The sequence below is a fragment of the Juglans regia genome, chromosome 7, assembly GCF_001411555.2.
Source record: "Juglans regia cultivar Chandler chromosome 7, Walnut 2.0, whole genome shotgun sequence".
NCBI lineage: Eukaryota > Viridiplantae > Streptophyta > Magnoliopsida > Fagales > Juglandaceae > Juglans > Juglans regia.
Window position 1 is genome coordinate 17379592 of NC_049907.1, and position 63063 is coordinate 17442654.

Consider the following 63063-nt stretch of genomic DNA (forward strand, 5'->3'; position numbering starts at 1 on the left):
TCTGTACTCCTATCTATCGTGCTACTCTCTTTCTCTCTCACTTCCATCCATGCTCATCTTTATCTCATTTAGGTTACAAGTTCAAAACTCTTGCAAAGTCCCTTCCGTTATTTCTCAATCCCTCTGTTGCTTCTCTCTCCTGTCAATGGCTGGTCTCTCTCCTCTCTCAATTTTAGAAACCCAATCTGTGAATCTCTAGGGCAAAGCCGACCCCATCTGTGAGTCTCTCACCCCGAGTGTCCCTTGCAAACTCCTCCCCTTTCTCTATCTCTCTTACAAAATTGAGTCGACATCGAAGAGAAACCCCCTGCATCCATATTTTCATCTTTGTTGAGTTATTGATTCTCGATGTGATTTGAAAATTAAGCTGTTGTTGTTCTTTTTCTTCTTATTAAATTATTGGATTTCGTTATTCATGGTAGAGATTCTAGGTTCGCAGTGGTAATAAAGAAAGTCTTGGAAAACAAAACAAAAAAAAAAATGTAAGAAAGAAGATGAATGAATGAGGATAAGCTAAGGAAATAAAATGTCGTGTGGAGATAAAGTTCAAAATGGTAAACTCAATGTATTTACAAGAAATCAGGATTGGATCGGTAATTTAGGGAAATGAAGAAAATGAAAACGCACATTTAGGTTAGAAAATAAAAATAAAAATAAAATCTAACATGGCAGAGATGTGCGGTGTAGAGCTACTCTATAGAAGAACTCGGTTGGTTGATGCTCTTGATGGAGCAAATAACAAACCATGCACATGCTGCGTATTCAGTCTTGCATATTCATTGTATTATAGGAAAGAGGTTTAGAGAATTGAAAAGTTTATTACGTGGATGGTCTGTGGTATAAAAGTGTTCAAATAAAATTATTCCTCCCCTTTGGAGATAGGAAACCTATGCTTGCATTCAACTCATAGTGAATAAACAAACAATTATGTTACTCTCGAGGGCAGGGTATGCTACACGGGTTGTGACACTAGCATGTTAGATCATATAGTAATTCCAGCTCTAATTTTTATTATTAAAAATAGAAATTTTAAAAAGAAAACATGACCCCATTTCACTTTCCCCTCATTCTTCATGTTTTCCCTCCATTCTTCACTTTCTCCCCAGTTGCTTGACTAAAGATTTGAGCATTTTGTTTTAACAAAACTCACTAATAAATCAATATATAAACTCAAATAAATGAAGAAGATGAAGAAAACAAATGAGAAGAAGAATAAGAGGATGGTCAAGGAGTGTACAAGATTCAACAAACATCTGCCTATATTGTGGAAAGAAAATGGAAGAAGTTTGGGAAATATCTAAAATGCTACCTTGATAATGGCCTTGGATGCCCCATGGAGGCTTGGCCTTGTCATTGCCATGGCATGTTGTGGCTTAATTTGGTGATGGCACCAGCAACATGTTGGATTAATAGCAAAAATTCTGTGAGAAATGGGAAAAGAGGTTTTGAAAGGGCAGAGAAGAACGTGAACAATGGCCATGGGATTGTTTTGATACTCCCATGTGTTCTTCATTTTCTATTTGAAAAAATAACTAAACATAGCTAAGTCTGCCCATGGCAGTATCATTTTTCTTAAACAAGATTTATTCTCAAAGTTTCTTCTCTCTCATTCTCTCTTGCAGGTTTCTTGGGAAGGCCCCACATTCGGCCAACCCGACCCATGGCGAGCATCATCCTGCTTGAACAAGATGCTGAGGGAGGGTGTTGAGCTGAGCCTCAACCCATCCAAGTTTTCACACGTATGTCCGACCCAATATATATGTACGTACGTACGTACGTATGTATGTATAATTAAGTTTTGTAATGAAACGAGGTCGTTTTGTGTGACGTCTCCAGATTTCGCTTGGGATCGAACAAACTCTAAAGCGTAAAGACATGCAACACAAGGTTACCTGCCTCAGTTAATAACAGTTAAAGATGTAATGCACCTAACATATATCTAACAGTATGTAATATACACAACGGATAATAATTTTTATCTTTGAATAAATAACATTGTACCAGAAATTATATCCCAAAACATAACATGCTTCATAACTTCATAACAGACTGCTACATAAAATGTTACAAAACTTGTCTGTCATGACTATGACATATATAAATACTGGAGACAGTGCTCCATAAGTACAATACTGAGTAATATAACTATTATACTAACTTACTGAGCCAATTCCGCAACTTGGCTAAGATAGCTAAAATCCTATCAATGAAATGGAGAACTGAAGCTATAATCTAGTCGTCGTTGCATTAGGGCCTAATCGACCTGCAATGACCCGATCCAATATTATTAAGAATAAATTATGGATAATTTTATTAGGCTCAATAAATGAAACCCATAAGAGAGTTTATCGGATAAGTTATATTCATTTTAACCTAGAGTTAAGCCTACATTTAAAAAAAAAACTTCAAACTCATGAGTTAGAGTCCAAACACTACTACAATTCTATTTTCCTTTTCATAATAAAACTCATAACTACCAAATCTCCTTCTATGAATTTCAACCACACACGAAATCTAGTTCCAACCCCATGCACGTACTTGATCTACTCCCACTAGGGTTTTCAACAGCAGCTATATATATACCACTATTTTGATCAAACAATCATATATCTCTTCCCCCGATTTTCTCTCCATGAGATTTTCTTTCTAACCCCACGACTTGCACGTCGTTTCCCTCTTCATGCACGGTTTAGATCACGTTCTTTGTCCTTCTATCACTACATGCATGGCTTTATCGTACCCACTTCCTCCGTATGTACGTTTGTCATCTCTAGGGTTTTTCTTTTGGTTCTCAACCAGCTAGGTTTATAAATATGTTTAGCCCTCTTGCATGAAAATAATAGTCCACTGCCGCCCAACACCTGTGCGCACGAGCCCCCCATAGAATCAACCCCGAACGGAAACCACCCAGCCTCCATCTCCCTCACGTTAGTTCCTCTTTATCACAACGTCAAAATACACTCACTGTAGCACAGCCACCATAAACCACCCAAAACAACCTCTGCCGAGTTGGTTCACATCATTTACTCCACACACAACACCATTTGCTTTTGCTGTTTCACAAACCATTTCCCTCAGCCGTCCAGCAGACCACCCACACGACACCACCCACCATCCCTTCCTCCTTCCCAGCCCAAGGCCGAATCACTAGCAACACACATTCGGAAACAGCCCAAAACACCACACCGCTACTGTGCAGTTGCACCAAGAACCACCAAGACGAAGCCCAGCAGTGACCTAGCCACCGATACGCGAACATGCTCTGTTTTTCACCATCGAAACAGAGAAAAGTTTTTTACGTTGCCACCAGTTGATTTGGGCTCCAGACCCATGACATAGCAGTTGTGAACCACCAGTCTAACCATAAGAGGCCGATCATGCACCCAGGTCCACCGTGATCACGTCCCAGTAAGCTCACACCGATCCTCCCCACGCATAGCCTCTTGGCGTTATTCTTCCCTCCCGTAATCTCTGCCTCTCTCATCACTCTCAGTTGCGTAGTGATCGCCCAACTCGTCGTGAAGTACCACCACACCCCTCCCACTTCTAGTCACTGCTCATCCCCACCAGTTGATCACGGTCAGCCCCTACCCTTTGCCTCTTACGTAAGTCCAATCCCAAATGCATGCAACGCGTTGAATAAGTTTTAGATGGGTTAGTTAAATTACAAAAATGTCCCTGCTTTTTAAAGATTAACAGTTGAGAATAATTTAGTTTTTGGAATATTTTAGGTTTAGAAAATATAGGATATTTTAGTACTTTAGATTTTAAATAAAATCACATGTTTAATTAGAAATTTATGCAAATTATGTGTTTTTTTTTATAGGCAACTGATTACGCACAGAAAATAGTGGATTAGCACTATAAGGTAATTAGCATTATCATACCCTTACACGTATGTACGGTAAAAGACATGTCTTTTATAAAAATATTATGCATGTACACCCTTTATTGGAAGCTCCCTTTTACCCAAGTCATGATAAAATTTATGAAAATTTATGATTTTATGTGAAGGTTTATGCATTAAATTATTATAAAAATTCATGATTTTATGAAATGAGTTATGCATCAAAAGATTTATGGAAGACGTGATTGTATGTGAGAGTTATGCATTAAAATATTTATGAAAAGTCATGCATGATTTTATGTGAGAAAACATGCATCACGAAAATTTATGAAACAATGCGATTTCATTTTAAATATATGACATGATATGACAAGTATGCATACGATTTCTTTTGAAATCTATGCTATGACAAGTATGCAAGTATGATATGACAAGTATGCAAGTATAATTATGATGAAGTATGAATGATAAGATATGTAACGGTCTATGTTATGATATGAAGACGATACATTTGTTATGGGCATATTGCCTTGCCAGGTTGTACATGCTGGTAGTGCACTCAATATGTCTTCTTTATATATGGATTTCACAACCCGTAGCCGCGGGCATAATCAGAATCTACTTAGATTCGCTAACCCTAACTCACGGGAGTCAACAGTGGGAATCAACCTATGACAAGTGAAATATAAGTTCATGTTCATGTTCATGTTATTTACATATGTATTTATGAGTATGCATATTTTTCAAGAAACCTTATATTTATTATGTTTATTGTATGATGTGTTGTTTATTGAGTGTTCGACTCATTTTTTTGTATATTTTTATGTTTTAAACCACCTCAGGTGATAAAATTTATAAGGATGAGACTGTAGGATAGAACATGATCCCGGGATGTGAGGTAGAGGCCTAGACAGATTATGCTATGATTAGTTTTATGATTTAAGGTTTAAATAAATTATTTTGATAAGCGCATGAGACTTTGGTATTTTATTTATTTTTTAAATAAGTGCTTCCATTGACTCTATTTTGAAATTTAAGTATTTAATAAAATTCGTTTTATTTATGGAATCTTTTGCATTTGGTGCATCATTAAAAGAAAAAAAAAATAGTCAAGTTTAGTAGCACCCTAGCTCCCCGAAAATTCTAAAATGTCTTTATTAGGAAACGGGATATTACACGACCTCATTTAGCTTGTCCTCAACGGGTATCTCTGGTAACCAGTTACTTGGTTCCATTCGAAACCTTTTAACTTTGCATTGTCAACGAGAGAATTCCACACTATTTTAGCCACTCCAACATGGACAATGTGGTTCCACAAGAATAATTAATGCCTCGTTCTAAAATTTGTCGTCATGATAAAAATAAAAGACTTAATTGCTTGAAAATCTTTCATGACACTTAATGCATGTGATAAGGCATAGCATGTAGCATAATAACGTGTGATAAAATGACATGTCATATCGTGATATGTAACAAATAACGTGTAGAGTAATCAATGGTATGACATGGCATGACATATAATATTAACTGAAATGAACATGATAATTGTGAATGATGGATTCTCTTACCACCACACATACACAAGAATACTTAGAGTAAGTTATGAGTTAACTTATAGTGATTGTAGCACAATATATGTAAAAAGGTGTGAACTGATATGAGATATTTTTCTAAAGCTTAATATCTCACTAAAGCTCATATAAACATAAAGCCTTACTAATTTAAGGCTAAATTGCAAAGTTACCCATCTACATGTGAAAAATTATAATTTTACCCCTAAAATAAGAATTTCGTAGACTAACTCCACATCCTACCAAGATTTAGTCATTGTTTGGTTACACAGATGAGATATGAAATATGAAAATAGTAGTGAGATAATTTGTGAATAGTAGTGAAATGATTTGAGTTAAAATGTTTTTATGTGGTTTTGGGAAAGGAGAAAGAAAAAATTATATAAAAAAACTATAAAGTTAAAAGAGGGTTAGAATATAATTTTTGTTTTGGGATTTAAAAAATTTGAACTTATTTTTGTGTTTTGTTTGGAAGTTTGAAAATTTTGTAATGATTAGGTAATGATTAGATGAAAATGTTAAAATTTTAAAAATTTGAAATTGAAAAATATTTGTGTTTGAATGGTGTTTGAATGTTGATATGAGATGAGATGGTTTAAAAGGTTTGTGAAACCAAACTAGGCCTTACATTACTTATATAAATTTTATCCAAAAACCAAATATGTAGTGAGAAAAATTTAAATCAAAACACAACTATATATACAAATCATGCTTGGGCCGATTCACATATGGGTCAAAAATAAGATTTTGTTGCATCTTGACCAAACAACAATCTAACATGCTTAAACCGACGTTTGCAATACTTAAAAATCACATCCTAAGTTCTAAAATCATGTTAAGATATGAAGAGATACATACCATAAAAATCTAAGCAATACAAATGCCAAAAACACCAAATTTTAAGTAAAAAAAATCCATCTCTTGATGATCTAGGTCTAACACCTTCCACACAACTCCAAGGACTCCAAAAGTTTATAGATAATATTCCTAATATGTTCATCATTTAAACCTAATTAATATCATGATTGATCAATAACCAAAAATCACAAAACATTACATAGAACAATCAATTTGCATTAAAGCATCAAAACCGAGTATGACATGCTTTTGATATTAAAACAAAACACATGATCATTGGTTTTCATGGAATAAAACTTCAATAAATATAACCATATACTTAATATTCAAGTTCTAACTTGTTTCTAGCATCAAACCTATCATCATATGGCAAGAATCTCCTCAAAATACAACCATGAACTCGGAAGCTTCAAATTTTAGTTCAATCAAACCTCTGTTTTGCTTTCAACAAAGCTTTAAATCAAATATGTTTTAAAAAAAAACTCTTAACAAACAAAGGAAAGTCTTAAGAATAGTATATATGAATTTCATAGCCATTAGACTAGGTTTCTAGAACCAACAAATATCATAACCTCAAAACAGAGGTTGTTTTGTGTGTTCTAGTTTCAACTTCAAAGAAAATGTGTATAAATCTCTAATAAAATTACTAACATGCTTTGTATCAACTCATAACATATATAAAAATGTGTTATCATTCCATCATATCAAGACTTATCCCTAACTTTAACAAAAACTTGATCAAAACATCAAGATTTCACACCATCATCCAAACTATCATCCAGTATGATCTTTGCATGCTCAAAATATATTTTCATCAATAAACACTTCATGATAAATTACCCAAAATATGTCAATATAAACTAGAATCAAATAGAAACAAAATACATTGAGGAAGTTTCATGAGATTCGACTTATAAAGGGCTAGGAAATGCAATGCTATAACTACCAGGAAATCTGTCTGGTGCTCTTACCCAAGTTCTCTCTAAACTAGTGAAAGAAAAATAGCCAAAGGGTGAATAAAATTCATGGTTCGTGATGTATAGGGATAGAGTTCTAACATGAGGTGGTTGAATGACCTCTTGACGGTTGGTTTTGCAACCAAAATAGTGGGCAAAACCATGGTTACTCAACCCATGGTATTGACTGCAGCTGCCGAGAAGGGTGGGGAAGTTTTGGGTGGCTTTTTGGCCTCGCATCCAAGCACTACTTAGGCCGACATATCAGTCATAGGACAACCTTAGGTGGTGGAGAAAGCTTGCTCAAGAAACTTTGCATTGGTGGTGGTTTTTTATGGGCCAAAATGGGCCTTAACTTAGGGTATATTTGGGGTTTCGTTTAGGGTTTTGGTTGAGCCTAATGAAATTACTAAGGTATAAAATAGTAAATGATGATGTAATAGCATGTATTTGAGTAGTCAATAGCCTGTGAAAGTTATTAAATTAAGTGATTAATCATTTAAGCAAAATCAACCACTTTAGGGTTTGGGGAAACTATTTAGGATTTCAGTTTCCTCCATGGATTTTTGGATTTCAATTGGATTCCAACGGTTTGGAGTTTCACTAGGGTTGAAGCCCTTTTTGGTTGGCCATATAGTGTTTGAATGGATGGAATAGTATTTGCCTTAGATGGCATTATCACATGACTTAGTTTGCCTTCCATTCCTTCACATCTACATTTCATGCTTCCTTCTAGTGCCAAGTGTCCTATACTATTCACCAAGTGTGGCTAGAATCTTGTCAAGTGTTCAATAAATAATCTTCAAGACTGTCTTGGACATTCTACATAACGATTTAACAATCGTTTGAGCCGGGTGCTACGTTGCGATATACGAGGGATTAATATTCACCCAATACATTGTGAAAATTATTATTGTACCATAAAATCCTAAATAATCATATGAGCCTAGTGGTGCAATTCATTTTTGTGAAATTTGACTCATAAATACCTCAATTAAATAAAAAGGCACTCCTATGTACTATTCATCTGGAAAACAAAAAAACATAACATTGAACCAAAAAATGATCCTAAATATTCTAAAAATCCTAAATTTGTGTTTTTTATTGTTAATGCATTGAGCAATCGTTATAATATGGACCTTTCTACAGTGCCGCCCAGCTCTTATTGGTGGGCGTGTCCACTAGTGCAATCTCACTTTTTTCAAATATTTTTTAAATATCTTTAATTATTTTTAAAAAAATACACAAATTTACTAGTAGTAACATTTTTAAACATTTAAAAAAAAATTAAAATGTAATAGTGATCAAACCTAGGAGACAAACTAACATATTTCTTACAATATATGCAACAAAACCAGATTTGACAAAATAGGCCGTGACGAAATTGATAAGATTAGACCACCAAATCGTTCTTGGTGATTGTTTCTGAGCCATCCATTTAATCATGTTTGTCTCTTGATCGTTAGTGTGTATGTTGTTGTCTTGTTAAGTTATAGGCCGGTATCTAAACCAAAGATTAATAATGTAGTAATCACTGACAAGTCCTTTTCTGTGATAAGTAATGTCATGTTTAATTCTTCTCTCACCCGTGATACAATAAAAAACCAACCCGTGAGTTCGCAGCTTACACTTGTCACGGCCAGTACTTCATCTTCCCTTCTGAAGAGAAGGATCAAGTGTTAGTCATCCCTATTTTCGTCCCTTTCTTTATGATCCAATGTAGTCAGGACCTCGAGTATCGGCAAAATTAACTTATATAGCAGCATTATTTGAATTGTTTTTTCGCTTTGGAACTCTCTCTTCCATCATAGGGTGTGACAGCTGTTGATAGCACGCATTATTTGTTAAAATATAAATTAAATAATAAAATTTACATTTTTTTATCAATTTAAATTTTTATAATAGTGGTGATTTCGTGAAAAAGTACGTGAAACAACTGTATCCAATCTAAGATCTACCTTTTGAAGTACTAAATGCTTCTGCTATGTACATTTTATGCTTATGCTCTGATTTAGAATATCTAACACATAAGATACTGATTTTATGTATTGTTAACTCATTATTTATCTAAAAAGAAACTGATAACTATCAATAGATTTTAGGACGTATGAAATCATGATCTCAATAAGAGAGGGCTTGTGTGAGCTGGTCTTCTTAGCAGAATCCGAAGTATCACGGCTGAAAACCATGAACTGTCTGTCATGTGTCACTTGTCAGAGGTCGTACGTAGTTACGTTAAAGCTAGCTCACCCCAAATTCTCAATCACAACTACGAACCAACTCTGAGTCTATTTTACTGAGTCCATCCGTGAGAGCGCGCCTACAAGTACGTACTGACAGATGCAGACAACAACATGCATTTGCCATCCCAAACTTCTATGGCAAAGAAGTAGACAGTTTAATATTTCATCCTTAAATATATATATATATTAAATTATTAATATGTATATATATATATATATATATCATCCAAAATTAAGAAGGAGCTTTGCTTGGTTACAGAAACTTTCCAAGCTCAATCGGCCAGCACCGTGACTCAGGTGAATTTAAATACCTCTCAATTTATCGCTGTTGTTATTATTAATGTTCTAATGTACGTGTACTTGGTTTGAAGTGAAGTGTCATGATGTGAGATTTAAAATCAGGTTTGGAAGGCTTCTTTTCCGGCCTTTTGGGTTATGGAATTTGGACGCACCCGTGGATGCTGGTTTAATCCTGTACGTTGTCTCAAGTCGCACCTTGCTACTATTTATATATATATATATATATATATATATATATATATCACACACACACTCACACTTCGAAGCTGCTTTTATGGCCACAAGGAGCAAAACAACAACAAAGAGTCACGAGTCCTGCAGCCTTTGCATGCATCAAAACCACTAGATTCACCCATTTGCTTCTGCTATATATATATATATATATATATATATATTTTCCTTTTAAATTCGGCTCATCCGCCAGCTACAGGTGGATCATGTCTCTCTCAGCAATATAAAAGAGCTCATGAAGGAACAATGCAAATATTGATATCACATGAAATTTGGTACGTGATATTGACATACGTACTCTGCCTTAGGGTAAGTGGCAATGTACCGAGCTAGGGAATATAACATCTCAATCAAGATTTGATGCTTAATTTATTTTTGGAGAGAGAAAGGGTGGGGGGGGAAGAGTTCAATAATACAAACGAGGAATTGCTGTACTAAAATTATTGATTCTGGTCTTATTCGGCCGCTGATTATGTCTCTTTAATTGGACAAAAGTCTTTGGAAAATGAGTAATGTTACGTATAATTGTAGAGTGTGCAAATGTTATGTAGCCGTTTTGAAAAAGAGTGAAATCTACTATTAAAATTTTTTTTTTTTTTTTCATATGAGTCCTGTATTTATTCATTTTTTTAAAGTGATTATGCAGCTTTTGCATACTTACAACTGCATTTATCATTTCTCTCAAGAAGTTTGAAGACTCATATGTACGTACATAACGTTTAGTCGAGAGTTATTTGGACGCTCGAGATGCCAAATGCTGACAAAATTCAGTTGCCATGCAATGATCAGGCCAATACTCTTTTGAGTCTCTCTCATTGTATGAGCAAATGATCTTTTATTCTCCTAGTGCATACGTATGTATAAATGCAGGGTTCTGTTCTTGAAAAAAAAAAAGTAGTACATTCCAGCGTATTTCATTAATCAGTGCCTTAATAGAGGTTGGGAATTAGGACTCAAAAGACTTCTCTTTCCATCGTGACTGCATTCAATTTATTTCAACAAGATTGCAATTATGTTATATCGATATTCCTCCAGATTGTACGACAGCTCAGCTCAAGATACGAATTAAAGAACATGTTTAGTTTTGGCACTCCTTTTAGAAAATAAGAGCCTCAAAAATCAGATAAGAAGCTCAAAAGGAATGAATCTGCAGTTCCTCACAGCTTCAACCCCACTAAAAAACAACAGAGAAGGAATAAACATGAGATCATCTTTGGACGACATGATGTTGAAAAGCTAAAATAAAGAAAAAACAGGCCGTTTGAGACGACAACAAATAAATCCAGGAAGAACAAATACTAGTTTGCTTAAGGTTGCCACAGAAGACCAACCTCCAAAAGCCCTACAAAAGCCTCCAACCGTTTTCCTAGCTAGGGACATGAGTGGCATTTCATCAACCGGAACTTGACACGTGTCAATCTTAGGCATGAGGTCACTTCTTCTGGCAAAACGTTTAGCTTGAATATAAATGTGAGCCTTCAAATGTTACTTGCCTGCCAGGCAGGATACTTTATTTGAGGCCAGTAGAAAGTTGATTCGTTCATTCCTTTATCTTGCTCTTAGCTCTCTGTCCTCCATGCAATAAGAACTCTGACCCCTTAAACTTTTGTCACTTTCCAGAGGAACACTTGGGTAGCTTTTTGTTGTACTTTCTACTCAAACATCCAGAGACATTCTTCACAGAACAGCCTTCAAAACATTTCTCCTCATGGGCCTCGTTCGCAAGCTACTAGTCGTTTGGATCACGGCGAGCCTTCTCTTCCAGAATTCAAGCAATGTGGAAGGAAGATATCATTACCACAAGAAGCTGACGATTATAAGCTCCCTTGCTTCTTCCCCTGACGCTCAAGGCCCTTCATCCCCAGATACTCCCCCCTCTGTTCCGTACCCAAATGACCCCAGGAATTCTAGTACAAACTGTGTTTTTGATGTAACATCTTTTGGGGCAGTCGGAGATGGTTTTGCTGATGACACCGCTGCATTCACAGCAGCATGGAAAGCAGCTTGTGCAGTAGAATCAGGAGTGGTCCTAGCTCCCGCAGATTTTTGTTTCAAGATCACTCCAACAATCTTCACAGGGCCATGCAAGCCGGGACTGGTATTTCAAGTAAAGATTCCTCGTTCTTTTTGCCCATCTCATTCATTAGAGATAGATAGAGGTTTGGTATATACATCTCAGTTCATTCTAAGCTTAATTCATTTGTGAAAAGGTGGATGGGGTCCTAACACCACTGGATGGACCAGATTCGTGGCCAAAAGCAGATAAACTCAAACAATTGCTTCTGTTTTACCAACTTGACCAGATGAGTTTCACAGGAAAAGGAACCATTGAAGGGAACGGCCAGAATTGGTGGGATCTCCCATGCAAGCCTCACCGGGTAAATTATATGCCAAAGCTGTATTCACTGTTCTCTATATATTTTACTCATTCCATGAAAATGAAATATTACATTACTAAATGCTAGTGATATGCCATTTCAGGGTCCTAATGGATCAACAGTGTCAGGACAATGTGAATCCCCTGCTGTGAGTAATATTATCAGATTTTCGATAATCAAGAAGCTTTTTACAGACTTAATTACATCAATCTTATTTTCTTTCTTTTACAGTTAATCAGGTTCTCCATGAGCTCCAATTTGGTGGTCAGCGGTTTGCAGATGCAAAATAGTCCTCAGTTCCATATCAAATTCAATGACTGTGGAGGAATATTGGTAGAAAAGTTGTCCATCTCTTCCCCAAAACTTAGCCCCAATACTGATGGGATCCACATTGAGAATACTAAGGGTGTGGGGATATACAACTCCTTAATAGCCAATGGTAAGAAAATAATGTCTCACTCGATCTTATCTGGCCATTAAAATTCCTTCTTCTATAAATCAGTACTCATCCTTTAATGACATCTAATATCACTTGTCCAAATTCCGAGACTAACTAATAGTTACTCTTATATGTAACCCTTTTGGTTTGATGCGGAGACGTAATAATGGAGATTGATCGATTTAAACAGGCGATGATTGCATTTCCATTGGACCCGGGTGTTCAGATGTTGATATAGAGGGTGTCACTTGCGGGCCTAGTCACGGGATCAGGTTCTTATTTATTATTATTTTTCTTAATGTGGGAAGAAGAAACTTGGTTTTCAACTACCAACTCGAGTTGATGATGAGCTATATTTTGCATGATAAAATTGAGTGATACTATCTTTTTAGTTTAGTTTATCTGAAAGCATGCATGTATAAGGGTTAATAATTGTAACCACTAGAATCTTCCGAGTAGCCTCTTGGAAGTATTATCTTTCTGATTGTGACCCTTTCCAACCAAAGTAAAGGCGAAAAAGCAACCAAGTCTTGTTTACCAACTTGATGGGTTCACGCCAAAATCCGTGAAACAGTAAAAAAGAGAGAAAGGAAATTAATTTTAGTACTCACCACATACTAAATAAATAATAAAAATAATATTATATATAATCTTGAGAGTTGGGCAAGTATCGCGTATTTTATTTGAAAAAAATAGAATCCACACTATTAATAAATTAATTTTTTCATATAAATTTTAAATTTATCTACTTTTTTTTAAAATAATGCGTGGAAATACCTTCAATTTAAAATAAAGTTATAAAAAAGATTGTATCTGTATCATTATTGAACAAAAGAAAATCATTAGAATTCCATTGATGAGAAATACATAGCTTTCTGGCCAAAGGTTGATTAGTTAGTGTGCCTGACTAGTAAAGTCTCCCATGTTCTCTGCAGCATTGGAAGCCTTGGAGTGCAAAATTCACAGGCATGCGTTTCAAATGTAACAGTTCGAAACGTAGTCATCAAGGAATCAGATAATGGGCTAAGGATCAAGACATGGCAAGGTGGGACGGGTTCTGTAACAGGCGTATCATTTGAGAACATTCAAATGGAAAATGTTATGAACTGCATAATCGTAGACCAGTATTACTGCTCGGCAAAGGCTTGCTTAAACAAGACATCAGCTGTACATGTCGGTGACATTTCCTTCAGGAACATAAAGGGCACCTACGATGTGCGCAGGCCTCCTATACATTTTGCCTGCAGTGACACTGTTGCTTGCACAAATATAACACTCTCAGAGGTGGAGCTGCTCCCAGAAGAAGGGGAGCTGGTGGATGATCCATTCTGCTGGAATGCTTATGGAAATCAAGAAACCTTGACTATACCTCCCATTAACTGCTTGCAAGAAGGGGAGCCTGAGACCGTCGTTGAGCAATCCACATATAGTTGCTAAGATAGGTGTTTTTGGTTTTTCTTGCTAATTAATTTACTAGAGAAATGCTAGATTCACGTAGAGATATCATAAAAGTAAAATTTATAAAGGCTTATTGTGGTACAATAGTTATAAAGTTTTTTTATATTCTAAAGAAAATCTATCATATCATTTGTAGGCGTATCAATCTTTGAATTTTACCTTTGGAGATCCATTTGCTATACAGAATAATGTATTAAGCCCAAGGAAGCCCTCATCTGTTATGGGTCTTTATTATTTACCTAGGCTACATCCCTATTTGGGTTTCTCCCCTCATTGTGTGATGAGACATGGAATGGGTCTACCGTTTTGGGCCTATACTGTAATAGATTAGATGCATACATTGAAGTAACGTTAACATGGCTATTTGGTAAAGAATAAGAGTATGGAAAACTCTTAACTCAAGCGATACTGTGTACCGAAGTGCACCAAAGTGTTGACATGAATTGATTTAATGAAACAAATTGTTTTAATTTTACTTGAAGGAGCTGAAGGTTTGGGCGGGATCTGAAGCTACACGAAAAGTTTTGACAAAACGCAAGATACAATGCCCTCTCTCTTCTCTCTGTTCCCTCTCTGGTTTGAGCCCTCCGCGTGCGTGTCTTCTCTTTTCTCTGGTTTGAGCCCCTCCGCATGCCTTCGTTGCGCCTCTTTCCTGTGAACACAGCTGCTACCACCAGTATCTCTCTCTCTCCGGCTCCTCCCAAGTTCAGTCACTGTGTTAACAACCAGCCACTGCAAGCCACGAACGCCTGATGTATTCTGATGCGTAATTTTAGTGTATAATATGGATTTGAGAAAGAAGGAAGAAAATATATTCTGGAAAATCATTTGGTAAAGACTGAAGTTGTCATGTTAACAGAACAGCAACATTTCGGTACTTTCAAGGACCAGCTTCTCTTAGTCCACAAGCAAGCCTCCAACAACACTTTTATCACTGAAATGGGGTACACCTGAAGTGGTTTCATCTACTAAAGGTTGCTGCACCTAAATTGGTTGTCACAGTGAACAACAATATTGAATGAATTCTGCCTCTAACACAACACTGGAATTTGTGAAGGCAAAGCTACAATATTTGGAAATTTGCTATGAAAGATCATAGCAAATTGACTAAGAAGGTCACTGAACAAGTAAGAATACTTGCCAAGGATGAAATCGAGGAACTAACTGATGTGATCCCACCTTATGACCAAGCAAAGACACTTGGTAAAACGAACATTGATGTTGATCACATTGCTGCTGGGTTACCATGTGGCAGCGAAGGATTCCTTTTGATGTATGCTCGCTGGAAAAAGCTTGAAAGAGACTTGTACAACGAAAGCAAATTGTAAGTGTTTGACTTTACTAACTTAAATGTGGTTTTCTTTGGAGTGTAAACCCACAAGCTGCTTCATATTCTCTTTATGTCAATGGTATGAACTGTGTCAAGTTTTTCTTTTGGAACTTCAGCTGTTTTATTTTTGTCAATTCGGTATCTGGAACATGTGACTATTACTTGATAAACTATTTGTAATTTAATTTATATTTGATTGAAAGTGAAAGGATTATTGAGTTTTGTAATTGTTGAATATGATAGACTCGCAAGTTAACTAACATTGTGGATTCTCTTGTAGGCGGTTTGATACAAATTCTTGATGTCTATAATTCGTGCTAGTAAGTCATCTGTTTCAAATCCATATTGGATCCAAGTAGTAAGAAAGCATGAATCACTTTACACACACATTTTTGTAATTTTTATATTTCAAATGGAAATATTATCGTTTATTATTGTTAACTATGTTTACTTCTTTGTTCCTTAATCTCATTCATTTTGCCTTACCCCCCCCTTTAAAATCTCCCCCCCCCCCCAAAAAAAAAAACATCACTTGGGTTTGTTTGTAAGAGTGAATCTGTGCAACATCCAAGACAATTGAAGTAGTTAGTAATAAATGAATTGTCAAAAACTTGGGAGGAAGAAAATGTATTCTGGAAATGTTCTATTCTCATTGTATAATATGAATTTGCAAAAGAGTATTTATAGACATTTAGAGCCATAATAGAATTGGCATGCGCATAGTGTTAAGCAGCTGACGTGCGCTGTTGTACAAGTGGTATGGCAGAGTGAGTTAGAATATTTCCTGAGCACTATAATACAACCAATCAAAAACAATACAGCACAGCCACAAAGGTGTCTTCAAGTCTGCTCTACATGACTGGACAGTTGGATAAAATGGTGGAGCCTTGCTTAGCCCTCATTGTGCTGGAGGAAGAAGTGATCTATTCAATAGACCCAAGTCAACGAAACCAAGACCACATCAGAGGGAACCAGGCTCCAGCCATTGAGGTCATCTCCAAGCACGACAACCACCTCCAAAACTTGGCCAACTGCACCATGAAACACCGAGCCGCCGTCCGCCAGCTAAACGTCTTCTCCACCACAGAGGCCCAGCCCCGTCACACTCAAGCGATCCAGTCCATACCACTTCCAAAGCTCCTAGTGTATAACTCGAACAAGTAACAACATACACCTCTCTCCACCGTACACGGCCAAGGAAGCCTCCACATCCAACCAAAAACCAGCCCCAAGCAGTCGCTAACTTCACCGTAAACCATGGAAAAGATTGCACTGAAAACCACCTAGCAAAGAATTGATGAGGAATATTAAAACTGAAACACAAGAAGACAAATGTAAACATGACAAGAGGAATATGCCGAATGAAACCTTACAAAAAAGATTAGAAAAAGCTTGCAGAGAATATAAACATGACGAGGGTTGCTCGTGATAGCCGTGAAATCCAAGGTCGATGATTGTTGCGGTGGAGTGAAAATAGAGTCGACGGGTAGAGAAAATGTGGTTTGCCTCTCAAGTAAAGGAACTGAAAATGAAGATATAAATTAAACATAGTAGGCTGATAATGCGTTGAGGATCAAGAGATTTGGGGGAGATGAAAGCGGGCTGCGTAGTTTTCTGTCCTCTGAAGATGATGTTCTTTATTCCTTGGGTTGTTTCTTCTCTTCTCTTCTCTTTTTTTTTTTTTTTTAATATATCTGACAAAACTTTCCACGTAGACGGTCGGTACACAATCGGTGCGCAATGTCGCTTGCACCCAAAAGAACTGTAAGAGTATGTTTAAACATTTGGAGTATTTTAGCATCACTTCTTCTAGGTACAGTCGAGTAGCACAAACGGCGCACAGTCGGCTCAAAAGAAATTTTTTTTTTGCCACGTCAATTAAAAAAAAAAAAAAAATGAAGAATGGCAACGCGGGAAGATGAAAACAACAGCGTCTTCTCCAAGCTACGGCTGTCTGAATGTTTTTCTTTGAGTTCATGTTCTGAGTTTGCGGTGCGGAGAAAGTTTCAATATTTTGCTTTGCTTGTTGAAAGAAAGTGGGAAATATACTGGGAATCATCATCGATTTGATTATTTTCTTCCGAAATATTCTTCTACCGAAAATCTTCGGCATCGTCGTCTTACGGTGTGGGTCTTCGGCATCACCGTCTCACGGTGTGGGTCGTTGTCTTCCTCTTCACAGTACTCTACCGTGTTGGTCTTCGTCTTCTTCATCTTCACCGTGTGGTAAGAATCTCTCTTTTTTGGATTGTGCTTTGAATGTAATGGATGAATATCCTCTGTTTTGAAGCTCTGTTTTTAAGCTCTGTTTTGAAGCTCTGTTCCGAAGCTTGATACTGTTAGGATCATATCTCTCCATCCTTGTTTTCTTGCTTTTGTTAAGCATGAAAATTAAATCTGCATAGTGAATAACTCCCATGAAGAAAAAGAGAGTTCTTGATGCAAGGGTAGCATTTACTCCCGACCACGGACATGTTTCAGGCATCAAATGCTAATTTTTATCCTCAAAATTCTACATAGTTTAAGCTGCATACTAGACACTCGAAAGTAGTTATCTTAGAATGATTAGTGCATAAAGGTATTACAAGAATGTAGAGCACAGTTAGGCTTCGAAGGAAAAGGGATTTTAGTTCTTACCGCCATCATAATCATCTGAGCCTTGCATCAATTTTTTGTGATTTACATGAAAATCCACTACCTGGCAGAATTCATTTGATTTTAACATGAATGGTCCTCGGACCAAATGGCACCTCTTCTCCCCATAAACAAAGGGTGGCAGGTGGGTAACTGGTTAGGTAAATTATGTATTTAAATCTTGTAGTCGTAACATTTAAACCACTCATAACCACTCTTTTAGTTTGATAGTGGAGAGATATTTCTAACACTATACTAATAATGTTAGTATAGGTTTAAAAAAAAAAATAAGAAGAGAAATTTGTACTTATGCATATTATGGAAGCAGAATATGCATGCAATAATTATTAACTTGTTCCTGCTATGGTTGTCTGCATGAAATAATTAGTTCTAGAAGTAAATTAAATGTTTGAATTGTTGCAAAAAGTTGAAAGAAGCCGCTATTTTTCAAAGATGTTGAATTCTTTGAACTTTTTTCCTCCTATAAAAAAGGTTGTACAATTTTTTTAATGCAGCATGTGAGCATGGAAAAAGGGAAGGAAAACCCATCTCTGTCAACACCATGTAGCTCAAATCCCTCTACTGCGGTATGTTATATGCATCTTAATATTTGTTCAGACTTTGTCAACCTTGTATTTGCTAATTATCATTATTATTGTTATGTTAGGAAATCCCAACAACTGCTCCAAACTTTCCAAATTACATGCACGGTTACGGACCAGGGCCTGCATGGTCACCGGCTTTTATCACATATCCAAATGCATACCAATGTCCAAGCAACATTGTTATGGTGATGCAACTTCATTGTTGTTGTTGTATTTTTTTTTTTCCTTTTTTTTGGAAGTTTAATTGCTTTTTTTCTTAGCAGAATACTGGTTATCCATTTCAATATGGGATGAGACCTCCGACTCCTCCCATGGCTACAAGCTCCGGAACAACCGAAAGAGTCGAAGAGGATACACCCGGGTGTAGGGAAACTGAAGAGGATACACCCGGGTGTAGGGAAACTGAAGCGCCATGTTCCTCCTCTATGGTTCATGAACAAGGTGAAGATGATAGGCCAGAGTCAGGGGAAAGTGGTTATGGCACTGCTGAGACACCTTCGTTAGACCGAATGGATGAGCCTGATATAATTGAGGAACCAAAAGCGGGGATGGAGTTTGATTCTGTTGAGGAATTAATGAGTTATTATAAACTATATGCTAAGAAATGCGGGTTTGGATCTATGACTCAAAGGAGTGAAAGGGATGACGAAGGGAGTGTCAAATATGTGACTATTGGTTGCGCTCGTGGGGGGAAAGCGAGGAATAGGACAATGAATGTCGCCAAACCACGACCGACGGGAAAGAGTGACTGTAAGGCAAGGATTAATGCCTTAAAAGTTAGGGGAAAGATGCAGTTGACCACAGTTAATAATACCCACAATCACGGGCTGAGTCCACAGAAATCTCGTTTCTTCCGATGTAACCACGAAGTTAGTGAGACTGTAAAAAGGGTATTAGATACTAACGACCTAGCTGGCATTCGAATGAACAAGAGTTTTGGATCTCTTGTTGTGGGTGCGGGAGGATTTGAGGACCTGCCATTTTTGGAAAAAGATTGTCGCAATTACATCGATAAGGCAAGACATCTACGACTTGGAGCAGGTGGTGCTGGAGCGCTTCGAGACTATTTTTGTAGGATGCAATACAAGAACCCCGGATTCTTTGTCTTGATGGATTTAGATGATGATGGTAGGTTAAAGAATGTCTTTTGGGCATATCCACGCAGTAGAGCAGCTTATCAAGATTTTGGTGACGTGGTAACATTTGACACCACGTACTTGACAAACAGATACGGGATGCCCTTTGCACCCTTTGTTGGTGTAAACCATCATGGGCAGTCGATTCTTTTGGGAGCAGGGTTAATTTCCAGTGAGGACACAGAGACTTTTATATGGTTATTTCAGACTTGGCTGCAGTGTATGGATGGTATAGCCCCACCAGCTATTATTACTGACCAAGACAGAGCAATGAAAAATGCAATAGCCATTGTATTTCCAGAAAGCCGACATAGATTTTGCCTCCGGCATATACTGAAAAAAGTCCCCGAGAAGCTTGGCTCTCATCGTGCCTACAAAAGTGGCCTGAAAACTCAACTGATGAAATGTGTGTATGACAGTCAAACTATTGAAGAGTTTGAGAAATGGTGGGAAGAGTTAATTAGCACATACAGTTTGCAAGAGAATGTCTGGTTGCAAAGTTTGTACGCCGAGCGCACACATTGGGTACCGGTATTTCTGAAGGAGTATTTTTGGGCTGGCATGAGTACAACACAACGAAGCGAAAGCATGAATGCTTTTTTCGATGGATATGTTCATGCGAAGACAAACTTGAAGGAGTTTGTCGACCAGTTTGACAATGCATTGAAAAAGAAAATCGAGAATGAAATCAGTTTGGACTTCCACTCATTTAGCGTTACAATTCCATGCATATCTAGATCACCAATCGAGAAGAGATTCCAAGAGTTATACACAAATGCAAAATTCAGGGAAGTTCAGCAGCAAGTTATGGGTGTGCTCGATATGGATCCATCTCTACTTAGAAGAGATGGATCCAAGAAGACCTACCTGGTAGAAGATAAAATTTCTGTTGAGGAGTTCACGAAACATGTTACATATTATGTGGACTTTAATGAGGAAGATTGCGACGTTAAGTGTTCATGTGGGTTATTTCAAATGAAGGGGATACTATGTAGGCATGTCTTGGCCATATTGAAATGTAACGGGATAAAGTACTTGCCAGATAGGTACATTTTAGATCGATGGAGGAAAGATATCAAACGGAGATACACGTTAATCCAGAGTACCTATGACACAGGAAATCAACGGGAAGATACTAACAGATATTCAAGTCTGTTGAATATTTGTTATCGGATGATTACTCATGCAGCGACTTCAAAAGAGTATACTGAAGACGCAAGTAAGAAGTTATATGAAATGATTGATTTATATCATGGCAAGCAAGAACCCCCTTCAATGACCAAAACGGATTCCAATGTTGGTTTAATGACAAAGGACACAACTACAGTTGGTAGTTCGCAGAAAGTACTCAGTCCACGAGTTGTGCGCGGAAAAGGCAGACCCCCATCTCTGAGAAGAGCATCCAGAATGGAGCAAGAAATACGGAAGGTTAAAGCGAGGACGAAGAAAGCAAATGTAAAGGGATCCAAACGTAAAGAGGTTCGATAGGGTTAATAACAAGAATATTTGCCACATGCATGTTTATTTGGGTTGATTTATTTATGCAAATATTGTGCTGATATAGAGTTTTTACTTGTTACTTGACCATTAGCGAGATGGCGAAGATACGCCATCTCATAACACGAGTCGGAATTTATTTGGCCCATCTGAGATAGTTGATGTTGAAGGAAACGTGCAGGTATAGATAATTTTCTTGCAAACTTGCTGTCTTACTTTGGAAAATTTATGTGCAAACATTCATTGTTAGACTTACATTTGACATATTTTTTTCTTACCTATGTATGACTAGACTATTCCAGTCAGCTCAGCTTTTGACATTAGTGGATTCCAAAATATGGTTGGGAGTCAAGAAAGTGTAATACTTCTAAACATTTTATATTTTTAATATCACCGGTATTGATGTCACATTAATATTTGCTATTTATTATTTACAGATGCAACTTGGAGTGGATGGATCACAACCTTTGCCCAAATGATTTGAGTGGAGTGAATTTTAATTCCTGCTAAAGGTATTTGTTGAAACTTTATTTGTTTGTAAAATGCAGCTGCAACAAACTCGCATATTTTAATTCCTGCTAAAGGTATATGCAGCTTCTAACATATTTGCAAAATGTGCATAGCTGGAACCATCTTGAGTATTATTTTGATAGATATATATAGCTGGAAGTCATAGTTTGATATAGGCTGGCATATAACTGGAAGTTATATTTGCAAAATGTGCATAGCTGGAAGACAAGCATATTTTGATAGATATATATAGCTGGAAGTCATTTTTGCACACTGTGATGGGCTGGAAGACAAGCAAGTTTTGATGGTGGCATAGGTGGAAGTCATATTTTGATAGAGTTGTTTTGATAATTTTTTACATTTTTCTATGCAACATAAGATCACGTTTCTTTTTTATTTATCCCTGCAGTTTATATATATCTTGTGTTACCTTGTGTTACCTGACTCATCCCTACAGTTTATATATCTTGTGTTACCTTGTGTTACATTTTTCTATGCAACATATTTTGATATAGTCGGAATTTTTTACCTTGTGTCAAAACATACTCATCCCTGCAGTTTATATATATCTCTATCTGTTAAGAATTGCATGTACCGATTTTCTTGTACCTAGAATTGAAGAAAGAAAAGATAGGGAGAAAAAGGTTGCATGATGGGGGGTGGGGGAAGAGCATTGGAATGGAGAAGATTCTTGTATAAAGACAGGGGTCGTCCGATACTAATCATCATATTTCTTTCCCCTTTAACACCAAAATGTGCATAGCTGGAAGACAAACTCGCATACTAATCATCATATTTGAGTCTGTAAGCAACCCACATAGAGAGAGAGAGAGAGAGAGAGAGAGAGAGAGAGAGAGAGGCATAGATATTTCGAACTGTGCTTTTAGGGGCTTTTCTATTATGAGGGTACATGGTATGAATTGGCACTAGGATCTTAACTCTTTTGCCATGAAAAGATGCAAAGTTTTTGTATTCATTCAGTTTTGCCTCTCAAACTTGTGTGTAATTTTTTTCATGCCTATTTGTTCAAATTCATAGCCTAAGATTGAAGATGGCTGGGATCCAAACACCATGAGGATGATTTGTGGGATTCCATAGCTGCCCCTGCTCCTAGTACACAAGTGGAAGTTGTAATTATTTTTGTGGGGAAAGTTTGCATTTTTGTAGATACATTTTTGTGGGAAGAAAGAATGACACAAGTGGAAGTTGTAATTATTTTTGTGGGGAAGTTTGCATTTTTGTAGATACATTTTTGTGGGAAGAAAGTATTCCAAGTTGAATATGTATTTATATTTTGAAATCCCTAGACAGAAATGTTGAAGATGCAATCCCAGTTCACGAAATGTTGAAGATGCAACACACTAGTATTTTGTATTTATATTTTGAAATCCCTGCCTTGCCAAAATTGTATGTACATTCTTGTGGGAAGAAAGTCATTTTTGTATTTTTTTTTGTAATTTATTGTGCTGATGTTTGTATAATTTGCTGGGATATTATATAATTTTCTGAAGGAGTATTATACTACTAGACATAGGCCATGTATAATTTGCTGGGATATTATACTACTGGACGTAACTGCAGTTTATATAATTTGCTGGGATATTATACTACTGGACGTAGGCCATGTAGCGGATTCTCTAGAGTTGATGGAGTTTATGCTCCACTGGGATATCACTACCTGCGTATGCACCAGAAACTTGTATGCACAAGTTTTGGCTCTTTACACGTTTATTTTGAAGATGAAAAAGTAGCTGCTTCTCCAAGTTTATACTCACAAGTTTATGAAAAAGTACCTAGAAGAAGTGCAAGTTTATTAACCAAGTCCTTATGGCTGAACAGAGAAGAGAAAGTCCAGATTAATGACCAATAAAATTCTTAGACATGTAAACCAATAATCATCATATTTCTGACTTCTCCAAATATGCAATATAAGTGTACATTGAGACAACCATCTTGCGAGGTGATGGTAATAATATACAAATCACCTTCCAAAAGCTCTTTTATAACACTTAAACTGCTGTTCTCTAAGCTATTTACAACACTTACACTACGAATTCAGACTATTGTAACATAAACCACTACGAATTCAACAAGTAACAACAAACAACTATCACAAAACCCCAATACAGTCGGGGTAGCATGCGTGAACGCCTTAGGAGAGCTTCTCTCTCAACAAGGACCGACTCCTTTTTCCGAACCTCGTCATTCCAACTGGCTAGCAACATCTCTCTCTTCTCGATCTCATCTACTATTTTACGGACTTCAATCTCCCTCCTTTCGACATCGATGAGTCTCTTCTCGAGCTCTTCCTCTTTCTTTAAGAGTTGAATTTCTTTTTCTTCAAGTTCCGAGTCGATGTGTTGATTACTATCAGCCCACTTAAAATATTTGCAATATGGTAATCCCTAATATAAAATATTGTTAGGTACGTAATATTAATCAACATATTACTACAACTTACATTGCAAGAGTAGTATTTACCTTCGTGTTGTACTTTGGACACCCTAAGAAGGGTCGTCCTGGATTTTTTTTAGTATTTGAATATCTCAATGTAGTTTCAATATTACAGAAGCACGATGGTTTCACTGACGGTGAAGAAGACAGTGATGATGAGGACATTCTAACATCAACCAGAATCAGGCGAGTTGAAAAGTAAAACAAAAGCAAAGAACAGACAAGATAAAATAATGCATAATATATAAGGAAACCAAAATGGTATGTACTTGCCTTCCACCTGGACCAGATAGGGGCGAGTATCTTCCTTGTTAGAATTAGATTACTGTGGGCATAAAATTCATTAAAGAAATTTGTTAGAAGCTGCAACTACAACAGAAAATTTGCAAAAACAGCTCAGTTATTTATTTATTGGAATTAAAAATAAAAAAATAAAAAATAAAAGAGGATAAAACTGATGAAATGTGGCTGCCACTCAATAAGTATAATGTTGTGCGTAAAGTTGTGCGTACTTGTAGCAATAATCAATGTAAGGTATCAATAATAAGTATTCCAAAGGAGATTACTCATAGCAATAATCAATAGTATCAATGTTGCATGTACAACAAACGGGGGTAATTATCATGATTTTTATAAGTTCTAATGTCTCTGGGTGTTGAAAGCATTTCTGTACTATGCTTTCCAGGCCTATAAATGACCAAAAGTAGTATTTGATTTGCTGTTTGCATACAGACACCTTTTGAAGTTCATTCTAATTTCTAGTCAAACTCTTTTAAAATATAATCTGCCCAGAAAAAGATAAATATGTATAGACATAGCTTTTGCTTGTATATATAAACATAAAATCTATAAAAGAAAATTTGTATCATCGACTTCTTCAGTTTTTGTTTGTTTGTTAATCTCTGGTGTGTGTTAAATGTGTCCTGTCTCTCCTTTTGTTATGTGTTGTGTCCAGCGTATTTTCAATGAGCTCTTGCTTGTTTCAGTTTTGTGTTGTATTGGTCAGTCGCTTGGTGAAGTGTGTTGTTTCTTGTTTCAGAAAATTTGAGATGATATATTTTTCTTGTTTTGGACAGTTACTTCTCGATATGATAGCTCTTGTATATGTCCCATATACTTGGGCTCTTGCCTATTCTTATGGTTAATGAATCGGGAGAGATGAGAGGGAGTTTTTTTCCTTGGTAGGAACTAAATAGGTGGGAAGTGGTTTTAATGAATTGAATGAGATGGAGTTGATAATGTTGACCCCGGTTGCCCTAAGCACCCCAAAATGATTGATCATATTCATTTTCCTAAATATCTTAGAAATCATATATGTATTCAGATATTTTGGCTCAAATCTTTAGAATTAGGAATACGATTTCAATCTTGTGTACAAAATGAATAGCTGTGGTATTTAACTTCAATCTTAACTAACTATAATCCTAGCTTCCTTGATAACTTAAACTTTTTACTGGTAGAGGAGCAGTGTTTTTTTTTTTGTGATATATTATTGCAAATTCTATCATTACTAGTGAAGGTACTAGTGAAGATGCTTGCGTGTAGATACTAGTACTACTTCTGGAATTACTAGTGAAGGTATTAGTGAAGATGCTTGCATGTAACTGGAATTAAATGGATTCCTTCTTCTGATCAATGCTTTGATCAGTAACCGAGATGGTCCAATTTAAAACATAGTTGCAAATGTTAGAAAAGGGCTAAGGCCAACGCCCAATAATAGATATGTAGCACTGGTAGACAGGCTAATCGATCTACTATACATTTACAATTCTACCACAATGAACACAAACATGAATCTGTAAAGCTACTAATTCCTTGACTATTAGACGATTATTGTTTCTAATTATTACACTCAAATGATGCTTAGGTGCATGAAGACATGGGGCCCAACTCCAAGAATGCCCTTAGTTTGTCATCAATGAATCAAAAACAAAACTGTAGCACCAGAATGATACTGAGCAGGGATTCAAAACATTAGAGTAGTCGTGATTTGAATCAAGAGAAAGAACCTAAAAAACCCTAACAGTTTGTACATAAAAAAAAAAATCACACATTTCGTATATAAAAAAATCCTAACAGAAAATTAATAGAAAATATACCCATTTAAATTGTGGTAGTAGACATCGGAAATGAAACTGCGTGCCAGAAGTGGAGCTGCGTACCGGAGATTCGAAAGGGGCTTTTTTGGGAAGGAAAATTAGGGTTTGGAAAATTAGGGTTTTTCGGGATGAAGGAGAAGGAAAGTTAGGGTTTTTCGGGATTAAGGGGAATGAAAGTTAGGGTTTATCGGGATGAAGGGGAATGAAAGTTAGGAAAGTTAGGGTTTTTCGGTAAGAGAAGTGGATGAGGAAAGGAGGAATCGAAGGCTTCAAGTGGGTGGTCTTCGGCATCAATCTCGAAATTAAGGGAGGCCGTAAGCGGCTGGCTTTTGGAGGGAAGTCGTGGCTTCAAGGGGACACTAAGAAAGCTCTCTCTCGTGAGGAGCAGAGAGGGAGGGAAGTCGAGAAGACGCTCGTGAGGAGCAGAGAGTCGAGAAGAACGATAATAGAGAGAGGGAGGGAAACTTGTTGTCTGAAACACGAGGATGAGGGAAAGCGTTTTCAAATCAAAACGGGGCGTTTCATTTTTTTGCCACATCAGCAACCGCTTGCGCGGCGCTTCCCCCAGGCGACTGCACGAAGCGTTTTTCTTTTAGCATTTGGTGAATATAATGTAATATTATAAAATTAAAAATGGTTTAAGTGAAAAAGTTTTATTGAATTTTGAAAAATGAGAGAAAAAAATTGAATAAAAATATTATAAAATTAAAAAATTGTTTGAATATAATTTTTGTTTTGAAATTTGTAAAAGTTGTATTAATTTTTATATTTTGTTTCAAAATTTTTAAAAGTTGTATTGATTTTTGTGTTTGAATAATGATTAGATGAAAATATTAAAAATCTAAAATTAGTCAGTGCTTTATTTTTTAGTAATGTTTGTTAATGAAATTATGAGAAGTCGTAAAAATTTTAGAATTCTGTGTGTGTCCAAACAAGAGTAAAAATAAAAGTAATGGCATTAGATTCTCTAAATTTGTAGTTAAAAATTAGCTGGAAATGCTATATTGGGTAGTTTATGTAGGAGGAAAATCGTAAATTAGTTTATCAATTACAATTTTTTTTAGATTGTGGTTGATACATGTTAAAAGTAAGCAGTAAATGCAAAATGATGATGCAAATATTATCCATTACATGCCCAATTCTTTTAGGTGCAAGGAATACAAATGGATCTTGTGTTATAGTGGAGCAAATAGAAAGAAGGTTAATTGATATTTAGATAGAAAGATAAGATTTGCGTGGATTTGATCAAATATTTTACCACGATGACTGGTAATTATATATGACCACTCAATGAATTAAGAGCATATCAAAGTTGTAAACCTAACTATCAATATGTATCACAGAAGTTAGTAGCCACTACTTTAGAACAATTGACTTTTATAGTTTACCAGCCATTAATACATAAATGTGTCATTCATGATTGCTATAAATAACAGATAGTGACTACATATGACTGTGAGAAGTCAACTAAGCAGAAAATTTCCACAACACAAAGCTGAAAGCAAGGAAGTTGAGCTCAAATAGAAAAAATCATACAAGTGTTGTCAAGCTGCAAAAGAGAGATCTTAGTTGTTTACAATGACATTCATTTTTTTAACTTTTCACTTCTATAAGAGTTATGAACCTAAGATCCCCTGCAACCAAACCTTATTACTTGACCATGTGCATGACTATTGTTAAAATACAATCTATACAACCTATATGATCGGCAGCATAATTATAAGTATACTCAACCGAAGAGAAGAATCAATCGAAGAGAAGATCGTCGCGGGCAGAGGAGATCGTCGCCGTCAATTGATTCTTCAGTTGCGCAACGGTACCTCCACTCTCTGTCTTTCCCTTTTTTCAACCAAAAAGAAGGTCGTCATGGCATGCAGAGTACACTTACTTCACATCAACCTCACCGTTGCGTGCAGAGGAAGAGATTTGGGGGAGTTGGCTTCGTTGTGGAAGAGATTTAGGGAGACGGAGGGAAGCGAGCTTTCGATTTGGGGAGGGAGACGGAGGAATAGTTTTCTCTTTTTACTTTTAATAATTACACAAATGCCCCTACCTACCTACCATGTCACTTTTCGGTTCGCAATCGTTACGCAATTTTGCTTGTACCTAGAAGAATTGATAAGTTTTTATTGTCTAACATTTTATTTTCCAAACATTCCAAAGAATTTCATTTTGGAGTATTTATTCTTATATGGTCTATCTAAAGTTATTGAGTATATTGCATCATTGTGTGGACCGTTTTATGTAGCCTAATTATAAAAACTAAATAGTAATTATATACACCACACTCTTATCATATTTTGATCATATTAAGTAATATGTGGCACATTAATCACCATTAGATAAAAAAAAATGTAATGAATTATCATTTAATGGTGATAAATGTGTCACATCATACTTAGTCGAATGAAAATGGGATGGTAGTATGGTGTATAGAATTTTCCTATAAACTATACTAAAAAAATATTGATGTTTTAATTTTTTAAAATTTATAATTGATCCCACTGTACGTGATGTGCTAATGCATCCCCTTATGTATCTAATATGGGCCAAGTTTCTTTATTGGAGTTGGATTCATCAGACGTGGGATATGTCAATATGGTTCCGTTTGATACAGAAATGGTTTCATCTCATCTCATCTTATCTCATCATTATAACTTTCTCAAATTTTCACACAAAATATAATAAACAATTCAACGTTTTCAAATTTTAAAATAATAATAATATTAAAAAATAATATTATAACAATATTTTATTTAACTTTTAACTTTCATAAAAAATCATCTATTATCATCTCACTATACCTATAAAAATGCATATTTCGGTCCCAAGTTCAAGGTTTTTCTCTTTTAGGGGGTGAAGGGAGTGGAGAATCTCAGAATCTGCATCTCCCTATGTTGTCGTTGCCGTTATCGTCGGCACTTGAGCTGCGACTCCATACATCTAGATCGGTCGTCTCTGATCAAACTCACTACACTCTCTGTGTCTTCTACTTTCACTCAGCAAGTTCGTTCCCTTCCATTCTAAGTAGCTAATATATTGGTTCTAATCGGAATATATATTTTCTCGTGTAAACTGTTCGATACTTAGTCTCTATGAAATTTGGTGCATTGTAACAAAACTTATCCATTCGTTTTCCCTTGATTTGATTTATCTTATTGATTGATAACGATAAAATAGAAAGCATATCGTAAAAGACTTTTGAAAAAATCATTCCTAGTTTTATGTGGTTTGGAGCCAATGGAGACAGTTGTGATTGCATGTTTCCTAATTGATGCTTCTTGTTATGGGTGGTTAAGCCCCACATTGATTCATAATGATAGTTTTGGGTTCAGTAGATGCCCTACATGTTATAATATATTATATTCTTGATTGTCTCCTTGATGCAGTCTATACCTCTCAAAAAATGTGCCCAAATATCACATACGTTTCATTTCAGATTAAATATTATGTATATTTGCGATTCAGTTCTCTATCAGCTATATAGTATAATGCTAGAATTTTTTCAATCACTGAATTCGGTTCTTTTATCAATACAACCACTGAGTCAGTTCTTGAATGGATTTGTGCCTCTTTTACAGTTGTATGGGGAATATGGTGGCAATGATGTCTATGGCCATCTTATATATCCACGGTGCATTTTACTGGTCTTTCTTGATCTTCCAATGCATACTTTTTCATTTCTTTTTTTTTTTTCTGCTCTATTTTGTGGGTTTAATAAAAAAAAACTAGATTTGGCCTAGGATATTTTAATCTTTGTTTCCTTTGTTTTTCCAATGCGGCAAGGGGACTTATAAATCACATACCAATCTAAGAAGATGTCTGGTCGTAAATTCAGCAAGAGCACTTTATGTTGTTCGTTCTCTTTTTGGGTTCTCATTGATGTATCAGATCATTGCTGATAAAAATAAGAAATAATGATAGAGATTTGAGTGGTACTGACTTTTGTTTGACTTTCATCTTGCGGGTGTTGAACCATCATGTTGATTGAAATTTGTATTATTAGAATTTGTAGAATGGTCTTTCTACGTTGTTCATTTACCATTTAAGATAGCTATGATTGGTTATAACAAATCAATCTACATATACTAACTACTCTATGGTTTATATGTAAAATTGGTGAAGCCTGGACTTCCATCTTTTTTATTTGTGGTACTTGTTAATGTTTCTAAGTGATTTCAATTCTATTGGTCATTATTTTGAGTCAATATTTAACACTATTGTCAATGATCTGATTTAAACGCATATTTAGTTTCGGGCATTCCTCCTGTTTACCTGATAGAGTTCCTCTCAAATTGAATGAGAGAATTGATATTTAAGGACTTCCCACCAATGAACAAGATTGCCTAATGAGAGCAGCTATAGAAGCATGCAGGTTGCTCTTCTAGAAAACCTTATTTTTACAGAAAAGGACGCCAATGGACAATTGTTAGACCAAGGAGCCGATGTACCGTGAACATTTGAACGGATTGCCAATTCGATTCATGGAAGCAGTGCTAATAAAAGAGTCTTTATTAATTCTAAAATGTGCACAAGGTCATATATTTCAAAAGGTTGAAGAGCAGATGCAATACAAAGAGACTTTTTGGAACCGACAACTTGTGTTAAATGAAGGCGGCTCCTTTTAACTAAGCCTTCCCGCTCTACTGGAAACCATCCTCTATAAGAAATTCATGAAACGCACAAAGCTCAAATGCCACAAATTCCTTATTTTTTTTTGGTGCAATTTTAATGATTTTGTCTCGAACACAACAAATTCATACACCTTTGCTACTATTTGAAGGGAAACATGTTGATCGTTTCTCACAGAGGCTATTCGTAACAACGAGTCTCCAGCTCCCCTTAATTTTAGGAGCTCTTGAAGTGGTCCACTCCGAATGTTCATAACGTTCGTAGAACGTTGGAACTGCCCCATGATAAACTGAACACGTGGGACACGTAACTACCAAAGTTTGATGGAAGCTTTGGCTATAAATACTACAGTTTGGTCCCCAGACTCAATCACTTAATCCCCTTTAGTCTTACACCATCTAAATAGAGTGTATTAGAGTCTGGAAGTACCAAACAATCAGAGAAAACAACGCCCTAGCATGAGCAGCACCAATGGTTGGAGGTACCGTTTCTTGAGCACTATAGTTTTCGATTCCTTTTAAGTGTTTATTCCGCATTATAGAATCGGCTTTATGCTTACATTTGGTATCAGAACCCCGTTTTATCTCTACCTTGGTGTTTACAGAGTTGTTTTGTTTGTCTCTATTTTGGTCGAAAGTTTTTTGAAAATTATGGTTTGATTTTTGGACCTTTTTTATTTGAAACAAAATTAGAAATCATGTGGAAATAGTTTTTATAAGCTTTTTGTGATTAAAAACATGATTTTTGACATAAAAAAGGTCCATGAAATCGTGAGCTGCAACCCAGTCTGGAGGTTGAAGATGACCAAAACGATAGTTAGTTTTGTTTTTAGACAAAACGACATGTTGTTTAGTTGGGAGGCATTTTATTCTGTATGGAGCTAAACGACACTTAGTTTTTAGTTTTGGTAAAAACGACATGTCATTTAATTGGGCCAGCATTCATTATGTATAGAGAAAACGATGTGAACGACATGTTGTTTATATGGGCCTGGTTTTAAAAAGGGAGAAAGACGACACGTCGTTTTCATTTTTGGAAAAATGACATGTCGTTTATTTGGTCAGTTAAAAAAAATTAAAAAATAGAGACAAACAACGACATGTTGTTTCCACTTATATAGATGGTCGGGAGAGTGGGATTTGGGCCCACGCCTTTTGGACCAGAACCTTCTTTGTGCTTATAATATGTCTAATGTTAATTTGGTTTGGTTAGGCCTACGTATAAGTTTTGCTCAATTTTTATACATATGGTTTTTATTTGATTTAATTATATGCAATTTAGATAATTGTTGTGCAAATATATTTATTATGCTCTTATTTAGTTTGCATGAATTGATTATTTATGCTCTATATTAATACGTGCAATTTTTGGATGAGTATAAATATAGTTAAAGGCTTGAAAATTAAATCTTATGCATAATATTATAGTTTTAATTATGCAATATTTATGCTTATTTTATGAGAATATTTTGTGCATAATAAAAACATGTTAGTATTAGCTAAAATTATGTAATTCGTAATTATTGTCATATTAAGCTAGTCTTTATGCGATGTAATGTCTATTGACCCATATAATTATAATTAATTAGAGAATAGCCACAACATATTTAATTAAATAAAATTATATATTATGATTGATTAGGATCACATACAGAATATTAGATGTTAATTGCAATTAATTATACTTAATATAATAAATTTTATCTTACAGGAATTTTTATTATATTTATATTATTAATTAGGATAAAATATCAAGTTATTTATAACTTACCCACTGGAATTATGAATTTAGTAAATAATTTGATAGTTTTATCATAAAGTTTAATCTAAGATAGAATATATATCAAATTATAATCATAATATACCCTTTGGAATTATGAACTAAGTAAATAATTTGATAAAATTCTATCATAAAGAATAATTGAATCTATTTGAATTAAAAATTTAGCCCACATGCATTTTTTATGTCATTAGATTCAATTTTTAAGCATGATTTACATTGATAAAGCATTAAATTTTATTTTGGCCTCAGTTTTAACATAAGCATGTAATTTATAATTTTATGCAGTTGTACAACCTACAAATTTATCTAATATTCATTATGATATCCCTGAACTTATGGAATATAACTATAAAGTCTGGAAGGAGATAGTTTTTCTTCATTTAGGGTGGATGGACATAGACTATACTATTAGGAAATATGAACCACCAGCACTCATTGATACCAGCACTGCAGCATAAATCACGCTTTATGAACGATGGGAGCAATCTAATCACCTCAGCATGATGTTAATTAAGACTATAATTTCTGCTGGTATCCGTGGTTCTATTGATCAGCATGAAATGGTTCGAGACTTGTTGAAAGCCATTAATAATTAATTCGTCACTTCAGAAAAGGCACTAGCAAGCACCCTAATCATGAAATTTTCATCCATAAGGCTCACCAGTGTGAGAGGTGTGTGCAAGCACATCATGGAAATGAGGGGACAATGTGGCTCAATTGAAGAAACTTGAGGTTGAAATGTCGGAGTCCTTCTTGATGCACTACATCCTGAACACCCTTCCACACCAATACGGACCCTTCAAAATCTCAAACAACACACATAAAGATAAATAGTCAATTAATAAACTCATGACCATATGTGTTCAAGAGGAATGAAGATTGATGATGGAACAGGGTGAAAGTGCAATGCTAACAACGCGTGAAAATGAAAAATCTCAAGCCAATCAGAAAGGGAAAGGTAAAATACCTCCACAAGCTGGTATCAAGAAAGGTTCCAATTGTTTCTTCTGTAAAAAGAAGGAATGCGCCAAATTTTAGAAATGGCTTGCGGACAAAGATAATCCAACCTCATTTGTTTGTTATGAATCTAATATGATTAATGTCAATATTAACACATGGTGAATTGATTCTAGATCAACAATCCATATTTCGAATTCCTTGCAGGGTTTGCAAAACCTAAAGATGCCAGTGGGAAGTGAGTAAAGCATCTTATCAAGAAATAAGATGGACTCGCATGTGGAAACTATAGGAACTTGCTATTTAATTTTAAGTAGTAGTTTTGTTTTAAAGTTAGAAAAAACATTTTACGTTCCAAGTTTTTCTAGAAACTTGATTCCAGTTTTGAATCTTGTACCTTTTAAATATTCCTTTAATTTTTCAGATTCATCATTCAGTTTATTTTATAAATTTAATTGTGTTGAGAATTATACTTTATCTGATGGTCTTTACTGCATTAATTTACAAAAGAATGCCACTTATGATTCAATGCATGTTCACACTAGCACTAAAATATGTATTATTAATGAAGATTCCTCTAAATTATGATACCGAATATTAGGTCATATCTCCATAGAAAGAATTAAAAGATTAGTATATGAATAGATACTTACTACTATGGATTTTATTGATTTTAAGAATTGTGTGGATTGCATAAAGGGAAAGCAGACCAACAAGTCAAAGAAATGTGCCAATAGGAGTTCGGACCTATTAGAGATTATACATACTGATATATGTAGTCCAGACATGGACTCACATTGTTAGAAATATTCCATCTCTTTTATAGATGATTACTCACGATATATGTATCTCTACATACTTTATAACAAGAACGAAATATTAGATGCCATTAAAATCTTTAAGGTTGAAGTAGAGAAACAATGCGGTAAGCAAATTAAGATCGTGAGATCAGATAAAGGTAGAAAATATTATGGTAGATACACAGAGGATGGACAAGCACCTAGGTCATTCGCAAAGTTTCTTCAAGAGCATAAGATTGTTGCCCAATACACCATGTCTGGTTCACCGGACCAGAATGGTGTAGTAGAAAGAAGAAACGGAACATTATTGGACATGGTATGAAGAATGTTTAGCAGCTTCAATCTTCCTAAATCCTTGTGGGCTGAAGTACTTAAGATGACAATGTATATATTAAACTGAGTTCCAACCAAGGATGTTCCTAAAACGCCATTTGAATTATGGAAAGGTTGGAAACCGAGTTTGCGACATACGCGTGTTTGGGGATGCCCGTCTGAAGTGAGAATTTATAATCCACAAGAGAAGAAGCTAGACCTAAGGATCATTAGTGGGTATTTCATTGGATATGTTGAAATGTCTAAATGGTACATATTTTATTGTCCATCTCACAACACTAGGATTGTGGAATCAAGAAATATAAAATTTCTTGAAAATGACTTGATTAGTGAGAGCGATCAAACCAGAAACATAATTTCTGAGAATGGTTATTCAGAATCTCAACCTTGCACCTCAAGTGACAGATTGGTTATTGTTTATAACACCCCTCAAGTACAAACTGGTGTTAAACAGACAATCATTAAAGTTTCACAAGTTGCTAACGATATTCCAGTAGATCAGGTAGTTCAAGAGTTGCCAAAAACTTTTGAACAACGAGTTGAACCACAAACTTCTCAGGAATATGATGGTACAACATTAAGAAGATCTATTAGACCAAAGAGATCAACAATTCCTAATGATTATGTTGTGTATTTGTAAGAATCTGACTACAACATTGAAGCCGAAAATAATCCTGAGTTCTTTACACAAGCTATGAATAGCAAAGAATCATAATTATGGTATAATGCTATGAAGGAAGAGATGAATTCTATGAAGAGTAATGAAGTCTAAGATCTTGTTGAGTTGTCTAATGGTGTAAAAGCCATTGAATGTAAATGTGTCTTTAAGACTAAGAAAGACTCATTGGGCAACATTGAGATATACAAGGCAAGACTCGTTGCTAACGGATTCACTCAGAAAGAAGGAATCGATTACACGGAGACTTTCTCTCCTGTATCTAAGAAATACTTCTTGCGTGTTATTTTGGTATTAGTAACTCATTTTAACTTAGACTTGCAAGAAATAGATGTGAAAACAGCATTTCTCAATGGAGATCTAGGGGATGAGGTTTACATGAAACAACTTGAAGGATTCCCCTTTAGTGATGGTGAGCAATTGGTTTGCAAGCTCAAGAAATCCATATACGGTTTAAAACAAGCATCCCGCCAATGGTATTTGAAATTTCATAATGTAATTTATTCATTCGGTTTTGTAAAAAACATTATGGATCAATGTATATACCATAAAATCAATGAGAGTAAAATCTGTTTTCTTATTTTATATGTGGATGACATTTTGCTAGCAACCAATGATGAGGGTTTGCTGCATGAGGTGAAACAATTCTTCTCTAAAAATTTCGATATGAAGGATATGGGTGATGCATCTTATGTCATTGACATTAAGATCCATAGAGACAAATTTCAATGTATCTTGGGTCTGTCTCAGGAAACCTATATTAAAAAAATTTTAGAGAGATTTCGGATGAAGAATTGTTCACCAAGTGTAGCTCTCATTGTGAAGGGTGATAGGTTCAATTTGAACCAATGCCCGAAGAACGATCTTGAAAGAGAATAAATGAAGAAAATTTCATATGCTTCTGCTGTCGGAAGTTTAATATATGCTCAGGTCTGCACAATACCTGACATTGCATTTGTTGTGGGAATGTTGGGACGATATCAGAGTAATCCGGGTTTAGACCACTGGAGAGCTGCAAAGAAAGTAATGAGGTACCTTCAAGGAACCAAAGATTACATGCTTATGTATAGACGGACAAACAATCTGGAAGTGGTTGGCTACTCAGATTCTGACTTTGCTGGCTATATTAATTCACGCAAATCAAGATCAGGATACATTTTTTTTATGGCTGGTGGAGCTATATCATGGAGTGCCAAACAGACTTTGACTACCACTTCCACTATGGAAGCCGAGTTCGTCTCTTGTTTTAAAGCTACTTCACATGGTGTATGGCTTAAGAGTTTCATTTCTGGACTTAGAATTATGGATTCTATCTCTAGGCCATTGAAAATATATTGCGACAATTCAGCTGTTATTTTTGTGGATAAGAACAACAAAAACGGGAGTCGAAATAAACACATCAATATTAAGTATTTAGCCATAAGGGAACGTTTTAAAGAAAAGAAAGTGGTCATTGAGCACGTCAGCACTGAGCTAATGATTGCTGATCCTTTGACTAAGGGCATGCCACGTTTGAAATTCAAGGATCATGTAGCAAATATGAGACTTGGTTCCATTATGTAATTTTTTATTGTATTGACAATGTTATTTTAATAAAAGGCTTAATTATTATGATTTTTTCTCATATTGATGTGCACCTTAATTTAATTTTGAGAAAATTCATCTGTTGGACCAAAAATAAACATAGGATTTATTCATTAAGAAATTGTTGCCGCATAAATTATAATATTTAAGAAATAAATACATAGTAATACATTAAAGGTAATACTCGTCATTAAAGGACCTATCGCCATGATTCATGTATTTATTACTTAAATACAGATTATCGATGGGTTTAAGTTGAGACATTAGATTAGAAGTGTGGACCAAGTGGGAGAATGTTGACCGTTTCTCATGGAGACTGTTTGTAAGAACGAGTATCCAGCTCCCCTTAATTTTAGGAGCTCTTGAAGTGGTCAAATCCGAATCTTTATCACGTTCATAGAACGTTGAAACTGTCTCATAATAAACTGAACACGTGGGACACGTAGCCACCAAAGCTTGATGGAAGCTTTGGCTATAAATACTACGGTTTGGTCCCCATACTCAATCACTCAATCCCTTTCAGTCTTACACCATCTAAATAGAGTGAAGTAGAGTTTGAAAGTGCCAAACAATCAGAGAAAATATCATCCTAGCGTGAGCAGCACCAATGGTTGGAGGTACCGTTTCTTAAGCACTCTAGTTTTCGATTCCTTTTAAGTGTTTATTATGCATTATATAATCGACTTTATGCTTACAAAACAAACAAAGCTATATGTAGCCTGAGGTAAATATTTCGTTTTGCTTACATCAAAACACCTACTCAAGGGAAAGCCCTTCCTTCTTAGATGGTTCTGCATATCTAAAGCATCACGACATTAGCGGACTGTATCGGGTTTTTATTATTATTACTATCAATAAAGATATCCGAATTATTTATCAAAACTAATATTTTGGGCACGAAGAGTCTTGTCGTCCCACATGAATTGGACAACTGATTACGTCAGACCTTAAAGATGATCTCAAGAAAATGAATCATTCTATTCTCAAGTCAGTGTGTAGAACACATCATCCACATAATCTAAATGATAAAATTACACCACATAAATACTTTTACTACATGTGCTCTATACACTAACTTGAGAATAAAAAATTTTCAAAAAAATTAAAATTATTGCATGGGTTCTTAGGGAATTCGCGATATCAGAAGAATGATTTGATTATTTCTGCCTGTGCACCGTGCAGTCTGATTTGCGATGTTCAACTATGACAATGGGCAAAACATTTAGGCTATATTCATTTGCTGAGACCCCCACGCGACATTACATGTCTATATTCATTTACTAGATAATCAAATCATAAAAGAATCATTTAGCTAGGACATCATAAAACTAGTCTATTCGGATGCAGATGATTTTTCAAAGAGTGGCCAAGTGCATGGCCTAAAAAGTTCACCTGGAATCTGAAATACGGTTATAGCATGCACGTATAATGCAATTGCTACACTTTTTGGTACAAAAGGTTTTTCCATCACCATCGTGATTTCATGTATACGAGAGAGGAAAAATACAAAAGGTTTTTCCATCACCATCGTGATTTCATGTATACGAGAGAGAAAAAAACAAATTATTTTCCAAGAGGAAGAGGGAAACATTGTGATGAGTTTTTTGAAGTGCATCAACGGCTGTTGGCTTATTGAACATTTGGACTTAAACAAAACATCCGTAATGCCCAAAGGGAAGGCCAAGCCGTATTTAGCTATACTTTAAAACTAGTCAATAGGACAATGTGAGGATTCTTATATACCATGACATCACTTACTATGATGTATCACAATCCCTCCTTTTTAAATTTCAAACGTCCTCGTAAAGACATTCCATCATAAGTGACAGAGTTCAAATCCCACACTTTAGGTAGGATAAGCTTTAATACCATTTGCTAGCTACACCGCAAGGGAAGGCCCCAGCCATATTGGTCATACTCTAAAAAGACTGATCAATCGTATAATTGGAGTCCCATCGAACTCATTATAAAGACAAAGATCTTCTATCTCCCAAGTAATATAAAAACAAAAACTCTATACACCACCTACACAGTATGGGGGTATCACAACATCTGACTCCAGTTTCCATGATATGATCTTAACGCACAGCGAAGGGTCAGCTGCATCTACCAAACATTGAAAAATAAAACTGTTTTACGTCAATATACAACTACCGTCCAAAGTAATTAAGATGCATTTATTTTTTGCTTTTATAATTAAACAGCTCATTTGACTTCTATTCCTGTCGCTCGCGGGATTGAATATGTAATATCGTTCATCTAAAGGAGAGTAATGGGCAAGTTTCTCACGCTCAAAGTAAAGAACTGTACTATTATTGGTCATTGATGAATTAGACGTACCAGACAATAAATAGCACAGTAGCAAATAAAATAAAATAAAATTGCGACTACTCACCTCTTTCTTTCCATCATACTTCTTACACGTTGCAAAACACGAACGAACTCATAAAACAATGAGAAGTCAAAAACTGGGAGAGAGTCATCTTCTGCAGCCATTTTAGAACTTGAAAAGTGAGCGCATGGGTTCTGACAAACGACCAAATCAAAACCGCCAAAATTCTTGAAGAGACTTTCTATCCTGTTACTTGTAAGTCTCTGAATGTCTTCGATCTGCACCAACTCCCCGGTTTGTCTGCTACTTTGCCACCACCTTCTCAGAATCTTCCTATTTGTTTCAGAAGTCTCTACAGAAACAACACCTTTCAAGCGGATGCCGAGCCGGTTCAAAGCAACTTCTGCCCCACCGATTCCGCTATAGAAAGACAACATTGTCAATCCTTCTGGGTACATTAACTTTAATGCTGAAAGATGATAGCCCAATGTGTCTGTCTGGAAGCCGTATTTGAGTGATGAAAGTCTTTCTATTAAACTACTCTCAGCAGCTTGAGTGTGATTTAACGGGTAGCCCAACATACACTCTATATGTTCAGGCTCTATAGGAGCCAGTTTATACTGACCAACCCATACAAGATTCGATGTCCTGCAATGATGAAGGATATCTCTCTGCTGTTCAGATGATGGCAGTCCTCGAGAATCGGCTACTACCCTCCCAAGCCTAGCACAGAGCTGAGATATTCCATTAGTTTCAGAGCTGATGCAGTTCAACTGCTTCCTCGTATCCCATGACGGCCACCACTTCTTTGTATTTGGTACAGCATCTTCGATGGTCATAGGAGACCTTGGAAGGATGTGAAACCTACTCTCAGTTGGAAGATTGTGAATGTAGCCTTCCTTTCTAATCAAGGCCGAGAACAACTGAGCATTAGCAAATTCAGGCTCAATTGAATACAAGAACTGTGAAATTTTTATCCAAGAGTCATGAGATACATTCACAATGTTTCCATAAAAGAAATATGGAGGTTTAGCTACCATTCGATCAAGACTCTTACTCGGATTTGCTTTAAAAATATTTGGCCTTCCGAAACTGATTTTTGGGTCAAACTTTTCTTCCACCCCCGTGGTGTCAGCAAAAGAGCTCGAATCATCAACGTACTCCTGTTTTGGTCTTTTCCTCCTACTATTTTCCCCAAAATCAACATGCCTAGACAGAGAAGCAGCACCAGGACAGTCGTCAAAATACTCTTGTTTTGGCCTTTTTAATACAGAGGTTTGTCCTATAGTGATATTTCCCGAACGAGAAATGGTATCTAGACCAAAATCCTCCATCTTCACTTTTACTGTACCAAAAGGATTTGAGGAATTCTGCAAAAAAACAATATGAGGTTTGCCGTTAGTAACCCAAAAATGGATCATAAGGAAACCATACATGACCTTAATATCATAGCATGTACAGAAAGAATCAAACCTATAATAAAAAAATTTGCAGGTGTGACTGAAAATCCGAGCACTAAACTTGTTATAACTGAACTGAGAGCCTAAAACACAGAGGATAATGTATGTGGCAATTGACAAGAAAATCCCTAATTTGTAAGGTCATCCATGGCATAGAACTTGTACAACCAGGATTCGCAATCTATGACATCAACATCAAGGTGGCAAACAGTGTTGGAAATTTGAATGCGTGGGACCAATGCAACTTTCTAACATCTCTAAGATCTTAAGCTTTTTCTTTACTATTACTCTCAAGATCATATAGATCATATTCATACTTTATCTAGACATTTATTATATTCTGTTGTAACCAGATTATCTTGATAAGCACATATGACGCAAGTCATTAAGTAAACCACATGAATGGGAACTGCTGCAGGCTATTGTGAAACCAAATAGTGCTACCGATATTAGAAAAAGAATACAAGAAGCTAAATTTATAATGCTTTTAAAACTGAAATTATTAATTAAGCAAACAAATTGGAAACTTTATAATTAGAAGGTACTAAAACCTTATTTTCTCCAACACAGCTACTAGCAACGTGACCAGCAAATATGGAGTCAGCAAGCTCCGAAAGTGGAATTTCTACACCTGAAGACAACAAATAATCAATTATCAGAGTTCAGAACACGCTAAACAAATATGTAGGCTGTAGCATTGGGGACAAAAGATGAAATTGAGTGAATATGAGATTTTTATGTATTTACCAAATTGGCATCAGCCAATCTTCTATAAAATAAAAAGTCCGGATATCGTGTGGATTTTCCAGACACATAATTGCCAGCGAAAGTTTAAATAAAAAAAATTCAAAAGCCAAGATTAATTGTACATAAAAAGAAGGTAAGTACAAGACTTGTGCAAGGGCAAAGAGTATTATGAGTGACCAGCATAATATCCTCAGAAGGTAATTGGATAGGTTGAGTGAGATATATTTGTGATTCAAATAAAGACACTGGAATTAGCATGAAGGTAAGATAAAAGGCCCTCTTATAAAATTAGCAACCCAACCCCCTTCTGGGCCCCCTCCCACTGATCCGCTAAGAAATCCATACTCTCTTTCTTCATCTCACTCTCATGTCAGGTCAAGTGGTGTTTATGAATATTCAAAATTATAAATTACTCACCATACTTCTCAATTGCTAATGAAACTTCATTCTCAGAGAAACCCATCTCAAGCAATCGCAGTGTTTTCTCCATAGTCCCAAACAAGGTTTCATTATTAGTATGCTGAGAATGAAAAGGCTAGAAAGTTAGAAATTGCTCAAGTCATATTTAACATAGACAATGGGTAATAAATCTTGAAAAAAAAGACAAACGAGTAATTTCATAAGCCAAAAGATTTAACCATGCGAAACTTGACACCTAAAAGAACGAACATAGAAAGTCCATTCATCTACACCAAACAACTCTATCAAGCCTTATCTGCTTAAGTGGTACAAGGTCAAGATCTGCACCATTCTCATAATTTCAGGTCATCACTTCATTTCTTAAAAAAATTAATAAATGCACATGTAACCAGCCTTTTTAGGGGTGCGCCAAGCATTAAGCAAATGAACCTATTTCCTTCTGCAGTTTGTGGAAATACTTTCTTCATTAAGTTGCATTTCGACCACAATAAAATGGTTGTGGTCCTTGTGAGTAAACCAGTGGTACACAATAAGGAATGCTATATATGAATATTCCATACTAACTCTTAGAAGATCACTTAAAGCAAATCCTAAGGGGCTAAGGAACCACCGAATACTCCATTAGGGACAGCAATTGGAGCATCCCAATCAAAAGCAATAAAAGCTTCAATAAGTCAATACATGCCTAGTGCAATAACAAGGCTCAGATTATGTCCTTAACATCCAAAATTATCATCTAATGGATAACCATTTGAATAAAGAATCATTCACAACCTCATTTCTAACTTCATCATCATGAATTGAATCATCTGTGTCCTTCTCAAACTCTTGAGCAATTTGTGCAGCAGTAATGAAGTCCACTAATTCATTTATTGGAGCATCTTCACCTGATAAACAACATGATGAGATCAACAATCTGATTGGTTATTTAACACCTAAGAACACAAATTTTCTACACTAGAATAAGAGCTATATAAAACCAAAGATGGAGTATCATAGTCAAAGCCCATCCATATGAATTAAAAGAAACTGAGTACATATCCAATAAATTTGAAAACAAGCACAAATCTGCTATGACATGTATCAGAGTTGCCCTTGATAAGCATTGAAAACCATAGAAATCTAATGTGATATGTATCAGAGTTGCCGAATCAAAAAGACAAAACTATTATAGTTCCGTAAATTCAATTGACAATGTCAAGACATGGACTTAACATGCACAGATATGCCTAGTTTTTTTAAAAAATAATTATCACTATATACTCCTAGCAGTTTAACTGTTTTCTTCATGGAGCCACAGGCACATGAAATTCCATATTTCTAAGACCTTTCCCTCAGCATGAACATATCCCTGAGTCCCTGATTGTGTGAGTATTTATAGCCCCGGACCTGAATAAACCATAGGTAATTTAGCATACTTTCCACTTTTGCAGCGCCTCAGGGTTTCACAATAACGCATTCCATATAATATCTTGGTATACGGTATGCATTGTATCCACCACAAACAAGTACAACATTAAGCTTATGTATGCATAAAAAAGTTTCATGAACAACATAATGGCATGAAATCATTTTCTCTCTCCTCTCTATTCTCTCTCCTTACACTCTTTCATTTTTTTATTAAGTTGGCTGGAGATGTTGTCCATGGGCATTTGATTGAGTGATTCTTGCACGTATGGGAAGGGAGATGGTTATGTCGAATGTTGTTATTATTGAACTTAAGGCATTTGAGGTAGTAAGAGATGGACGATGGGTGCTTATCACTCAAAGGGGATGGAAGTTAGTAAAAAATCTTCGTTTGGAGTTAACCACGGCACGGTGGTTCACTAAAGCATTGGAGGATTGCTTGAAGATGGGGAGAAGGGAGTTTTATACAGCCCACCGTGAAGGAGACAGGGGCTTCATAGCTCAAAGGTGTTCCAACTCCCAAGGGGTGTTCATGGCTTTGGTGGAATACAAACGGGGGGGTCGGCGAAATTGTATTCTCATTCCTGAAGACAGAGATGGAAGGAGGTGGAGAAAACTGGTGGAGGTATTGAGGGAGGTTGGCATAGAAGGACGTTCTAATGGGTCGGCACCACCAATGACGATGGCAGCAACGAAAGCAGCGCAGCCTTCTCCCCGATTGTATTTGGAGGTTCTGCATAAACCAAGGACAACCTGTACTCGAGGACCTGTAGCTAGCTTTGGCTTGCGAGGTGGTTTTGTCGTCTCTGTAGGGACTCAACACAGTGGGGATGGTGGCAGGGGAGTTGTTGGCCTAAATAAGGAAAGTCTTATGTGGGCTCTATCAGAGATACAATCACAGATAGCTGAGTTGCAAAGTAATATAATCAGTTTGAAACGGTGCGTTGAGGATGATATTGAGATGGGGTTGAAACGGTGTGTTGAGGGCGTACAGGGGGTGGGGATGGGCTTGGGTTAGGGGGGATGGACTCGTAGGAGGGTACATAGGGGGATGGGCTTGCTGGAGGGTCAGGGGATGGGCTGGGCTTGGTGAAAGGCCCAAAGGAGGTATGGAAGGCTAAGGCCCAAAATGGGAATTTCGGTGTATCGGGAGGTTTGGGGGAGGCTAGCACGTCGGCGCCACCCCTCGCACAGAAACTGTCTTTAGTCCTCTGCGAGTCATCTGGTGGTGCGTCGAAGCCGGCGTTGTCGCCTAAGGAGGAAGAGGGAGAAATTATGGTTTGCACTCCGCTTTCTGTGGTGGCTTCTTAGGCACCGAAAGTTGAAGAGGGGGAAACTATGGAGAATAATGCAGGAGGTGATGGGCTAGAAAATATCGGTGAAGAAAAACTTGTCGGCGAGACACAGATCACATCGGCAAGTCCTGGGTTGACACAGAACAGATCGATGAGTTTTGGGCTGCCACAGAACATGCCGATGGAGGGAGAAGAGCTGCTTGTAGCTGAGGATTTTGTAGTTCTAGAGAGTGGGACTGAGATAGAGAAAGGGGATGTGGAAGGGGAAGGATCATTGATCCTTTTTAAGCCTTCTAGATTAGTGGCTGACGAGCCTTCAAGGGAGGACCCTTCTCCAATAAGTAGTATGCCTCATCTACCTACTAATTGGGTAATGAAAAAGGTGGAAGAATTGCTAAGTTGTGTGGGAATTTCGTGTGAGAGCTATGCAGATCAATTTATGGCACTGTTAATAGCCAATGAGGTAGGCCACAACCAACAGGGAGTAGGGTCAAAAAGAAATAGGGAGTTGAAGCGGCTAGATTGGTCTATCAATTATGATGGCAAGGAGGGGAGTGCAAGCCGTGGTAAGAACAAAGGGAGGGCTGGAATAGTTGATAAATAAAGCCCAAAATTTTGATTTGGAATGTTAGGGGGTTGAATGAGATCAACAAACGCCTCCGAATAAGATCTTTGTTAAGACAATGGAAGATAGATATTATTTGTTTGTAGGAAACTAAGTTGAAGCTTATCACAAGAAGAACTATACGGAGTATATGGAGCTGCCAATATGTAGGATGGTCATACTTACCTTCGAAAGGGGCTTCGGGTGAAGTTTTGGTTATGTGGGATAAAAGGATGGTGGAGAACATTGATGAATTTGTGGGAGAATACTCGGTGAGATGTTCTTTTAAAAATTCTGAAGATGGGCCTTTGCTGGGGTTTATGGCCCTAATTTGGATTGTAAGCAGCGGTGGCTTTGGGATGAGCTTGCAGGCTTATGTACTTGGTGGGAGGTTCCTTGGTGTATTGGTGGAGATTTTAATGTGACAAGATTTCCCAGCGAAAGATCGGGAGAGGGGCGGCAAAATCATGCTATGCTGGAATTCTCGAATCTAATATTCGAGCTGGAACTCATGGACCTACCTCTCATGAGAAGTGAACATACTTGGTCTAATAACCAGGTCTGGTCAAGACTGAATAGATTCCTCATATCTTTTTCATGGGAAATGCAATTCCCAGATTTATGTCAGAAAAGACTCCCTCGGTTATGCTCTGATCACTTTCCCATAATGTTAGACTGTGGAGGAATTCCAGGGGGTAGAAGACCGTTCAAATTTGAGAATATGTGGTTAAAAACGGAGGGGTTTGTGGAATTGGTTGGGCAATGGTGGAATTCATATCAACTACAGGGCACTCCGAGCAAGGTATTGGCTGGAAAATTGAAAGCTTTGAAGATGGATTTGAAGACATAGAATGAACAGGTATTTGGTAATGTAGCATTACAGAAAAAGAATCTCCTACAAGAATTACAAAGCTTGGAAGGTGTAGAAAATGAGAACGATCGCAAAGGTCAAGTAGTCTCAAAGTTAGAAAGGTTGATTTTAATGGAGGAGATCTTGTGGAGGTAAAATTCAAGGGCATTGTGGCTTAGGGAGGGAGATAAATGTACAAAAATTTTCCATCGAGTCGCAAACTCACATAGGAGGTTTAATGCCATAGAGTCCATGACCATAGATGGTGGTTTATCTTCAGATCAAGTAGTAATAAAAGATCATGTTGCTGGACATGTCGAACAATTGTTGTCGGAACCTTATGCATGGAGGCCAACAGTAGATGGGCTAGCTTTTGAGGCCATTGATCAAAATAGTATGGCTTGGTTGGAGAGACCATTTGAAGAATAAGAGGTACGACTAGTAATTAGAAAAATGAATAAAAATAAAGCTCCAAGCCCAGATGGTTTTACTGTGGTATTTTTTTAGACTTGTTGGGAGGTGGTGAGAGAGGATGTTATGCAGGTTTTGTAAGAATTTTTCTCCTTTGGAAAATTTGAGAAAAGTTTAAATGCTACTTTTATTGCACTTGTCCCTAAAAAGGTTGGTGCAATAGAGGTGCAAGATTTCAGGCCTATAAGTCTTGTAGGTAGCGTGTACAAGATACTTGCCAATAGGATGAGCACAGTCCTGGATAAGATTATTTCTAAGTCTCAAAATGCCTTTGTGAGAGGTAGACAAATATTGGATTCAGTTCTTATAGTTAATGAGTGCTTAGACAACATGTTCAAGTCGGGAGTACCGAGTATTTTATGTAAACTGGACATGGAAAAGGCCTATAACCACGTCAATTGAGATTTTCTGTTCTATTTGTTACGTAGATGAGGATTTGGGGAAACATGGAGGGAGTGGATGAGGCATTGTGTGTCAACGGTTCGCTTCTCGATTTTGGTAAATGGTGATCCTGTGGGTTTCTTTAATAGTTCGCAGGGGCTACGACAAGGCGATCCACTATCACCACTCTTATTTGTCATTGTGATGGAGGCTCTTAGTAGAATGGTGTCAGCAGCCGTAGAGGGGTTTTTTTTTCAAGATTTTCAGTTGGGGCTATCCACCACGGCTCCATCACTATTTCTCATCTCTGGTTTGCAGATGATACGTTGCTGTTTTGTGAGGATAATGCAGGACATATTCAATCTTTGAAGGCTATCTTACTTTGTTTTGAAGCAGTATCCGGGTTAAAGATAAATCTTGCTAAAACAGAGATGGTTGCGATGGGTGATGTAAGAAATATTAAGGGGTTGGCCAACATATTGGGATATGTGGTCTCTTCACTGTCATTGAAGTACCTTGGTCTCCCGTTGGGAGCAACTTTTAAAGCTAAGACAATTTGGGAGGAGGTGTTAGAGAAATTAGAACGTAGGCTGGCCGGGTGGAAAAGGTTATACTTATCGAAAGGGGGGCAGACCACACTTATTTAGAGCACTCCATCCAACCTTCCCACATATTTCTTGTTTTTATTTTCCCTTCCACGAGCATTGCATCTAGGATTGAGAAACTCCAACGTGATTTTCTGTAGAGTGGATTAGGTGATGAGTTTAAATTTCATCTAGTTGGATGGAATAAAGTGTGTACTCCTATGAGAGATGGTGGGTTGGGGTTCCGTAATGTTAGGGCCTTTAATAAGACTCTATTAGGGAAGCGGTTGTGGCATTATAATAATGAAAGAGAAGCCTTATGGAAAATGGTGATTGATGCGAAGTATGAGAGTGCAAGGGGGGGCTGGTGTTCTAATGAGGGTAGGGGGGCATATGGTGTGGGGTTGTGGAAGTATATACGGAAAGGTTGGGGGGCTTTTTCGAGTAATACTAGGTTGTGTTTGGAGGATGGCAGTAGAATCAGCTTGTGGCATGATGTGTGGATGTGAGATACGGCTCTTAAGGTTGCTTATCATAATATCTTCAGAATTGCACGAGAAAAGGAAGTTATGGTGGTTGACGTGAGGGCAATTAGTCATAATTCACAGGAGTGGTGGAACATCAACCTCACTAGGGAGGCACATGATTGGGAAGCGAGTGCTCTAGTGGATTTCTTTAACTTGATGTATAACATCATTGCAGTTGTTACATCTGAAGACATGATAGAATGAAGACCTTCTAGGAAAAGGAAATTCTCGATACGCTCTTTCTATGACATACTTACAGTTCAATCTAGGCCCAATTTTTCTTGGAAGAACATATGGAGGAGTAAAGCACCTCCCAAGGCTGCATTCTTTGTTTGGATAGTAGCTTTAGGGAAAATTCTAACCATTGATAATCTAAGGAGTGGACTTATAATTACAAATTGGTGCTATATGTGCAGAAATAGTGGGGAAACGGTGGACCATTTACTCTTACATTGTGACTTTGCACGGGACATGTAGAATTATTTTTTCAGCAAAATGGGATTAGCATAGGTAATGTCGGGAAGGGTGGTTGAACTACTAGCTAACTGGAGAGAGATCATAGGGACAGCACAGATTGCAGTTGTGTGAAAGATGGGCTCCTATTTGTATTTTTTGGTGTATTTGGAGAGAGAAATGATAGATTTTTTTAGGATCATGAACTTTCCTCGGAGAAATTTAGGAGTTTTTTCTAGAAGACTTTATTTATGTGGGTCATTGCTTTAGATTTAAATAGTCCCAGCTTCCATGATTTCCTTGTAACAGTTTCTAGTTCTTAATTTGGTGTACTCACATGTATACCTCCGGTGTACCTGGGCTATACCTATCTTTATATCAATCAAATTTCTTCTTACTTATCAAAAAAAAAGTTTCATTCTATGTGCCAAGGACACAAATGTGTTTCGAATTTCAAATGCTTTCTAAAAATATTACAAAATATTTTATTTAAAGGCATAAAACGACAAATATACAATGCAAATTGCACAAGGTACCAAACCTAGAAAACAAAGAGGACCAATATTCTAAACATTAATAAAAATTTCATACTTCTACCTACCAAGCTTATCAATTGCAAAATCAACCTCATTTACAGAGAACTTCATCATCAGTAAGGATTCTCTTTTGTCATCTCCAACTCCATTATACACATCAGGCTCCTGCCAGAGATTGAAGATTATGCCAAACCACAAATGCAGTTTAATTCAACAAAAGAACTTCACGGGCCCATTGGAATAAGCAATCAAACTATTTTTGCCAACATGCTCAGCACCCCTCCCCCTCCCTCCTCTCCCACCCAAATTTGGGTTCTTCATGATTACGTAACTAAGGAAGCTAAATTTCACACAAAAAAGATCATAGCAGTAAGCAGGTTACCTCTTTTGGTTGAATGACTGTTGGGATTTCTGGAGGACTGCTATCTTCCTTGTCATCAAACAAGCTATCTAGAGAATCTGATGATTCAGAATTTGACTTTTGAAGAGCCTATTTCATTTCAAAGCAGGTCATATATTACCCATTAAAACTTCCATGGCAAAGCAGGCCAAACATTGCCCATTACAACTTCCATAGAAGATATCTGATGAATAGCTCAACTGACAAGAGTACTGAAAGTTTTTTTTTTCCCCAGCTGAGGAATGAAAGTAAAGAGTAAAGAGTGACTAAACTGCCTCATATACCTGTAAGATAAAAACATCTGACTCCAGTTTACATGATACATTTTTTTTTATTGGCACCGGGTGTCCGAGAACAAAGTCCTGCCTAATCTCGGGGGTGCACAAGCCCTAGAAGTTTTCCGCAAGTTCACCTCAGGTAATTCAAGGTGAAGTTCTCCCAATCTGATGGCCCCTAAAATTTGTTTGCACCCAAGAGGATTCAAACCTTAGACTTGGAGGGAGCATACCACCAAGACCAAGGCCTTTACCGTATGATACATTTTAATGCACAGAAAGGCTCTACATCTACCAAACATTTCAGACATTCATCAAATAGAGGTAAGGGAAAAAAAATACTTTTCTCAAGATATTTCACAATGAACAAAAAGATTCAATATGTTCAACTTTTATTTGTCCCATCTGCATTCACACACTTTGGTCAATCAGACACGATTGATGCAATTCACAAAAGATTTTATCATCACCTTGGAAAAAATTTCAGCTCAATTCATTACTTTGTGAAATTGACATAGATAATGTCACAATGTACTAACAAACAAAACTATTATTCTACCAACAAAGGGATAAGAGGTTTTGTGGACCCATGGAATGCAACATAGCCACTAAGACCAATTCCAAGGTTCTATTAAGCATGCCAACATAAGAACCAAAAGCAAGTCAAACAATTTTATAAAATTTTCTTCAAGCTGAAATGACAAAGATATGATAAAGAAATTATTTGTTTACTTACAGAATATGCAAAGAGGGTTTCCAATAACAAGTCAACATTGTCTTCACCTAGATATAAGAGAAGAAAAGACGCTAGTGAATAAAAATCATAGTGAAGATATTGACATGCAATTACAATTATGTAAAATTAAAATAGAAGGGAGAAATTATATGTAAAAGGTATCTTGGGGACGAAGGTGAAGCCAAGGGGCAAAGGTTTTATGGCATTAACGTGCCTTTAATCCCTAATTTTTAGCAAAGTAAATGTCATTGTTCATATCATCATTGCCTCCCCATTTTTTTTAATAGTACTGGGTGTCCGAGAACAAAGTCCCGACTAAACCTAAGGGGGCACAGCCCTTAACAAGGAGTTTTCCACAAGTGCAACTCGGGTAATTTAAGAAAAAATTCCCTCAGTCCAATAGCTCCTAGAAATTGTTTACACCCACGGGTTTGAACCTTAGACATGGAGGGAGTATACTACCAAGAGTAAGGCTCTTACTAGTTGAGCCCACTCCTAGGGGTTAAATTGCCTCCCCATTTTCAACATGACAAAACAGAAAAAGTCTACACTTATAACATACCATTTTCTTCAACCGCTTTGTCAACAAGAGACGGTAGGAATCCCATGCCTATAAAGAATGATCTTATGTTGCTTCCAGATGAACTTGCAACATTGTCCTGTAATTATAAAGGAAGAACAGAACAAGAGAAGAAACTTAAAGGAGTAAAATTACTCATTAGCCGAATTCTAAGAAATTCCCAAAGCTAGTGGATATTTCTGAAGTTCAAAAAATAAAAATATAGCAAAAGCAGATAACAAAAAACTTTGCAAAATAATAACAATAAAGGGAAATTACAAAAATAGAGCTGTTAAGAAAGAACGGCATATACCACAAATCCCAAACAATCTTTCTAGCATTTGATAAAATAACACGTTTTGGAAAATTAGCAAACATATTGAACCATAAAAGCACCACTAAATTGAAAGAAAAGGCCGTACCCCAACATGCCTTGAGTACAAGGTATTGGGTGGAAACTCAAAGTCCAAGATCTCTTCCTTTGGATTTTGCAGTACTGCTTTCCCACCATTTGAATCTGAGGCACCCTATAGAATTGAAATATGAATATGAATACACACACACACATACAAAAACATATATATATATATATACACACGCACTTATTAAAAATATATATATATGTATATATATGTACATTCAGAACTTGTTTTAGATTTTCTTTTGTTATTAGAAAGATGTAGGTTTTTCCTTTGTATATCCCATGTACTTGGGCTTTGCCTATTCTTGGGAATAAAGTTTCTTATTACTTATAAATATATATATATATATTTACATTCAACTGTCTCTTGGTTATGCTCCCATAATCCCATTAGATAAAGTAATAAGTGCTGGAAATTAGCAAACATTATGAACCATACAAACACCAATAACTTGAAAGAAAAGGCCTTACCCCAACATGCCTTGAGTACAAGGTATTGGGTGATAACTCAAAGTCCAAGACCTCTTCCTTTGGCACTACTGCTTTCTCACCATTTGAATCCGAGATACCCTACATAATTGAAATGTGAATATAAATATAAATATATATATGTGTTTGTATGTATAGATGCATTCAATCATCTTTTGGGACAAAAATAATAATTATTTGCATACCATGTCAAAATAAAACAAATCTGCAGCGCTGCAAAACAGTAATTAGCACTCCACCACAAACTGCATCAACTCAGCCTTTAGCTAAATGTCTGGTAAATAAATAATAACCAAAAATTGGCCTGCAAACAAATCAAAATCACTACATGTAATTTCAATTTTGAAATACATAGTCTTGCAATACAATACTAGCTGATTATAGTTGCATGGCAAGAGAGGTGCAAATTCTTTGACCATCTTCTACTTTATTGCTGATGGATAATGCTTGGTGAAGTGACTTCTTCAAACGGATTAGTTTGGCTTGGATCGTGCCAGAAGGGTAATCTTTTCAATACTTGGAGAGACTTAGGAGTAAGTTCAAAAATTGCAGTGGCGTGGAAGATGGTTCCTACTTGCTTGGAATGATGTATTTGGATACAAATGAATGACAGAAATTTTGAGGATCTTGAACTAACACTGGAGGACTTCAAAACTTTAGTTTTGGTGTAATGGCTCTCTTTTAGTAAGCTTTGTAGAAGATTTGTCTTGGGTGATTTTCTGAAGAAGCAGTAGGAAGCAGTAGCAAGTGTGAAGGATGGGACTTAACGGCTATTTGAAGATTGAAACAGTGCGTTGTGATTAATAATACGGGGCTTAACGGCTACTTGAACTGGTGATTTGCGATTAATGATACAGAGCATTTTGGCAATTGTAAATAACCGTTGCTTTCAGTTGATTAATTGTCTTAAACGGCTATGTTTTACTGTATAGCCTTACTATAAATAACAGATTCTTGTAAATGGAAAGGGTCTGGAAAATTACTGAGTGAATTTCGTTGTTTGTAAGGAGTTTGGAGATTACTCGAAAATCACTCTCAGGGAATCAAAAGTCGATTTCTTGGTTTCAATCTTGTGTTCTTTCTGGGTTCTCGAATTATTGCTTTATTGTTCTTGTTCCTGTACATTACGGGGTTCTCAACTCAAGAAGGCCATTACATTTGGCTAATCTCTTTGAACGGCTTCTATTAACTTTACTGGCCTAACTTTTAATGAATTTCTTGCATCTTTTTCTAACTTTTAAATAGGTAACTCTCTTGGATACATCTATGTACCAGGCTAGGCGTCTTGCATAATGTAATGAGGTTCTAGTTCTTAGAAAAATAAAATATTTTTTTGATAAGTTACCGAAAAATACTCGCTGCCGAATGCGAAATACTTAGCTATGAAATAACACAATGAAAGTAATTACACTAATCTTGGTTTTGCACTAAGTTCAAGCTATATGCTTCTCCCACAATATGCTGCAATGCATAGCTAAAAAGCTTATTTGTCAGAAAGTGAGTATCCACCAGCATTTCGACAAAAATTTACCGGCTATAGAGTAAATGCTCCTATAGGCAACGGACAAGTAAGAAAAATAAAATAAGAATTTCTGAGCCTCCATCACGAACTTTTCTCAAGATGAGAACTAACCATACTCAAAGCTCCAAAAGATTTCCTTCACACCTCCTTCGTTTTCTTAACAACCAAACAAATGAAAACAGAAGGAAAATACGAGTTTAAAGGTAAGTGACCTAATAGGTTTCAAAATTGACGCCATGCGGGAACGAAAAACCGAACGAAGAAAATCGAAACCGTCGACTTCAAAAGTTAGCGAAAATTTGACCAAATGTGGGAGGGGGGAAGTGGGGGCCGCTAGTGGATGTGCATGGGGTAGCCAGCAGCGTACCTGATCGGGGATTCCAACCCGGAGATAAAGGCCGAGAACGAGAGAAGAGGGAAATTGCAGAGGGGCCGGAGCAGCGGCGCGTGGGACACACCCGCTGCCACTGCCAAGACTCGTCGGGAGCTGGACAAACAAGTATTGGGCAAAGCGTCACAGGCGCTTAGGGCTTAGGCCCATATAAAGTGTCCAATGGAATCCAAATGTCACAGCTCAGTGGCATAATTTGCAGACTCTACTTCTGACTGACACGTCAGTGCCGGCTTTTTTTTTTTTTTTTTAAATTCGGATGAGTTCTGCTGTAGTATTCTCGGAACTCCATATTCCACTACCATCCCACTTAGCTGACATGATGTGTACAGAAATACGTGCTATATCATATGTAAAAAAAGTTGTATGTACATTAACGTTGCGCAATACACAGCGCCCTTGCTTTCATTTCTTGTTTAAGCCACCCTTGTCCGTTTCCCCTTTCTTCTCCTCCAAACGCCCCTAAAATAGACCTCCGTCGATGCTCTGCTATATCCAAGCCATTTAGAGCTATATCTCCGACACAAACAACGTCCATTACTCCAAAGAAAACATTCATTGCTCCCGTTGCCATCACCACCGTTCATTGCTCGCTGGTGACATTTTCTAGCCACCGACGTCGGGCTTATACACTAGTAGGTACTATTTATTCCAACTTTTTTTTACTAATCACATATATAGTTTTTGCCCTATTTTTTATCATGTTCTGGAGATTTAATTTGTTCATAGCATTCATGGATTTAATAACACTTGTTCATACCCAGTGGCTGGCCGAAATGGGACATCTTTAATAACACTTTGTTCATACCCTGTTTTCTCTCAAAGTTTTCAAGCAATACAAACAACATCGAGTTCATAAGATTGTCCAAATCAAGATAGAAAACTCAAGCCCAATTACTTTCTTCCTAAGTTACACTCAGGAATTGTTAAGATACTAGCTTATCAGACTTAACATGAGCTTGGTTCTTTGAGAAACTGATTTTTCTTCCAATATTCAATTTTTTTTTTTCTTAATTTGTTAGTTGGTATGAAGTTATGAACATATATATAGTTTTTTCAAAATACTCACAGATTTTATAGCACTTGTTTTCTCATGCTTACCCAAAATACTCTCATTTGCTATTGTTATTTGGATTATGGATTCATCAACATTTGAGCATGAATGTGGGGATACTTCTCAAGTTACACATATAACTTCTGACAACTCTTTAACCCTCCAAGTTGACCCAGGGGGTGAGCTATTAGGCTTATTTTGTCTTCTTTTTGGAAATATTTTGAATCCATAGTTTTTGAGTAATTTTTTTTATTTGACTAATGTAGATGAGGTTCAAATTGTATACAATTCAAAGTTTCACGATAAAGCAGAGGATGCTCATGTAAAGTACAAAATTATAGAGGACAAAAATGTTGAAGAGAGCCATAGTGACTGAAGCTTCTCGGAAATTTTTCTCATTATGTGCCACAAGCAAAATCTGTGTCATGCACACTTTTGCTATGGCCGATTTCATAGTCCTGTCTTGATCGGTTATTGCTGCTTTGGGTGCACAGTTGTTCATGCATTTCAACCACTCCTCAACACAACTAAACAAAAGTTTATGTATCCTCACTGGATATCAACCTCGTCCCCAAATGTATAGATTGACCATGACCTGGGCTCAAATCATGATTATGCTCAAGCATGACAGGGATCAAAAACCACTTCCCATCAATGCTTACCTGGGCGTTGATCTTCACCTTGCAATCTGTTTTCGTTGTTGGCATTGGCTTGATAATGTTACTTGAAGTGATTTTTTTTTGGCTTGACGAACGCAAGCGAATGTAACGTATTTGACAATCCCATTTGTTTCTTTCTTACAACTTTTTTGAACAACACCAAATCCCCTTTGATTGGCATACTGCCTGTAGTATAAAAAAAATGACTCTATAGTCTTCTGGGATACTCTGTACAAGAACATTAAAAACCTGAGTGATACTTTCATCCAGCAAGGAGCAAGCAAAGACTTGGTGTTGAAGCCCAAAGTAGTAATGAAGTCCATGTCCGCCAACACTTTCATTACTTTGCGTAATAGGTATAATCTCAAGGATGTGTAGGTGCGATTGAAGAAAAGTGGTCGCTTTGGGCATGGATGAGGTTTGGTAGTCCAACATTGCTCTTCTTTTCTTTTCTTTTTTCTTGTTATTTGTTTTTCATAACTCAATATGATTTCCTTTTTGGCAAAAATTGGACTATAAATTCGTTAGATTAATCCTATCTACGGCTCTGCGAATCTAAAACCATGAGATAGTGATAATTTATGTAAGTAATTTCTACGAGTTTCTTAGCAGATATCACCTACAAGCATAGGCTATTGCTCATTCAATAGGAATTCGATTCTCTAAAAAAATCAAAAAAATAAAAATGGATGGAAAGAGTGGAAGAACAAAGAAACATTCTATCTATACCATAGAAGAAGCCATCATTAGTTTTTTGCATCCTACTAAAATACTCACAAAACGCTTATGCGCCACCTTTTCCAGGACGAAGATATCTAGCTTTTTGAGTGAAATTTCTACAATCCTTCTCCACAAATGGTAAGTTCTCATACCCCCGACCTCAACAACCAACAAGCTAAAATTCTTACTCATTGTGATTCCAACTCTATCATTCCACTCATCGAAGCATGGAAATGCCTACACTCCACCCCATTCCAGCTCTTGTTTTCATCAAAACAATAGCTCTGAACGGCGATGGGGGTGGACGTTTGGGTTAGGGGTGTCTAGAGGGGAAGAAAGGGGCAAGGGTGGGTTAGGGCAAGGAATTGAAATTCAAAAGGGGTTGGATATTGTGCATCGAATTACTATACACAATAAAAAAAATTAATTAATTTTTTTAATTGACATGGCACGTGTTAATATGTACGCCACATTAGCCGAGTGGGATGGTGGTCAGACCTTGGTATGGAGCTTAGAAAAAAAATATTAATATTAATTTTTTCATGACAATAATAGCAACAAATTACAGTCAAAGTTTAGCACTTCATTTGAAAACTAAATTTGAAGATCATTATTATAAACATGTTTTGTAACTTTGCTAACGATTTCTAGTAAATTGCAATAAAAAAGTAGAAGGGGTTGAGTGTGTCTAGTACCACCTGATGCCTAAGTCAATATGTATTCTTGAGAATATTTCAAGTGAATGGAGTTCAGAAATTACCTATGGTGTATCTTTTGACCTCTATTTATGCGGGTTGGTCGCACGATAGTGGAGGCTTGCCTCAGGGCGCAATTTTCTTTGATCCTTGTTAGATCGCGGATCGTTAGGGCTCTTGGTCAGTCCTTACTTTGGAGGAAACTAATACCCTAGGCGAGTATTATGGGCACGTATCACGCAGGAGGTAATCTTGCACGTTATGTCATTGCTTAGTGATTGATGGTGTGTGGATTTGAATTCTGTGTTGGTGCGCGATGGTTTTTGACCTTCGATTCCTCTTTCGCAAGCCTACAAGCTCTCGTGGTTATGAACTGGGTTGGCAGGAAGAGGAATAAAAGTTGAAGACAACGAATGAAGGAAAGGGTGAAAATTTTAGCAGTCCAAATGGGGTCGTTAAAGTGAAGTCTCATACGACATCGTTTGATCTATGTTACTTGCGTTGAAGTTATGCGTTTTACTTTTGTTATGCTGTGCGTTTTACTTATTATAAGTTGTGCATTTTACTCTTGCTGGCTATTGAAGCAGTGTTTTACTTTGTTGGTTGTTAGTCTATCCCACGCTTCTTGTAGCTGGGAGTGTCAGACTTAGTAGAATTTTTTAGAGGGTTGTTAGTGAAATAGTATGTCCATATAAATAGTTAGGGAGGGGAAAAGGGAATCATTCTGAATTGTATTCTCTGGAACTTTCTTGGGAGGTTTGGGAATTACCTCGAATGAATTCCTGGAATGATGAATGTATGAATTTATGAATTTCAGTGAATAAAGTTACAACCCATTTCCTTTCCGATAGTCATCTACTTTACATTTCTGCTTATCAATTCACTGAGGTTCATAACAAATTGGTATCAAGAGCCTAACGATCCACCATGGCCGATGGAACAAGATTCAAGCAGCAGCAAGACCATCTTCAACGTCAAGTGGAAACCCATGAAGAAAATATTCAGGAGATCAGGGAACGCCTAGATATGATGTCTGATATGTTGCGCACACTAGTGGGTAACCAAAATGATGTCACCAATAGGGAGCAACATCAAGACTAGGAACTTGAAGTACATGACGTGAGGAGGCTTCTGCACAGGAGAATCAGGCTCGATTCCCCTCATTTTGCTGGTGAAAACCCTGCAACATGGATATTCAAAGCAACTCAGTATTTCAATTATCAAACAAATCTCCACAGTGCCTTTCAATTCCAACTCAGGCCTGAATAGATATCTCTCTAGACTTTGTTGAGGTGCCAAGATCATAGGGGTTTGATGTTATATTTGTGGTTGCGGATCGTTATGCAAAATATGGTCACTTTATGCCATTAACCCACCCCTACACGGCTTCAGTAGTGGCACAAGCATTCATATATTGAGTTTTCAAACTCAATGGTTTTCCCAAAACAATTGTACGTGACAGAGACTCAATGTTTTTGAGCTCATTTTGGAAGCATCTATTTTCACTTCATTATAGCTCTACCTATCATCCACAATCTAATGGGCAGACAGAGTCACTCAACAAGTGCCAAGAGGGCTACTTACACTGTTATACAGGGGTCAAACCAAAGGAGTGGAGTAAATGGTTGAGTTTAGCAAAATGGAGTTATAACAGTTCATATCATACGGCATCAAAGATCTCACCTTTCGAAACCCTCTATGGGTATCCGCCACCAAAGCTGTTGTCTTATGTGCCGGGAACCTCCACTACCGATGTTGTGGACAACCTTCTAAGTGTAAAAATATAAATAGATTTGGAGAAAGGCCAGAATGATAGCTCTTGTTGTATTGATCTCTATATAAAGACGTTTACAGATAATGTTTGTTACAAGAGTTATTTACATGATAAGATATATGAGAAACTTAAATACATTCTGTTATTAAAGATAAAGATAACAAAACTGAAGATAAGTTTCTATTCATAAGCTGGAAGAGTCCTATGATGAACTGGACTCTGAAGTTATCTTAATAGCCCCTCTCAAACTCATGGGAAGTGGAGTGATCATGAGTTTGTCTCTAAGAAATAGGAATCGAGCAGATGCTAGTCCTTCAGTGAAGATGTCTGCACATTGATCAGCTGTGGAGATGTACTGGGGCTCAATATCCTTATGCAGAATTTTCTCTCTAATAAAATGATAATCAATTTCTATATGCTTTGTCCTTGCATGAAAGATGGGATTGGAGGCAAGTGAAATAGCTCCTAAGTTGTCACACCAGAGTGTTGGTGGAGAAGAGAGTGGTAGCTGAAGTTCTTTGAATAGCATTCTTAACTAATATAATTATGTTGTAGTAATAGCCATTGAACGATATTCTAACTCAGTACTTGGCCTTGAGACAACTGGTTGCTTCTTAGATTGCCAAGAGATCAAGCAATTACTAAGAAAAATCCCAAAACCACTTGTAGATTTTCGATCAATAGGATCTCCAGCCCAATCTGAATCACAATAGGCTTGGAGAGTCAAAGGACCAGAGGTAAACCATAGGCCATGATCTACTGTCCCTTTTAAGTATCTGAGAACCCTTTTTGCTGCAGTGAAATGAGTTGTTGTAGGGCAGTGCAAGAATTGACAGAGTTGATTCACAGTGAAGGCAATGTCAGGCCTAGTAAGTGTGCAATACTGTAGTGACCCTACAATATGTCTGTAAAGAGAGATATCCTCAAGAGGATCACCATCAAACTTTGTCAATCGCTTGCCTGAAGTGCAAGGTGCTGCATAAGGTTTGGCTCCAACCATACCAACCCGATGAAGAAGGTCTACAATATACTTGGATTGATTAAGGTGAAAACCTTGATCAGTCCTATGTACATGTATATAAAAAGTATGAGAGGTTCCCAAGATCCTTCAACTTAAATTTAATCTGTAACTGCTGAATGAGCTGATTTATATGAGTCAGATGAGTACCTGTGACAATAATGTCATCGACATAAACTAGTACAAATAAATGAACTGGTGGCTTGTGCAACATGAAGAGGGAGGTGTCCACCAAAGAAGCTGTGAACCCGAGAGCTAGCAAGGCTTGAGATAGCCTGTGAAACCAGGCTCTTGGAGCCTGTTTGAGGCCATAGAGAGCCTTGTGAAGTCTGCATACATGATGTGGATAAGTAGAGTCTACAAAACCTTTTGGTTGCTCCATGTATACCTCCTCAGCAAGTTGCCCATGCAGGAAGGCATTTGAAACATCTAATTGTTTAAGTGGCCACTTGAACTGAAAGGCTACTGCTAAGAGAAGTCTAATAGTTGCTGGCTTTATAACAGGGCAGAAAGTTTCTATAAAATCAATTCCATCTCTTTGCTCAAATCCTTTGGCAACTAGCATTGCCTTGTATATGTCTATGGTCCCATCGGGTTTGGTTTTCAGTTTGTAAACCCATTTGTTGCTAATGATATTTCTGTTGGGAGGTTGTGGACAGAGAGACCAAGTTTTGCTCTCCAGCAAGGCATTGAATTCACTCTCCATAGCAGCCATCCAAAGAGAATTTGAAGAAGCCTGAAGAAAGGTAGTGGGCTCATTGGGTAATGAGATTGCAATAAGGGCTTTTAATGGATGTTTGGTTGAACAATATAACTGAAAATCTGAAAAATCTTTGGGTTTGAGATTGCCAGTTTGGGACCTAGTGACTATATGAGATGATGGTTGTTCAGGAGGTAGGATTTGGCTCAGAGAGGTGGTATTTATTGGTGGTTGAGCTTGTGATGCAGGGTGAGATTGTTGATCAGGCAGTTCAGAAAGTGTACTGATCGGTGAAGTGTTCTCTGGTGAATGAATTAAATAAGGTTTGCTATCATTTATAGTAACACCAGAAGAATCATCAATAGATTGATCAATAGGGAGTGGAGAGTTATTGACAAGAAATGTACCTTGAGGAGGATGGCTACTGGTAGAAGATCCAGGAATGGTCTTGTCCAGTGAAGGAAATAAAAGCTCATCAAATATCACATGTCTTGAGATGAATATCTTGGTTGAGGTTGGATCAAGATATCGGTATCCTTTGTGACTGGAGTTGTAGCTAAGGAAAATGCATTGCTTGCTGCGAAATTCAAGTTTATGCTTGGTATATGACCTGAGATAAGGGTAACATGCACAACCAAAAGCTCTCAAGTGAGTGTACTCTGTTTGAATTTTAAACAGTTTGGTATATGGAATGGAGAATTTGATAGATGAAGAGGGTAATCTGTTTATTAGATAAACAGTAGTTTGACAGGCTTCAACCCAGTAACTTGTAGGAAGTTTGGATTGATCTAAGAGAGTGAGACTTGTTTCTATAATGTATCTATGTTTTCTCTCATCAATACCATTTTTCTTAGGTGTATGTGGACATGAGATTTTATGATGTATTCCATGAGAAGACAGAAATTCAGTGAACTTATGAGATAAGTATTCCCCTCCTCCATCAGTTCGAAGTTGGCGAATCTTAGTGGAAAGTTGGTTCTCAATGAGACATTTAAACTTAGCAAAACAGATAAAAAAAAATATGATTTCAATTTCAAAGGAAACAACCATGTATATCTCAAATAGTCATCCACAAACACAACATAATACTTGAATCCACTTATTGACATGATTGGTGAGGTCCAAATATCACTATGAACTAACTATAAAGGTGAGTTTGTTACATGAGTTGACATTGAAAAGGGCAAATGCCTACTTTTGCTTATTTGGCAGGAATTACATAATGTGGATTCTAGATTGGCTTGGGACACAGGCAAATGATGTGTTGCGGTTATTTTCTGGAGAATTTGATCATGAGGATGGCCTAATCTTTTATGCCAAATTGCTAAGGTAGTTCGAGCTCCAACAAATGCTATAGAGCTTCTCTCTTTATTCATCTCTTTATTCATGAAAACTTGCTGCTTCAACTTCACTGGATATAGACCATTATCACTAGGTCCCTGCAGTAGGATCTCCCCTGTGACATTGTCCTTAATAAGAAAATAAGTATCTGTTAGTTTAAACCAACAGTTATTATCTTGACATAATTTTTGTATGGAAAGTAGGTTGGTTGAAGCATTGGGGCAATGAAGAATATTTTTAAGATGAAGCAAGGAGTTTCTGGTTTTAAAAGAAGAGGTGCCTGTATGAGTTATGTTGAGTCCACTACCATTTCCAACAGCAACTTGATCATTTCCTTTGTAAGGCTACTGCATGGTGAGATTCTCTAATGAAGCTGAAATATGACTATTGGCTCCATTATCAGCCAACCATTCTTCCTCCTCTTGAATTGCATTGGTTTGGGCAAACCATTGTTGCTAATTCCTTAGGTGGATGTCTGCCTTGAAAGGCATAATCCATTCGATGAAAACAATCTAACGCTTGGTGACCATTCCTGCCACAGATTTGACAAGGGGATCGATTAGAGGATTTCTGGTCTGTATAAGTGGGAGTGCCTTTACCTTGATTTGAATGACCTCCAGTATGATAGTTCTTTTTTAATGTCTTTTGTGCATTAGAATTCCTGAAGGGAGTGCCCTGATTTCCACCAGATTTCTTCTTCTGAGTTGAGGGCCTTTGAGTATAAAATGCAACAGAATTGTTGTTGTCTGAGTCTGCAGCTTGGTGTTCCAAGAGTTGTTCATAACTGAGCAATTCTTATTGGAATTCCTCAATAGATAAAGATCTATCTCGTGTGGCAAATGAGATAGTAGTGATAAAAGGAGTGTATTGTGGGTTAAGGCCTCCCACAATATAAGAGATGAGATCATCATCTCCTACTGGCTTTCCAACTA

The 63063-nt window shown here is 36.8% G+C and overlaps 3 protein-coding genes across 5 annotated transcripts; 2 read left to right on the forward strand and 1 right to left on the reverse strand.

Annotated features, from left to right (window-relative positions):
* Window positions 1-11504: 11504 nt before the first annotated feature.
* On the forward strand, window positions 11505-14410 carry LOC108982268 (polygalacturonase At1g48100-like). Its single transcript, XM_018953587.2, has 6 exons — window positions 11505-12113; window positions 12217-12384; window positions 12488-12532; window positions 12616-12823; window positions 13014-13095; window positions 13759-14410. Exons 1-6 carry the CDS (start codon window positions 11715-11717, stop codon window positions 14258-14260), a joined length of 1404 nt encoding a protein of 467 aa, XP_018809132.1. The 5' UTR covers window positions 11505-11714; the 3' UTR covers window positions 14261-14410.
* Window positions 14411-17602: 3192 nt separating this feature from the next.
* LOC108987977 (protein FAR1-RELATED SEQUENCE 5-like) lies at window positions 17603-23379 on the forward strand. The gene is made up of 8 exons (XM_035691836.1): window positions 17603-17837; window positions 18761-18832; window positions 18913-19035; window positions 19114-21465; window positions 21578-21664; window positions 21776-21841; window positions 21921-21995; window positions 23032-23379. Exons 2-7 carry the CDS (start codon window positions 18770-18772, stop codon window positions 21960-21962), a joined length of 2733 nt encoding a protein of 910 aa, XP_035547729.1. The 5' UTR covers window positions 17603-17837; window positions 18761-18769; the 3' UTR covers window positions 21963-21995; window positions 23032-23379.
* Window positions 23380-33936: 10557 nt separating this feature from the next.
* LOC109001172 (probable inactive DNA (cytosine-5)-methyltransferase DRM3) lies at window positions 33937-54318 on the reverse strand. Of its 3 annotated transcripts, none has more exons than XM_018978343.2 (13): window positions 54147-54318; window positions 52443-52561; window positions 52240-52338; window positions 51770-51874; window positions 51351-51447; window positions 50789-50835; window positions 49760-49867; window positions 49443-49542; window positions 43044-43156; window positions 42267-42369; window positions 41654-41733; window positions 39706-41012; window positions 33937-33967 (listed from the first exon to the last, which is right to left on the reverse strand). In XM_018978343.2, the coding sequence occupies exons 2-13, from the start codon at window positions 52443-52445 to the stop codon at window positions 33943-33945; spliced, it is 2187 nt and encodes a 728-aa protein (XP_018833888.1). In that variant the 5' UTR covers window positions 52446-52561; window positions 54147-54318; the 3' UTR covers window positions 33937-33942. The 3 variants fall into 3 exon arrangements, with proteins under 3 accessions (XP_018833888.1, XP_018833890.1, XP_018833889.1); XM_018978345.2 differs by lacking the exon at window positions 33937-33967 and adding an exon at window positions 39094-39410; XM_018978344.2 differs by lacking the exon at window positions 33937-33967 and adding an exon at window positions 39094-39416.
* Window positions 54319-63063: the final 8745 nt, after the last annotated feature.

Coding starts and splice junctions, on each gene's coding strand:
- LOC108982268 (XM_018953587.2), top strand. CDS start 11,715: ATGGGCCTCGTTCGCAAGCTACTAGTCGTTTGGATCACGGCGAGCCTT. Junction 12,114..12,216: donor AGCCGGGACTGGTATTTCAA/GTAAAGATTCCT, acceptor ATTTGTGAAAAG/GTGGATGGGGTCCTAACACC. Junction 13,096..13,758: donor GGGCCTAGTCACGGGATCAG/GTTCTTATTTAT, acceptor TGTTCTCTGCAG/CATTGGAAGCCTTGGAGTGC.
- LOC108987977 (XM_035691836.1), top strand. CDS start 18,770: ATGGAAAAAGGGAAGGAAAACCCATCTCTGTCAACACCATGTAGCTCA. Junction 21,665..21,775: donor ATGTTGAAGGAAACGTGCAG/GTATAGATAATT, acceptor ATGTATGACTAG/ACTATTCCAGTCAGCTCAGC. Junction 21,842..21,920: donor TGGTTGGGAGTCAAGAAAGT/GTAATACTTCTA, acceptor TATTATTTACAG/ATGCAACTTGGAGTGGATGG.
- LOC109001172 (XM_018978343.2), bottom strand. Junction 50,836..51,350: donor CAAAGCGGTTGAAGAAAATG/GTATGTTATAAG, acceptor TCTTATATCTAG/GTGAAGACAATGTTGACTTG. Junction 43,157..49,442: donor TTTTGCAATTGATAAGCTTG/GTAGGTAGAAGT, acceptor GTTGTTTATCAG/GTGAAGATGCTCCAATAAAT.